The 72,089-nt window shown below is 32.8% G+C and overlaps 1 protein-coding gene and 1 non-coding gene across 3 annotated transcripts; both read left to right on the top strand.

Moving 5' to 3' along the window:
* Window positions 1-50,076: 50,076 nt before the first annotated feature.
* Window positions 50,077-53,507, top strand: LOC105784520 (receptor-like protein kinase FERONIA). 2 transcript variants are annotated; one of them, XM_012610426.2, is made up of 3 exons: window positions 50,077-50,276; window positions 50,374-50,448; window positions 50,526-53,507. In XM_012610426.2, the coding sequence occupies exons 2-3, from the start codon at window positions 50,435-50,437 to the stop codon at window positions 52,945-52,947; spliced, it is 2,436 nt and encodes an 811-aa protein (XP_012465880.1). In that variant the 5' UTR covers window positions 50,077-50,276; window positions 50,374-50,434; the 3' UTR covers window positions 52,948-53,507. The 2 variants fall into 2 exon arrangements, with proteins under 2 accessions (XP_012465880.1, XP_012465879.1); XM_012610425.2 differs by having other exon boundaries at window positions 50,078-50,448.
* A 9,275-nt stretch (window positions 53,508-62,782) lies between these two features.
* LOC128036376 (small nucleolar RNA R71) lies at window positions 62,783-62,889 on the top strand. The gene has a single exon (XR_008193173.1). It is a non-coding gene; the product is annotated as a small nucleolar RNA R71 (small nucleolar RNA).
* Window positions 62,890-72,089: the final 9,200 nt, after the last annotated feature.

Raw genomic sequence — 72,089 nt, 5'->3', positions numbered from 1 at the left:
ATTAAAGTATAAAGTTGAAAAAATGAAATTGTCATCTTTATTTCATCTTCTTCACCGAAACTTCAAGAAAAACAAAAAGGAAAAACTTTCTCAAACTTTCGATTATATATTGGCAAGTACAATTAAGTCATTTTCTTGTAACATTTACGTTTTTGAGATCCTAGGGAGCTTGATTTATCTATCTTGTGTTAAATTTTGATGAAATTGGTGTTAATTTGTTAGATTTTAAATTTAGAAATTAAAAGGACTAGTTTGTAAAGTTTAATTGCTAATTTTTTACATAGGGACTAAAGTGGATAAATTTAGAAATTGATGTTAATTTCTGTAACTAATGATAATAGACGGTTATAGAAGGATGAAATTGATAACAATTTCAAAATCAAAGCTCAAATTTGGAAGTTATAGTAATTTTGATTTTAGGGACTAAATTGAATAAAATGTAAAACTTTAGGGAATATCAAAAGTGAAATTGAAATGTCATATGCATATAGTAGGGTGATATAAGGTATTTGGAATAGATAAATTGAAATGAATTGTCATATAGATCAAGATTTGAATCAATTGGAAGATAATCGAGGAAAAGACAAAATTATGGATTAGTCTTTGGCGTCTTGTTTGATGTTGTTTTTGCCAGGTAAGTTCATATGGAACTTACTATGTTATTTGTGTTATATTTGAATTATATTATAATATCTATTAGTTAAGGTTAATTGTAATTTAATAATGTTGGCATGTAAAGTACTAAATCGTAAAGTATGGAAAATATGGTTATATTAAATAGATGCAATGTATTGAATGGGTGTGAAATTGTTACATGATTGAACGTTGTGTATATAATGATGTTACAAGGTTTAAAATGTTACAGATTACTATGTAAAATTTGAAAAGCATGTATGTGACAAAAGGGTTTGAATTGATACAATAACGGTAACGGTGCTCGTGTGAACTTAGTAAATGATTAGGATACGAATGGCTTGACATTAGGGTCTTAAAAAGGAAAACGGGTGTTTAATCAGGTATTAATACAGTGGCTTGAGATCTAGTATATGTTGCGAATTCTCTGAAGTTAGTGAGAGCAACATCGAATTAAGCTCGCATAAGCAACCTTGGTCTAAAGCTCATGTGAGCAGCCCGAATATGTCAAATTGTGTGAACCAAGTCATAACGGAAGGCTTATGTGAGCCAAATTTTATATGTCAGCTCTTGTGAGCATACAAGTCAATTATCCTATTTCAATTTACTTTAGTTTTTTAGGTGAAAATAGAAGTGAAAATGACATTAAATGGTAAATAAATGATTGAAAAGAATGTTAGTGAATGGAATTATACTTATTTGCAAATTTGAATATGATCGTGGTTGTACATGTTATATGATAGATTTTTATATGTGTATGATTGTATTATAAGTCCATAATTTATAAATGAACTAACATATTGTTGAATTGTTGAATTATGTAAGAAAGTGAAGTATATCAAAGGATGCCATGTTTATTCCAATGTATTTTAGTTACTTGAATTATTCTATTGCTAAAGTAAGTTAAGTATTTCAGTATGAGCTTACTAAGCATTCGATACGCTTACCCATTGTTTTTCGTCCTCCTGTAGATTGTCAATTACGAAAAACGTAGATCGGATCACCTTGAAACACACACTATCCAGTTATTGACTCGGAATCCAGTTATCCTATAGATTGTCAATTGCGAAAGACATGATTGTAAAGAATGAGATAGATTATGTAACACCCCAAATCCAGTCTAGATGTTAAGACCAAGTCAGGAAAGCTACACCAAGTCAACCTAGAAAAGTCCAACTTTTTCTCTTTAAAGTTTAACTGTCCGAAATCATATAAGCAGTTGAATCAACAAATAAATCAAAACTTAAAATCCGAATCCAAGCTAAAACACACTATAGTATAAGTTTAATTTAAACAGTAAAATAAGTAGATAAGGATGACCGAGCTCTTGCCACGCCGAGCTGCCTAAATTGGAGAATTACCCAAAATTCAGACAAACAGACAAAATAGTTGATAAACACAATGTGTAACTTATAGTTTTTATTAAACATAAACTATAGAGCAGATCTTCAGTTTCTCATAGTTCAACAGTTCTCAAAATAAGATACGGAAGCTGAACAGAATATGTCAGTTATAGATACAGGTTACAACAAATATAGATGCAGATTTCCTACTCCCATCTATTACACACCATCTCCGTCCAACCCTACACACCAAAAATGATATTGAGTACCCGTCCATCCCTACCCACCACATAGTGATCGAATGTCACGTTCGAAAATTCGAAGAGTAGCTGCCAAAACACAATGAGATAAGTCGCCAGAATCAGATACATATCCGTGGCTTAGCCACCAGTCTTGGCAAATTATTAAACGTCCACAACTTCCTCCTTATGCAATCTCAACCCCAATTCAGATACAAATTTATACATATAGATATAAGCATATGGCATTACAGATTCAGATTATACTCAGTTAATATACAATTACTCGCTAGTTTAAAAATTGATGAGGTCACACCTCTAACTCGTATCTGTCACCGGATTAAGGTTATGGAGTATTACCGTACAATCAGAAACCTTTAAACATAATAACATCATTCAATAATTTAAACACATCATAAACCATTCATTCACATACATACTATCTCTAAGTTGAGCCATCGAGGCCCTAAGAATAACTTAGAGGCAATTCGGGACCAATTTGAATCAGTTAAGAAAATTTTGGGGAAACATAGAAAATTTTGAAAACAAGGGACACACAGCCATGTGCCTCACACAGCTAAGAGACATGCCCGTGTCTCAGGGCGTGTAAACTTCGAACTAGGGATACACGGCCGTGTCCTAGCAATGTCCTCACTCATGTAACTATCTGAGTAGGGTCACACACGTGTCACATGCCTGTGTGCCAAGCCATGTACTAGGCCGTGTAACTCACAGACTTGGATACAAAAGACCATCAGGTGACACATGGAAGTGTTGTAAGGCCGTGTGCCTCACACGGTCGAGTCACACGGCCATGTTGCAAGGCCGTGTGCCTCGCATGGTCGAGTCACACGCCAGTGTCTCAGTCCGTGTGAGCCTTAATTTACCCATTTCTTGCTCATTAACTTCCTTAATGCATAAGTACCTACACACTTTCAAATACACATATGGGAGGTACAATTCAACTTCAAACATTCTCAAACATTATTATATACCCATTCTCAACTTGTAACCACAACACATTTATCTCTTTAAACATACATCAATTTCATTACAAGCATTAAGGTAACCTATAACATACCATTTCATACTATGAAATTACAAACATATTTAGGTAACAAGTAGGAAATCACAAGTTGATAAAGTGCACAACATAGGAAATCACAAGTTGATCAAGTGCACAACAAGTCAAAACATTTAACTCAAAAACTAGGCATTCGACATAACAATACATAAGGTCCTAGTACATGCCAGATACCAAAATCGAGAAATTAAGTCTACCAAGATTCTCGGGTAGTGTAATTTGTCACACCCCTAACCCATATCCGTCGCCGGAATAGGGTTATAGAGCATTACCGTAATTTACAAATCAAATACAAATGCTTCATACCATGTAACATTCATATTAGAAATCAATCATATTCAATCATATTCAATCATATTGTCCCTTATATGAGCCCTCGAGCCCAAAATACACATTAGAAACAAGTCGGGACTAAACCGGGTACTCAAAGCAATTTTTGCAAAATATCAAAAATTTTCCAAGGTGCAGGGGACACATGCCCGTGTATCCAGTCCGTGTGGCTTCAACGGTCAAGAGACACTCTCATATCTCTGGCCGTGTGGGCATTCAAATTACGGGCACACGGCCGTGTCCCAGCCCATGTCCAAATTAGGGTGCACATAGACTTGGGTCACACAGTCAAGCCACACGCTTGTGTGCTAGACCGTGTGAGCAAACTGACTTGCAATTAATTAGGTGCAGGGGTCACACGGCCAAGCCACAAGCCCGTGTGTTGGGCCGTCTGAAAATTTTTGAGCATTCTGTTTTGCAATTCTAAAGATGCAGCGGACACACGACCAAACTACACACTCATGTGCTAGGCTGTATGTCACACACTATTGAGACACACTCCCGTGTCTCTACCCGTGTGGATGAAAATAAGCCATTTCCAAGGCCATATTTCTCACCCAATTTGTTTTTCACCTACATTAACACTTTAACATATCAATATGCCACAATAGGGCAATCAAAACAAGTCAATATCTTATCTTAAACGTAACATAATAACACATAAACTTACCAAAATGACCAACTTCACATATATGCATATTCTACCAAATAAGCTAACTCAAACCAATTTTCAATCTGCCTATATGAATTCCATCATTAATCCATTTCAAACACACATCAAACATGATAAGGTCATTTATATATATATCATCTACAAGTCATACCACTGGCTAATAACAACCAAACACATACATGCCATCATTGGCCAAATTTAACCTATACATGCCATTATAACCAAAATTCAGTTTGTTACATATACCGAACTGAGCTGATGGATAGTGTGAGGTATCTCCACCAAGCTTCCAACCTAACGAGCTTCTGAATTACTATAAAACAAAGGAAATAAAACAGAGTAAGCTTTTAATGCTTAGTAAGTTTGTATAACGGGAAATTAACTTACTATTCGTTTACATTAATGGTAAGCATACAAGTTACATCCAAAGCAATTTGGCTAATAGCATAAACACAAAACTTCATCAAACATTTTAGTCATTTATTTCACATGAACATCAAGAATCATGTATGAGCTCATCAAATATCATTTCCATGTTCATAACCTTCCACTTCTTGTGTTCATATTTTAATTCCATGTAATTCATGCAAATACGGGTAATGATTCATTTCGAACTTATATTTTCTCATGTCTGAATTTTTCCCGTTGAATCATTTAAAATATCGATAGATACATGGGTAGTACACAATAAGTTTTCAAAACTGAAATTCATCAATACATATTCAAGAATACTCATACGAGAACATAAATGGGATACTCTTTCGATCCATATAATGGGAAACTCATAAGAGCCGTAATCGAAAAGTTCAAGCAAGCCAATATCGGGAAGCTTTCGAGAGCCATTAATCAAGTAACTCATAAAAGCCAATTACTGGGAAGCTCCGAAGAGCAGTATATTGGGACGCTCATAAGAGATGCGATGTGTCCACAACACATGTAGGATCAAAACCAATCGGGATGCTCAGAAGAGCTATTAATGGGAAGCTCACAAGAACCATATAACATGAAGCTCTTGAGAGCCAAATACCGGATAGCTCAAGAGAGTCAATATCAGGATGCTCATGAGAGCTAATAACATGATGCTCTTTCAAGTTGTGGTATGTCCACAACGCATGCAGGACCACAACCTATTCGGGAACCCTGTATCCATCGAATTTTATTTATTCAAACGGGATTTAATATTTGTCAGACATTGTCGGATATGTGGTTGATTTTCATACATGTCAATTACACAACACACATACACAACATTCAATTCTAGTATATAAATATACGATTTAGTTACACGAACTTACCTCGGCAATGTTCGTGTATACAAAATCTACTAATCTGTTACTTTCTCTTTTCTACGATCTAACTCTGTATTTGATCTATCCGGATCTATACGAATAAATTTAAAATCAATTTAATAAAATTCATATTCAATTCAATCCAATTCACATCTTAGGAAAATTTACTATTTTGCCCTTATACTTTTGAGTAACTACAATTTCATCCCTAGGCTGGGAAAATGAAATTCATGCAATTTAATCCTTATTCCAAGCCTAGCCAATTTTAACATATAACATTAGCAGCCCACGTATTTCATAAAATTTAGAATTTTTTAATAAATTTTACATATTTTCAATTTAGTCCCTAAATCATAATTTCATCAAAATTCCCTTTACAAAAGTTGTTTATCTATCAACAACCTTTCATTTTCTACCATAAAACTTCATAATTCATGCATACTCATCCATGGAAAAACCCTAACACTTTGATAACTTTACAAATTATTCGCTGAGATAGTTAGATTAAGTTATTACAATCTCAGAAATATAAAAATGACTAAAAACGGGACAATAATACTCACCTAATTTAGCCAAATAAGCTTGCTAACTTCAAGCTTTCCAAATTAGGGTTTCCATGTCTTTTTTATTTGGGAAAGATGATAAAAAATGATGATATTAGATTTTTATTTCATTTGTCATCTTTTATTTATTTACTTTCCAATTTAGTCCTTTTCTTTAATGAATTTTCCAATGATAACTAATCATAATTATCTACTAACTCCTCTAAATGGTCTATTTGCCATTTAAGGACCTCAAATTTTGAATTCCATAGCTATTTGATCCATTTAGCTACTAGAATTCAACTTTTGCACTTTATGCAATTTGGTCATTTTCATCAAATTAAACATGTAATCGGTAAAATTTTATGAACGAAATTTTTATATGATATTTTTGTCATAATGCAGACCATGCAATATTAAAATAATTTTTATTTTGGAATCAATTTTGTCGTCCTGAAACCACTGTTTCAATTTCACTGAAAACGGGCTGTTACAACTCTCTCCCCTTAAGAGGTTCGGATATTGCTTTCTCATTCTTTCCTTAGACTCCTAAGTAGGTTCTTCTATTTCGTGTCGTTGCCAGAAGACTTTTACTAAAGCTACCTTTTTATTTCTCAATTCTTTCATCTCACGTGCCAGAATTTTAATCAATTCCTCACTGTATGTTATGTCAGGCTGAATGTTGACCTCTATTAGAGATAACATGTGAAGGATCTGACCGGTATGTCGTAACATAAACACATGAAAGACATTGTGAATCTTTACTAGTTTTGCTAGTAAAGCCAATTGGTAACCAACACGTCCAATTCTTTCAGTAATCTCATATGGCCCCATAAATCGTGGACTCAATTTTCCTTTACGACCAAACTGAAGAACTTTCTTCCAAGGCGAAACTTTCAAGAATACCTTGTCCCCAACTTGAAATTCTATTTCTTTTGTTTAAGATCTGCATAGGATTTCTGACGATCAGAAGCTACTTTTTGACTATCTCAAATCACTTTTACTTTTTCTTCGGTTTCACGGATCATATCAACTCCATGTATCTTTTTCTCACTGAGCTCAGTCCAATACAACGGAGTCTAACATTTGTGACCATACAGAGCCTCATACGGTGCCATTATAATACTTGACTAGAAACTGTTATTATATACAAATTCGACTAACGAAGAATATTTCTCCCAGTTGCCTTCAAATTCTAAAATACAACACCGAATCATATCTTCTAGAATTTGTATTACACGTCTAGATTGACCAGTCATCTGAGGATGAAATGCAGTGCTAAAATGTAATTGTATACCCAAAGCCTCTTACAACTTGTTCCAAAATCGGGATGTAAAATGCAGATCTCTATCTAAAATAATGGAGACTGACACTCCATGTAGTCTGACAATTTCTGAAACATATAACTCTGCTAATCTGTCCAGAGAAAAATCTATACGTACCGAAATAAAATGTGCAGACTTCATCAAACAGTCGACGATTACCCAAATGGCATCTTTCTTTTTCGAAGATAAAGGTAAGCCTGATACAAAGTCCATAGTAACTCTTTCCCATTTCCCTTCCAGTATCGTGACTGGCTGTAATAATCCCGAAGGTACCTGATGTTCAGCTTTAACTTGCTGACATATCAAACATCTAGATACAAATTGAAAAATATCACAATTCATTCCCGGCCACCAGTATATTTGTGTCAAATCATTGTACATTTTATTACTCCTTGAATGCACGAACATAGTACCATTATGTGCTTCATGCAAAATTCTCTGTACAAGTTCTAAATTCTTAGGTACACGGACTCTGCCTCGAGATAACAGACAATCATCAGGTCCAATCTAAAATTCTGAATCGGAAGTCAACTCATATTGTACTTATTTAGCCTATAACTCATCATCATTTTTCTGGGCTTCGTAAATCTACTGTAGAAATGTCAGTTTAGCTTTTAACTCAGCTAAAATTGAGCCATCATCTGCCAATGACAATCAAGTATTCATTGCTCACAAAGCAAACAAAGACTTTCTAGTTAGAGCATCTGCAACCACATTTGCTTTTCTAGGATAATAATCGATAACCAGATGATCTTTCAACAATTCAAGCCACTTGCGTTGTCTCAGATTCAAATCTTTTTGCGACATTAGATATTTTAAACTTTTATGATCAGTGAATATATGGCACTTTTCAGTGAACAAGTAGTGCTCGCCAAATTTTTAGTGCAAAAACAATAACTACTAATTCTAAGTCATGTATCGGGTAATTCTTTTCATGTGGTTTTAGTTGTCTAAAAGCATAGACTATTACTTTACCTTCTTGCATTAAGACACAGCCTAAACCATTTAATGAGGCATTACTGTAAACCATAAATTCCTTACTCGATTCAGGCTGAACTAGAACCGGTGCTTCAATCAACAGGGTTTTTAACCGGTCAAAACTTTGCTGACATTTATCAGTCTATTTAAACTTTACATCTTTCTGCAACAATCGTGTCATCGGAGAAGCTATCACCGAAAACCCTTTTACAAATCTCCGATAGCAACCGGCTAGCCCCAAAAAACTTCTAACTTCAGATACATTTTTCAGTGGTTTCTAATTAACAAGACCTGGAATTTTATTCGGATCCACTCTAATGCCTTCAACTGATACTATATGTCCTAGAAAACCAACTTCTTGAAGCCAAAATTCACATTTGCTAAATTTAGCATACAGTTGTTTCTCACATTTGCTAAATTTAGCATACAGTTGTTTCTCACACAGAGTTTGCAGAACAATTCTTAAATGATCAGTATGCTCAGTTTCATCTCGGGAAAATACCAGGATATCATCAATAAATACCACCACAAATCTATCCAGATATAGTTTAAAAATTCTATTCATTAAACCCATAAATATCGCAAGTGCACTAGTAAAGCCAAACGGCATCACAAGGAATTCATGTTGTCAGTACCTAGTTCTAAAGGCTATTTTTGGCACATCTGAGTCTTTCACTCATAATTGATAATAACCAAAACTGAGATCAATCTTTGAAAACATGGTGGTACCTTTCAACTGATCAAACAAGTCATCAATACGAGGCAGTGGATACTTATTCTTAATTGTGACTTTGTTGAGCTACCGGTAATTGATACAAAGTCTGAAAGATCCATCCTTTTTCTTAACAAACAGGACTGGTGCACCCCTAGGTGAGAAACTGGGTTGAGTAAAACCCCTGTCAGTCAGTTCTTCTACCTCATATTTAAAAATTTTATCTACAAGAGGCTTACCAATTCTAACAAGTTCCGTACCATGTGGCATATGAGGAATCGGTTGAGAAATAGGAGGCGGTGGAGGTTGTTGTACAGCTGGATTAATTCTTACATATTCTGTAAACCATTCGTTCATTATTTGGAAGAAGACTTCTTTAGCCTCTCCTACTCAGCCCTCAAATACGGGCCTTTTACTACTTGAGGTTGCTCTTTGAACTGAAGCTTGAGCATTGCTCTCAGCTTTTTCGGATTCAGCTCGATTGGATGACATTACTATATGAAAAACATGATTTAAAATGGTCAGGAGATATCACACTATCACAGGTTATATAATGACATATATAGCTATACTCGTACATGCTACGATAGTTTGAGAATTAACTAAACCGTAACTCTGATACCAGTAAATGTAACACCCCTAACCCATACCCATCACCGGAACAGGATGACGGAGCATTACCGTAATTTACAGATCAAATACAAATGTTTCATACCATTTAACATTCATATCAGAAATCAATCATATTCAAGCCGGGACTAAACCGGGAACTTAGAGAATTTTTCGCAAAATATCAAAAATTTTCCAAGGTGAAAGGGACACATGACTCTGTGTCCAGGCCATGTGTGCATTCAAATTAGGGGCACACAGCCGTGTCCCAACTCGTGTCTAAATTAGGTTGCTACCTGACTTGGGTCCCACGGCCAAGCCACGCGCCCGTGTGCTAGATCGTGTGAGCATACTAACTTGCAACTAATTAGGTCCAGGGGTCACACAGCTAAGCCACATGCCTGTGTGCTAGGCCGTGTGAAAATTTCTGAGCATTCTGTTTTGCAATCTAAAGATGAATAGGACAAACAGTCAAACCACACACCTATGTGCTAGGCCATGTGTCACACACAGTTGAGACACACGCCCATGTCTTTGCTCATGTGGATGAAAATATGTCATTTCCAAGGCCATATTTCTCATCTAATTTGGTTTTCACCTACATTAACACTTTAACATATCAACATGCCACAATAGGGCAATACAAACAAGTCAATATCTTATCTTAAACATAACATAATACCACATATATTCAAGTATCCAAATTTACCAAAATAACCAACTACACATATATGTATATTTTACCAAATAAGCTAACTCAAACCAATTTTCAATATGCTTATAGGAATTCCATCATTCATCCATTTCAAACACACATCAAACATAAGAAGGTTAGTTTTATATATATATCATCTACAAGCGATACCAATGGCTAATAACAACCAAACACATACATGCCATCATTGGCAATATTTAATCTATACATGTCATTATCAACAAAATTTAGTTTGTTACATATATCGAACTGAGTTGATGGATAGTGTGAAGTATCTTCGCCAAGTTTCCAACCCAACGAGCTTCCGAATACTATAAAACAAAGGAAATAAAACATAGTAAGTTTTTAATGCTTAGTAAGTTCGTATAACGGGAAATTAACTAACCATTCATTACATTAAAGGTAAGCATACAAGTTACATCCAAAGCAATTTGGCTAATAGCCTAAACACACAACTTCATCAAACATGTTAGTCATTTATTTCACATGACCATCAAGAATCATGTATGAGCTCATCAAATATCAAATTTCCATGTTCATAACCTTCCACTTCTTGTGTTCATATTTCAATTCCATGTAATTCATGTAAATACGGGTAATGATTCATTTCGAACTTATATTTTCTCATGTCTGAATATTTCCCGTTGAATCATTTAAAATATCTATGGATACACGGGTAGTACACACTATGTTTTCAAAACTAAAATCTGTCAATTTATATTCAGAAATGCATATACGAGCACATAAATGGAAGCTCTTTCGATTCATATAATGGGAAGCTCATAAGAGCCGTAATCGGGGAGTTCAAGCGAGCAAATATTGAGAAGCTATGGAGAGCCATTAATCGGGTAGCTCATAAGAGCCAATTATCAGGAAGCTTCGAAGAGTGATATATTTAGACACTCCTAAGAGTTGCGGTGTGTCTTCAACACATGCAGGATCACAACCAATCGAGATGCTTAAAAGAGCTACTAACGGGAAGCTCGAGAGAGCCAACTATCGGGTAGCTCAAGAGAGCCAATATCAAGATGCTCATGGAGCTAATAACAAGATGCTCTTTCAAGCTGTGGTGTGTCAACAACACATGCAGGACCACAACCAATTCGGGAACCTTCTATCCATTGAATTTTATTTATTCAAACAAGATTTAATATTTGTCAAACATTGTAGGATATGTGGTTGATTTTCATACATATAAATTATACAACAAACATACACAACATTCAATTCCAGCATATAAATATACAATTTAGTTACACGAACTTACCTCGACAATGTTCGTGTATTCAAAATCTACTAATCTGTTATTTTCTCTTTTCTACGATCTAACTCCGTATTTGATCTATCCAGATCTATACGAATAAATTTAAAATCAATTTAATACAATTCATATTCAATTCAATCCAATTCACATCTTAGGAAAAATTACCGTTTTGCCCCTATATTTTTGATTAACTACAATTTCGTCCCTAGGCTGGGAAAATAAAATTCATGCAATTTAATCCTTATTCCAAGCCTAGCCAGTTTTTACATATAACATTAGCAACCCACGTATTTCATAAAATTAAGAATTTTTCCATAAATTTTACATATTTTCAATTTAGTCCCTAAATCATAATTTCATCAAATTTCTCGTTTACAAAAGTTGTTTATCTATCAACAGCCTTTCATTTTCTACCATAAAACTTCATAATTCATGCATACTTCTCAATGGAAAAACCCTAACACTTTGATAACTTTACGATTATTCCCGATATAGATTAAGCTATTATGATATCGAAATATAAAATTACTACAAATGGGACAAGAATACTCTCCTAATTATGCCAAATAAGCTTGCTAAATTCAACCACTCCAAATTAGGGTTTCCATGTCTTTTTAATTGGGAATGATGATATAAAATGATGATATTAGATTTTTATTTCATTTGTCATCTTTTATTTATTTACTTTCCAGTTTAGTCATTTTCTTTAATGAATTTTTCAATGATGACTAATCATACTTATCTACTAACTCCTCTAAATGGTCCATTTCCCATATATGGACCTCACATTTTGAATTCCATAGCTATTTGATCCATTTAGCTACTAGAATTCAACTTTTGCACTTTATGCAATTTGGTCATTTTCATCAAATTAAACATGTAATTAGTAAAATTTTCTTAACGAAATTTTTATTCGATATTTCTGTCATAATGCAGACTATGCAATAATATTAAAATAATTTTCTTTGGACTCAGATTTGTGGTCCCGAAACCACTATTTTGATTTCACTGAAAATGAATTGTTACATGATTCCTAGCATTGACCCGATCTTCATAGCCTTCACAATGTAATCTACAAAATGAACAACTTTATAAGTAAAATTAAATGAGGCTTAGTAAGTTCATTTAGAATTTCATAACCTTTCAAATCAAACATAGATTTAATCAACTTCAAGTGTAGAGATTTCCATTATACGCAGTTTATAATAGTAATTACAACCAACTCAGTAGTTCAATATACTCAGTGAGCATTGCTCGATTGAACTTTCAACAGTATATTCGTAGATTTCTACTCATTTGAGCTTCACTCAGTGTAACAGTAGAATTTGATCAGTTAAACATCAGTTAGTATAACAGTAAGATTTGCTCAGTTGAGCTCCATTCAGTATAATGGTATGATTTGCTCGATTGAGCTTCATTCAATATAACGGTATAATTTGCTTGATTGAGATTCATTCAGTATAATAATAAGATTTGGCTTGATAGAGTGTACTTCTAGTATATGAAACAATGTTAACTAACAACGTATTAACAAGAATGTAAGCATTTAGGAATATAATTAAGCATAAGAGCTTACCAGACTATTTTACAAAAGATTTTAAAGTACAGGGACTACTCCGCGACTTTTCCTTTTCCACGATTATCGGCACGTTCTTGATCTAAAAATAATAATTGTATTCCATTGATTAGAATAATAACATAATTTGATCCATTTCATGCAGTTGAGTCCTTTTTTCATAATTTTGCATATTTACCCCTCAATTTTTCATTTTTATTCAATTTAATCCCTAGGCCCTAATCATGCAAATTATCTATTTTTCCTTAACACCTATGTTAGCCGATTGTTCCATATCTTCATATCAACTCCTATTTGCAATAATTTCACCTCAAGTTCAAGTAATTTATCGTTCAAATCAATTTAGTCCCTAAACATCAAAATCATTAAAAATCACTTTACAAAATAGTCCACCCAAACAAAAAGGTTTCATATTTCTATCATAAACTTCAAAGTATAGCTCAACTCACAAATGTCAACATTTATAACATTTAACAGTTTCACAAATTGATCCCCGGGTTAGCTAGATCAAGCTAATATAAACTCAAAAACATAAAAATTACTAAAAACAGGCTAGAATTCACTTACAAATTGAAGCTTCAAAGCTTGGAAACTAAAACCCTAAAGTTTTCACCTTTGCCCCAAAAAAGATGAGCTAATTCATCTAATTTCATCTTTTAATTTCTAATTTTGTTTTATATAGCTAGGTTTTTTTATAATTATTACAACTTTCATGATTAATTTCTTAATTAACCATGCTTAAGCCTAATTAAACCATTTTACTTAAGCAAATCATCATTCCAATCCACTAACTAAATTCCATGGTGTAATTGTCCATTTACTCCCTTTGATTTAACTACTCAACCTTTGCAGTTTTTACAATTCAGCCATTTTTACTTATTAAACTATCCAAACAATAAAATTTCTCAACCAAAATTTAATTATGACTTTATACACTTCATAAATATACTAATTAAATAATACCTACGTAGTATTTCATCAGAATTATGGTCTCGGAACCACTATTTCCGACACCACTAAAAATTATATAATAATATTTTATACAAAAATAAATTCTCAATTATTTGGTTTTATAGCCCAAATCGAATCATACGGACCCTGTGGTAGGCCTATCTTCGACTGGAACGACGTTTACGGCCTTAACGGAAAAATCTAAAATTTGGCCCACATGCTCATGTGTATTCAAACGGTATGGAGAGCTCACCCGTGTGTTTGACATGGCCTAGCACACGTCCGCGTGACTCTAATTCACAAACAATGAGTTACACGACCTAGACACATGCCCGTGTCCCTAGCCCATGTGACCCTAATTCACAAACAGTGAGTTACACGGCTTGGACACACTCCCATGTCCCTAACCCATGTGGCTCTAATTTACAAATAGTGACTTACATGGCTTAGACACACGCCCATGCCCCTAGCTCGTGTGACCTTAATTCACAAATAGTGAGTTACACGACTTGGACACACAGCTTGACACACGACTGTGTGGCATCGGCAACCATGTTTTTTGACGTTCAAATATCGCAAATATTTGTGTTTTCATTATACACCTTGTACGAGTTTGACGTAGAAGCAACATATATGACCCCGTAACCTAAAAATGATAACTAATTGTCCAATTCAAAAAGATTAACCAAGTCAAAAAGCTAGATTACAATAAAATTGAACTATGTCGGAAACTTTAATGTAAAGGCTCTGAAATGAAGGTTATGCTCTTACCAATGAACGAACAGCGATTAATCAACACGAGAACGTTAGAGGAATGCTCCTCTTGAGATTCTCGCCTAAATAAGCCTAATTAAATAATTAACAGAGAATTTGGTACAACTGACAGTATTATTCAACCACAAAGAGAACAAACAAATTTTAGTAAAAATGAAGTAATCAATAGCAACACTTACAATAATAATCTTGCAATTGAACAACGAAAAACACAAACTTCTCGATTAAACCCATAGCAAGTCCCAAAGACTAGTACGGGGTAAGGAAGAGGATGCTCGGATTGTGTGGGAGCAGGCTAGATCATTAAGGGATGATTTTAGGATTTTTAATCTCACGAATGCAGTTATTATTCCCAAGACCCCTAGGCCCCAAAAGTGGAACACGCCCCCTAGTGCTTTGTCAAGATTAATGTGGATACGACAGTTATTGATAATTCGGTGGGTCTTAGGGTTATTGCTCGAGACTGTGACGGGTTTGTTGTAAGTGGTCTTGAGATGTATAGAGCGACTCAAATAAATGTGGAATGGGTAGAGGTAGTGGCTTTGAAGGAAGGGATTGTGTGGGCACGTAATAACAATATCACGAAGGCAATTTTTGAGACTAGTTGCGTGAGCTTAGGGAATCACTTTAAGAATCACCAGGACTAAATCTTTATTTTTGGCTATTTATTGAAGGAAATCTTCAGTTTGCTGGATGCCTTTATCAATTTTAAGACTGAATAGATCAGTCATATGAGTAATAAAATTACAGATTGCCTTTGTAAGCTTGTGTTAAATAAACGTTGTACCATTTCCTTTAAAATGGAGTATCCTTGCGATATCCATGAGGTTGTAAATGTTGATTCCTATTAATATAAGCTAGTGGCTTTCGAGCCTATTTTTATCAAAAAAATATTCTCAGAGACTAGTATAGTGAAGAAAGGAAAATGAAAAAAAAGAAAAAGAAAAGAAGAATGTAGAAAGAAAGAAAAAGAATCAAAAAAGGAAGAGGAAAGAACTTTAATAATTTAAATAACTAACTTCCCTTGTAAAGCATAAGAAAAATAAATATGCTCCCTTCTCGGTTACGCAGAGAGTCGAACACAGAACTAGAAGTATACAAAAACTTAACCATCGAACCAGCAGACTCATTATTGACACAGAAGTACACATAATTTAACTTAAGTCAAAAGATCAAGGATAGAGGTCAAGTAAACAAAATATAAAAAGTTCCAAAAGTAAGGTTTGAACCCTTGAACTCTACCATACAAGAAAAGCACTTAACCACAGATACAGAGACTTAATAATGATAGGATTCAGCAAACAACACTCAAATTTTTGGGGTGCTACAACTCTCTCCCCTTAAAAGAAATTTTGGCCTCGAAATTTACTTAACTCAGATAGATAAGAGTATTATTGATGAATAAAATTCTCAGGTTCCCAAGTGGCTTCCTCAATGTCATGATTCCGCCACAGAACCTTATCTAAAGAAATGGTTTTTCCCATCAAGACCTTGACATCTCGATCCAGAGTCTGAACAGGCTCCTCATCAAAAGTCAAATCTGATCGTACCTTAATCTCCTTAACAGGAACAATGTGAGACGGATTACACTAATACCATCTCAACATAAAGACGTGGAACACATTATGAATTCGATCTAACTCAGGAGGTAATTCTAGCTGATACGCGACCAATCCGATATGTTTCAAAATACGGTAGGGTCTAATAAATCTCAAGCTCAACTTGCCTTTACGCCGAAGCCGGAGAACCTTTTTTCATGAAAAAAATTCAGAAATACCTGATCACCCACAGAATACTCGATATCATGCCTTTTCAAGTCTACTTAAGATTTCTGTTGATCGGAAGGTACCTTAAGACGATCTCTAATCAATCTAACAGTATTCTCAGTCTTGAAAACTAGCTTGAGACCCAAAATTCAACATTCACCTAGCTTAGTCCAACACAGAAAGGTTCGGCACTTACGGCCATACAAGGCCTCACAAGGTGCCATCTAGACACTAGACTGAAAGTTCTTATTATACGCGAACTCAGCTAGCGGCAGATAGTCCTCTCAACTACCTCAGAAGCCGATTACATAACTTTGCAACATATCTTCCAGAATCTGAATGACTCGCTGTGGATGATATGCACTACTGAAATCCAATTGGGAACCTAATGCCTCATGAAGCTTTTTCAGGAACCTAAGTAAAACACAGGTCTCTATCAGAGATAATCGATAATCGGCATGTCGAGCAGTCTTACAATCTTGGAAACATACAACTTAGCCAACTTCTAAAGCGAATAATATTTTCTAATAGGTAGGAAATAGGCAGAATTACTCAATCGATCCACGATGACCCAAACTGAATCTTTCTCAATGGGTGTCAAAGTTAACCCCCTAACGAAGTCTATCATTACACACTCCCACTTCCAAAGGGGAATCTTAACCGGTTGTAGCAGACTTAAGGGTAATTGATGGTCAGCCTTAACCTTTTAACATGTCAAATAGTGAGAAACAAATATAGTTACTTCCCATTTTAAATCAGGGTATAACTATAAAAAATCCCTATACATTTTATTTCCACCGAGGTGTATAGCATAAAGGCTGCTATGCGCTTCCTGTAGAATCGACTGCCTCAACTCAACATCGTTAGGCACACAAATCCAACTCCTAAAACACTGAACCCCATCACTATTTAATCCAAATTCAGAAGTTCCACTATCCCCAACCTAACGAAAACGGGAAGCTAGAGACTCCTCACTCAACTATTTAGCTCAAATCTGATCAACACAGGTCGGTTTAACCTACAGCTTGGCTAACAGACTACCTTCATGAAACAAACTCAGACGAGCAAACATCGCTCTCAAATCACTCATCGCTCTATAACTAAGAGCATCAACCACAACATTGGCCTTACTGAGATGATACTCTATCATGCATTCATAGTCCTTAAGCAACTCAACCCATCTACGTTGCCTAAGGTTCAACTCCCTCTAAGTTAATAGATACTTGAGGCTCTTACGATCAGTGTATATGAGACACCTCTCACCATACAGATAATGCCTCCAGATTTTCAAAGTGAAGACAACCACAGCTAACTGAAAATCGTGCGTGGAATAGTTACCCTCATATGACTTAAGCTGTTGGGAAGTGTAATCATGCATCAAAACGCAGCCCAAACTGACATGTGAAGCATCGCTATTGACAACAAACTCCCTACCAGATTCAGGTTGCACCAAAACAGGGTCCTACGTCAAAACAAACTTGATCTTATCAAATATCACTTTTTGATCATCAGACCACACAAACAGTGTGTTCTTATGCTACAACTTAGTTAGGGGAGCTACGATAAGTAAGAACCCCTCTACAAACCCTAGGAATTAGCCTGACAATCCAAGGAAACTTCGAATCTTAGACACGTTTTTCGGCTATTTTCACTCGATCACAACTTTAATTTTTATAGAATCAACTCGGATCCCCTCAGTCGACACTACATGACCAAGAAAGGTAACCTCCTATAACCAGAACTCACACCTGTTAAATTTAGCATACAACTGTTTCTCACGGAGTATCTGCATGATGATCTGAAGGTCTCATCGTGCTCGCTCTCAGTCTTAGAATAAATCAAAATATCAGCGTTGAAAACTACGACAAACTAATTTAGATATGGTTGAAATACCTGGTTTATCAGATTCATAAACGCAGTTGGAGGATTAGCCAAAGTGAAAGGCATAACTAGGAACTCATAATGCTGAGTCTTAAAAGAGGCCTTATACACACCAGTCTCTTTAACCTTGGGCTGATGATACCCAGAACAGAGATCAATTCCGGAGAATATCGATGCCCCATGGAACTTGTAACACCCCGACCCGTGTCCGTCGCTAGATTAGAGTTACGAGGCATTACCGATCAAAACCCGATTCAAAATTTTTTTTTAAATTATACTAACTCAACCACGAAATTTCATTCCATATATATATTATCACATAACCAATTAAAATCAAACATGCATCATTAATCAAATTTCATATACTAATCATGTTTCAACAATTCAACCATATCATTATCATTTACCTAATCAAAATTTAATATCATAAATCAAGCATATATCCAAAAATTTATTTCATTTCAATTTACTAACTATACTACATATTACAACATAGGTAATCTACTCTGTTTGGACAGCTCTTATACATCAATTTTGGACAGCATTTATATACCAAATTAGACAGCATTCTCACACCAAAAATTGGACAGCATAAATACAACAATTTGGGCAACATATATACAACAATTTGAGCAGCATTTTTACACCAAAATTGGACAGCATAAATTCAACAATTTGGGCAGCATATATACAACAATTTGAGCAGCATTTTTACACCAAAATTGTACACCAAAATTGGACAGCATATATACAACAAATTGGGCAGCATATATACAAAAAATTGGACAGCATTTAAGCATCAAAATTGGACAACATATATGCAACAAATTAGGCAGCATTTAAGCATCACCTATCCGGTCACTAATAGAACATTCAAATAATTCATACCATTTCCATCTCACAAACTTAAGCTTAACACACTATCTTTTAATCTCATGTCAAAACAATATGTCACTTATAACTAATCAAATGACCATTATAAACCGTACCTAAAAATCCAATATACAAGCAATCATATAAATATAACTTAGCTCATATAAGCTTACCATGATCTGAATCACGACCATCACCACATTAACATCACGTAATCGAGTCATAAAACAAATACATTACACTTATATACATCATAAACCCTACTTCTCAAAATGAACTTATACTATAACCGAATATTCATAACCATTAGCAACATAATTAAGCCATTTTCGCATGGCTATATGTGCACAATTCAAGACCAACCATAACAAGCTAGACTATACATGCCATAAGTCATAAATACAAGTTTTCTTTCAAGTTACCAAAATAGATATCGATAGTGTGATGACGTTCCTTGTCGATCCTGAGCTCGAGCTAGCTTCCAAAATCTATAAAACAAACAGCAACATACACGCAGTAAGCTTTCGCAGCTTAGTAAGTCATAAGCATAATTATATATATATATATTAATAATGGCATAATAACATTTAGCTAGTTAGGCGAATTCACATAAATTGCAAAACAAAGAAATCATTTACTACCAAAATCATGCTTTGATCTCACATGCATATTAAATGGTCGAATATAACTATTATAAATTACATGCATAATGACCTCAATAGGCCGAATCACATACATATGTTCAAGTGTACTACTCCAAAAATGGATATTCACATACCTTATGTCAATTCAAGTAATCAACTTACTTTGTATCCATATAAACATTTACTATCACATACCTGAATCCGTAATTTGGTTTTTTTTCATTCAGTCTTTACCTCACATTTTCCCGTTGAACCGTTTAGAATTAAAAAAGATACGCGGATAATCGGAAAACTCGTACAATGCCAACGTCCCTAACGTGCTCTTACATGTAATCTCATATCGATGCCACTGTCCCAGACAGGGTCTTACACATAAACGTAAGTTGATGCCAACGTCCCAGACTTGGTCTTACATGATAACACATATCGAAAATCCTATGTCATGACATACGTATCCTGTCTATTCCTAGGGTTCGTACGAGAATCTCGGACATTGAATCTCTACCGAATCGAACTTGAAATATAGCTCATTTGCTTAATACACATTCGACCATACACATATATTCATAAAAATTCCATTCATCATGTAACGTTTGTATATTATCAAATTTAACGACATTTATATGCTTATAGACTTACCTTGGACATTGTCAAACGGTTAAATCGGCTACTCGACCACTTTTGTCTTTCCCCGATCCAAATCCAATTTCATTAATTCTTGGTCTAAACATATTCAAATTAAGCTTATTTAAACACCATTCTATTCAATTTAGCCTAAAAACACATAAATAGGTAAATTACAATTTTGCCCCTACATTTCACACTTTTTACAATTTAGTCTAAATTGTACAAAAACACAAAATATTCCAAATTAATTACACTATAGTATGGCCGAATACTCCCTAGTCTTATATAGGTCCTTGCATGTCATTTATTTCACATTTTAGTCCCTTAATTTAATATTTTCTTAATTTAGTCCTTACTACACATTTTTATCAAAAATAACTAATTATAACATGAAAATCTAACAACATATATTTATTCCCATCATCTAACAACAAAAACAACAAGCCTTCAACAATAACAAGACACAAAATCATCATCAAATTCAAAAATTAAACATGGGCTTTGTAGATTTCATAGCAACGATCTCAAAAACATAAAAATTATCAAAAACCGAGCTAGAACTCACCTTTAATCAAGCTTAGAAATGGCCGAACCCTAGCTTTGTTTTCTTTCTTTTTCTTTTGTTCACATTCGGCTAAGGAAAAATAATAACAACCATGGCTTTGTTTTATTTTATTATCATATAATAACATTATTATTAGTTTACTATTTTGACTTTTGTAAAATAATAATTAAAACATATAATGCATGGTTTTTTTTTCTTTTAGCCATCTTGCCGTCCACCATCTTTTAAATGGGCTTATTGCCCTTTAAGGACTTCAAGTTAAAAAGCCATTACCAAATAGGTGATTTACACTTTAACTAACAACTTTTACATTTTATGCAATTTAATACTTTTATCAAATTAAACACACAAATGTACCAAATTAATTTACGAAATTTTCACACGATAAAATTCAAATATCACAGACACAGAAAATAATATTAAAATATATAGTTTTCAAACTCGGATTTGTGGTCCCGAAACCACTATTCCGATTAGGGTCAAAACCGTGTTCTTACAGAACTAATCAAATAGATTATTGATTCTCGAAAGTGGATACCTTTTCTTTACCGCCAACTAATTCAACTAATGCTAATCCACACACATCCTCATCGTGTCATCCTTTTTCTTGACCAAAAAATCAGTGCTTTCTATGGGGACACACTCAGTCGAATGAACCCTCGATCGAGACATTTCTGAAGCTGAGATTTTAATTCTATAAGCTCATTTGGTGCCATACGATAAGGGGCAATAGACACAAGAGCTATACTCGACAAAAGTTTAATGTCAAACTCAACCTTTCTGTTCAGAGGTATTCCTAACAACTCTGAGAAAACATTCAATAAGTCTTTTACAGTTTGAATAACCTTAACTGAAAAATTTACTGAACTAGAGTTAGACACAAAGGCCAAGTATCCTTCACAATCTTTCCGAACTAACTTTTCAGTGTAAGTGCGAAGATTATATTTGAAAGGTAATCTCGACGCTCAGCAACCATAACGATCTCGGTATCCTTATCTGATCTCAGAGTTACCCTCTTAGAGACACAATCTAAACTGACTTGATGTTTCACAAGCCAATCCATTCCCAGATCAGATCAAACTCTACAAAAGGCAACTCCATTAGGTTAGCCAGAAACACAATACCCTTAATTTCTAATGGAACACGTCTATATACTTTATCAACTTGAATTGACTGATCCAAAGGACTAATTGTGGATATATCTCTAGTAGTATACTCAGCAGGTATACCCAGATTCACAGAAATATTGTTAGATACATATGAATGAGTGGAAGCAATATCTATCAGAGTAAAATATGAAACAGAATGAATAAAGAATGTACCCACGATAATGTCGGTGTCGTCGTTGTCCTCATAGTGCCTCACTGCGTACACAAGAGTAGGTTGATATGCCTTAGTTCTCGGAGGCCTATCTAGCCTAATCTATTTTTAGGGCACTAAACAAAACTAGAAAGATGCGAATCCCTCCTAAACTTACTTTGACCTTTCTCCCGATCTCTGCTCCCGCTCTCAATGTGCTTAACTTCCTCAGTAATCTTTGCTTTATCCACCAAGATGAAAAAAACCCGTTCCCTCTGTTAATCTATTAAGACTCTCAGATCATACCTCAATCCTTCCTCAAATCAGACACTCTTATCATAATCACTCGAAACTAGTGCTCAAACATACTTGCTCAATCTTAAAAACTCAGCCTCGTACTCGACCAAAGACCTCTCACCCTGAACTAAGCTCATAAACTGACGTCTATGAGCATCCACATAACTTACCCCCACATACTTACTCTAGAAGGCGTTCTTGAAGAATTCCTAAGTAGGTGCTCTATTCAACAGTCAACCACCACTTCTACGCCTCATCTCGAAATAGAGACACTGCACCCTTTAACTTTTGCACAGGAGTACAGTCAATATCATTCACGATGCACTCGGTGGCCTCTAGCCAGTACTCAGCCACTGTCGAGACGACTCTAATAACACCCTTCAAAACTTTCACACCATTCGACCAGAGTCATTTGGCAACCAACCCACGACTTCCAAATCCAGAATGGGTCATAGCGACCCTCTCTAACGCTCGTAACATAGCTTGAGATAGTGCATCATCCCCAGCTGTTAGAGTCTAAGATTCAGTCTCAGTAGTAGATGTACCAACAGTCTCATTGGTCTCCAGATTTGGCATACTACCCATAGAGGATGACTTTGCTCGAGCTCCTCCTCAGCACTCGTTGCACCCACAAGAACCACGTCTGCGACTACTACGCGACCTCATTCTATCAATTTATCTACAATGTCAGAAGAGCACAGATCAGTTCGAAATTCTTATTAGATATCTTATGGAAATTCATATTAGATGATTCAACTAAGCAAACCAATTCAATTACTATAGTACTTTTACCTAGTTAGTGTAGCTAAAACAGGAATACTTACAGGTTCGACGCCGAAAACTCTGTCTTTATAAAATCAATTTTTAAATTTAATCAAATAAACATTTTTAATCAGACTATACTATTCATAAAAATGGGAGCCCTAAAATCACAGTCTGAGTTTTGTAAACCTGCCTCTGATACCACTAAATTTAATCAGATATAAGCATACGATGTTGCAGATTCAGATTATACTAAGTTAATACAGAATAAAATTACTCTCTAGTTAACAAATTGATGACATATATATAATAACAGTTTATACAGAAATAGATTCACAGTTATTGTGTTTTATATCCCAATCCGGATCATACGAACCCTACGATAGGCCTATGTTCAACTGGAACGACGTTTACAATGTTAACGAAAAAATTTGAAATTCGGTCCACACGCCTATATGTATTCGCACGGCCTGGAGAGCTCACTCGTGTGGTTCACACGGCCTAGCACACGCATGTGTGCCTGGCCTGTGTGACTCTAATTCACAAACAATGTGTTACATAGCTTGGACACACGCCCGTGTGACTTTAATTCACGAACAGTGAGTTACACGGCCTAGGCACACGCTCGTGCCCTTAGCCGTGAGACACTATTTCACAAACAGTGAGTTACACGGCCTAAGCACACGCTCGTGCCCCTAGCCGTGAGACCCTATTTCACAAACAGTGAGTTACACGGCCTGGAAACATGACTGTGTGGCATCAACAACCATGTTTTACAACATTCAAATATTGCAAAATTTTGAGTTTTCTTTACACACCTGATACGGGTTTGATGTAGAAGCAATGGATATGACCCCGTAACCTAAGAACGACAACCAATTGTCCAATTCAGAGAGATTAATCGAGTCAAAAGGCTAGATTACAGTTGAATCGAACAATGTCAAAGGCTTTAACACAAAGGCTCCGAAAAGAAGGTTATGCTCTTACCGACGAAGGAAAAACAATTAATCAACACGGTAATGTTGAAGGAATGCTTCTCTTGAGATTCTCACCTAAATAAGCCTAATTAAACAATTAATAGAGAATTTGGTACAATCGACAGTATTATTCAACCACAAAGAGAATAGACAAATTTTAGCAAAAACAAAGGAATCAACAGCAGCATTTACAGTAATAATCTTGCAATTGAAGAATGAAAAACAAAAACTTCCCGATTAAACCCGTATCAAGCCCTAGAAACGAGTAAAAGGAAAAATTATAGTGAAGAAAGCAAAACAAAAAGAAAAAGAATCGAATAAGTAATAGGAAAAAACTTTAATAATTTAAAATAACTAACTTCCCTTGTAGAGCAAAAGAAAAATAAATACGTTCCCTTCTCGCTTACACAGAGACTCGAACATAGAACCAGAAGGTATACAAAAACTTAACCATCGAACTAGCAAGCTCATTCTTGACATAAAATTTAACTTAAGTCAAAAGATTAAGGATAAAGGTCAAGTAAACAAAATAATAGAAGTTTTGAAAGTAAGGTTTGAACCCCTGACCTCTAACACACAAGCAGAACACTTAACCATAGATACAGATACTTAATAATGACATGATTCAGCAAACAACACTAAAATTTTTGGGGTGTTACAGATTAGGTTGAATTGGTATGTTTGGGTGCTAAATGTGGCATAATGAATTGTTTGGTGTGAATTAGTTTTGAAGCGATGTTTTGGAATGCCATTGGAATGGTTTTGTGCAGGTAAAAATTGTGCAAAATGCCTCAATTGGTTAGGTTGAAAGGTTAACATGAAATAGGTACCAAAAGGTCTAATTTGTGCAAAAAATAAAGTCCACGTCGCAACATCAAGCGATGGTTGTTGCAACAAGTCTTGGATTTTAGGCCATGGCGTGACAAGGAACCCCCATCATCACAACGAGGCAAGTCGATATGTCCCGTCATGACGAAGAAATCCCTCGCGTTCGACATCATTTTGAAAATTTACAAACTAGTCCTTATTCGATTCCGGGTTAATTATAGAGTATGGATAGGCTCAGATAAAACCCGTAATTACTTTGACAACCACTGTAGCATTCCCGTAGTTCGGACTCGACGATTGGGTCAAGCGAGGGGTGTTACAATACAAATTACTACTTATTAATTGATCGATTTTCTTTATCTTAATTACTCAAATAGATTTGAGCCACACTAGTTATTAAGTCGAGATTTTGTTGAATCGAACCGATTTGATTAAATGCAATTAGTATTTATGAAAAAATATTTAATTTCTTTTAAGTTTCGACATATAAATTAAGAATAAATAAATAAAATGATTATTATCTTATACACTGCCGTTGGAGTAAAAAAAACTCCACAAGCAGGTTTGGTTGATGCCATTTATTGTTAGGTTATAATAAAATAATAATTAAATAATTAAAAAAAGGACATTTGGCATCATCTTATACCCGCTTGTGGAGGTTTTTTCCTCTACTAGCAGTGGACAGAATAACTACCCTAAATAAAATTATACATTACAGATTAGATTACCAATGTATTGATCTTATCTTTATATATATAATTTTAATGTCACACATTCAATTTTTGTTAATTATTAAAAAATAATTTTAACATTAATAATTATTTTCATATTTAAAATAAAATCATATTTATATATAAAATTATATTTATTTAATAAAAATTAGATTTATTTTTAAATTTATCCAATTATATTCAATGATTTTATATATTTATAATTTTATTAATTAAATATATATTATTTACTTTGAGTAGGACTATTAAAAGATATAACCAAGTTAATTAATTTCACATTAATATATTTTCTTATTAATTAATATTACTTTTATAATTATCACATAATAATCCTAATAAATTAGTATTCTAATTTCAATTATTAATAAATTATTATTAATTAGTTTTTAAATATTGTATTTTTAATTGTAGTAATTAACATAAAAAATTCTTATTTGGATTATTTTATAATTAAAATATATTAACTTAAGAATTTAAATATTATAATAGAAAATTTTCAAATAATAATAAAAGTTTTTTAACATATTTAAAATACAATATAGACTTACTTTATGTAATTAATGTAAAGTAACACTATTCAAAATAATAACTAATTAACATAATCAATTCTAATATTAATTAAGTGATAAATAAGATGCTTAAATTTATATTTAAGTAATAATTATTTTTACATAAATAAAAATATCAAGCTTTTTCTTATATTTTATGGTTAAAGTTCTATTTAAGTAATAATTCATTTTAAAATTAGCACAATTTTTTAAAATAATAACTGTAATTTAAATTGTAATATTTTTAAATGCACAATTATCACAATTTCTATTTTATTTCAACTCTTTTAACTAATAATTCTAAATTAAATATTATAATTATTTTTAAATATGAATTTAATAATATGATAAAAATAAAGAGTGATCTCGTTAATTGAAATGTTCTTCTAAACTCATGTTTTTATAATAATTATAGATCTTATTAATTTTTAAGACATCATTGTGGGACTTACCACATCAAATTGAATTTAGATAATGTTAATAAATTAAAATTTGAAAATATAAATAAATTAAAATATTTTAAATATAATTAAAATAAACCGAAAATATAGGTTTTCAACATTAAACCCTTTCATCTGTCTTCAAATAAATGAAAATCACAAAAGATAATCAAGTTCATGATGATAGAAAGTTCCAACTAAATTGTGACAAACCAAGAAAATGGCAATACAAAGAATATACATATACATATATACATATATATATATATATATATATATATATATCATTTTGACTTTCAGTCTTCTTCATCAATGACCTTAGTTCCCAATCCTTTCAAACCCTTTGGATGGATCTCTTCAAAAGTTACCAAAGAGTAAAACTCGTTTCTCCACCATTGTCTTTGCCTTTGCTTATACCTCCTAAAATTCAGACCCAAATCACCCCTCATCTAGCCTGTTCGCATTTTTTTAAAGAATGATTGGATTAAAATTCCGAGTTTAAAATTAAAAACTCAGAAATTACTTTTTAATTTTTTAATTAAATTTAAAATATTTTTCAATTTAATTTTACTTTTAATTTATTAATATATTATAAATTTTATTTGATGTGGCAATATAAAATAATATCGCCTACTTGTTTCATGGAATCCTTTATTCATTTGTAAATGTTTTCATTGGCAACTTATGTACGTGGAAACTTTCTGTTGCCCTAATTTATATAGCAATACTTATAAAGAATTTTTTTGTTAGAGTTTTATATAGCATTTAATTAACAGTTGCACTGTAATCTCTTCAATCCGGCCTAGACGTTGGGTTCGAAATTGGGAGATTTTATTAACCACTGAAATGGCCCAGTAAACTATCGAAGTTTTATTAAATAATCATTTTAAAACATTTGTTTATCTTAAAAAAACTTAGCTTATTTTCAAAAAATTCATGAGTTTAACCAAAAATTGATTAAGATTAACATTTTCCTTATAATGGTGACTATTTTGAAAACTTAATTAATTTTTCCATTTAATTAGTATTCAAAATTTATTTATAACCTAGCAGCGAAAAAGTGATATCTATTCATATTTTTTTAATAAACACCAAATTTCATGCATAATTAATTAATATCCATATTTCAATATCCTATATTCAAATTGAATGTCATGCATGCAATATAAACCTAAAACCTAAGCCTCATACCACAGTTCGAAAATAAAACAATACAATCTCTGAATAACAAAAAATATCAAATAATAAATCTAAAATACTTTATTAAAAATATATCCAAGCCCTGACCCTCTGGATATCGTGTCCGTGTCCTAACCTGGTGGGTTATTTGTAGAGATGAAAATAAGAAAGGAGTGAACTATGAAGCTTAGTGTGAGTTCCATCACAAGAAAATCAGTGCAAAATAATAAACCAAACATACATAATAACAATGTTTAGTACAATAACATTCGTACAGTATAACATAAGTTAATAATTCATTCGTGCATGCTTATGAGTGTCAATGCAATGCAATTTTAGTTTAATAGAAAAGATCTTAACCCGCCGCTACACTCCATAGTAAGAGTTCCTCAGAAATCTTTTAACCTGGACACTTCAGTTTGTGGATAAACCACCAATGTTTGTAGATAAACAACAGTAGGTTGTGAATGCACAACATATTTGCAGATAAAAGTTGCCAGTAAATTCGTGGATAAACCACCAGTGTTGCAGATGATTAAACTATCAATACTTCCTCCTTTCAATCATCCCACCTCGTGCAATGCAGTATAACATGCTAGTAACAATACAATATAGAAACAATAGACATGCTTAACATGTATTCAGTTCATCAATAACAGTAGACATGTTTAACATGTATTCGGTTTAACAGTAACAATAGGCATGCAATCAGTAATACAGAGGTAAGAATAACAGTGTCAATTCATCAGAGAGACACTGACAATAGACATGTAATATTCACATATCATAATTATTCAATAGTAGTTCAATAATCAAATCACATATTCTAGCATGTTCAAAATATTAGGGCCTCAATTGAGTGAATAAAATTTCTAAAAAATAGTTTAAGGGTCAAAAGGGGACTAAACTGAACAATTCACAAATTCTAGGCAAAACCATAAAACAAGGGACAAGTTGTATGGGATGCTATAGGCCATGTGGAGGGTTTACATGGTTGTGTAACAAACTGTAGTTGTGTGGCAAATTGCAAAATTAAGCTACAAGAGGTACACGGTCGTGTGGAAGGTTTTTGGTCATGTGAGATCCGAACTAGCCTAGGGTTTGCAGGGCACATGGCTATGTGGGGGACATGTGGTCCTAATCCTAGACACAGTTTGCCCCAATTCAATTGTAAAAACACACACAATCAAATATGATCCTATACACCTAAAATAGGTCCTTCAAATGACATTTATACAAGAGTTAACGCTTTATTTCAAGATTTATCAAGATCATCGAAAGTTACAACTAGAACCGTAAAAGATTGATTAGATTGAATGAATGATTAGTTTCGTATAGAAGTATTACGAAAATTCGAGATCTAATTTTTGAAATAAGATGTATTTAATATTTCTTGGCAAAGATCGAGATTTTATTGACGATAACTCTAAAATCGATGGAAAAAATGATTGAATGGAGAATGTTTTAATTCGGGAAAGCAAGATACTCAGCAACAAAAAAATATAAAATTTGATGTAAAAGAGAGGAAAGAAAAAAAAAGGGAGAAGAAATAGGAAGGAAAAGGCAAGATCATAAAGGGATTTGAAAAGAGGCAAAATTCAAATCTTATTAGGAAAAGATTGATAAGTAGTCTAGGATTTGAAACCCTGGGGCGGCAAGGGTAAATTTTCCAAAATTTTGAGTCGAAAAAAAAATTTGGGGATGGAGTAGCTCAAACTTGTGTAAATAAATGAGGAGACTAGCGTTTAATCATTAGGCCTAAACCTATTTCTTGTTAAGTTTTATCTTTGATAGTATTTATTTTGACGTGGTTTTTATCCAAAGTTGCTAAAAATAAAATAAAAAGAAAATGGGAGGAGTGTAGCTTGAACCTAAGATCTTAGGTTCAGCTACTTAACCACCAAGCCTATTCAACTTTTTAATTGATTATTTCAATTTACCTTCTAAATTTTGGGGTGTGACATGCACTGTAGACTTTTTTATGGCCGAATTAATCGTTCAAATCCAAAGGCTTACCCAAAATTTGGAATTGTTTAGAGAAAAATATTAGGTTTGAAAAATGAGTTCGAGTAAAAAAAAATAAATCCATTTAAAATATAAATTAGGCTCGAACTTAAACATTCAAGGTCCATGTCTGGCCCATTTTTAAATTTGTAATGTTTTATATTATGTTTTTTTTATATTATACAATTTATAATACATAAATTTTAAATCTATAATGGTATATAATACTACTATAAAAAATATTAAAAACATTATATATAAAATTTTAATAAATAAAGAATAAATTTATTAAATTAAAAATAATATAAATATCTACTAACCAGATGGGTAAGAAACTTCAGTGTATAACTGTATGTATTCAAAGAGCCTCCTAATGTTGTCAAGGCGTTGCCGAGGAAGGATAGCCAGAATTGCGTTCAACTCTCCTGGTGGTACTGGTCTAGTTGATACTTAGGCTCTTTGAGCCTTTATTTTTACCCAAAAAAAAATATAAATATTTATTTTAAAATTTTTAAAAAATAATATGAACAAATTTATAATAAGTTTAGATTAACTATTTATAAATATGAACGGACTTGAGAAATATTTTAATTCCATACTTCAGACCAAATCAAACTTGAACTAACATAAAACCTATTAATATCATGTTTATATTTAACTTAACTCATGAACACCTTTAAATTACAAACTCATTTATTAAATAACTTTTATTAAAAAAAGTATCTTGAATTTATTTGTGTTAACGAGAAAGTTGGTTGATGATGTTTTTTAAAACCCATTCAATAAATATTAACTCTGCAGAATTAACATGCTCCATTGGAAAATATTATTCTAAACTATAGCTCTTTTGTTGCAGAAACGCCTATCATGTGATGAAATTGAGTCACTTTTGGGTGTGTTTCATATTTATATTTTTGGTTTTCAGTTTCAATATTCGTCCAAGAACGTTTGTTTGCGCAGAAAACTTATATTCCTGGTTCATCATTCTAACTTTTAAGATGTATTTATTTTGGTCACCCAAAATAAACTTTTTTGCAAATTCATCACTTAATTTGGCATTTTTATTTTAATCACTCAAGCATTAAATATATAATAGTGATTAATTGTACACGTCATATCATGTTTACACTTTCATCTTGATCACCCAACTTTCAAGTTGGTTTCATTTTGGATCCAAAATATCTTTTTTAAGTATTGATTGGAATAAAAAAATTAAGGATTAAAGTGAGAAGGCATTAGAAATTAAAATAACACATTAAAAATTTGTCATATTGTACTTTTATCCCATTTCGAAAGTTCTAATATTTTTCAATATTAAAATTTTAAATTTCAAGACATTAAAATCAATTAAATAGTTCGTTAAAAATTATCTATTGATAATGTCAATCGATTTCTTACTATAATATTAAAATTAATTAATTTAATCTACTTCTAAATTTTAAAATTTTATTTTATGTTTCAGATTATTTTTAATGAAATGAACTCAATTAACACATATTTAATAATTTTCTACAAAACTTAAATTTCTTTTGATTATATGATCTCGGATCTTCCATGCTAAGCTAAAAGCGAAGAAAAATATCCTTCCAATTAATTAAATTAATTCCTTGTTCTTTGTTTGGGTAAAGAAATAATAGAAAAAATTTCTAGGTTTTGTTTGGCATGAAAGATAAAATTAATTAATTAAATTAATTGCAAGAACTTTCTTTGCTTTTAGCTTAGTATGGAATATTCAAGATCACATACTCAAAGGAAATTTCGGTTTCATAAACAATTATTAACATAAGTTATTTGAGTTGATTTTAATCTGGAAAGATAAAATTAAATTTTATATTTTATAAGGGATTAAATTAATTTCCACATTATAACAACAAATCGGTTGACACTATTAACGGATAATTTTTTTCAATAATTTATTTAATTGATTTTAATGTTTTGAAATTTAAAATTTAAATAGTAAAAAAACAAAATTTAGAAGTTTTGGCAATGAGATAAACAAGTACAATTTGATATTTTTTAATGCATTATTTTAGTTTTATCATTTTTCACTTTCATCCTTAAATTTCTTTACCCTGTGATAAGTGCTAAAAGTAACATGTTTTAATCCCATTCTTAATGCGTTTTTGGGTTATTATTCGATGATAATGGTGAATTTTATACTCGTAGTCCTTTAAATTCATGTTTTTATACGTAGGAGAGCATTTGGGAGCAAAATGAGCGAAAATCGGTAAATCGGAGTGAGTTACAGGAGCCACATGGGCTGACCCTTTCCACACAGCCATATGGTAGGTCGTATCATTTACACATGATTACACACCAAACTTTGCAAAAACATGATTTTTAAGTTTTTCGTGTATTTAAGAAAATAAGAAGATAGAAGGGAACCGTAATGGAATATTTAAGAAAAAAACTCAAAAAACACCATTGAAGCCGAATTTGAAGCAAATTTTCGTCAAGATTAAAGACTCCCAATTGATTTCTGGGGAGATTATAATGAGTTTCCTTATTTCTTTCGAATATACTATCTTTCGGATGTTTTTATTTGCAAGCATGAACTAATTTTCTAAATACCTGGAGAGATGAATCCCGTGATGAATTCTGTCTTTTGATTTTTATTTTACGCAATAAAGACTTGGATCTTGTTCTCAATTATGTGTGCTTAATTCATGGTTTGATATTTCTAGATTATTGATCCCTGTTTGATGTGTTTAAATCAGAGGAGAAATAGACCGTATTTAAGAGTAAATCTAGCGTAATTGAGTGGAGTTGCATGCAATCTTAGGAATAGGACGACATAAATCTATCGGATTAGAGTCAAATCTAATAGGGGAATCCATAGGTCAAGTTAATGTGATATTAGGGGTTTTAATTAGAAAGAAATTTCAATTAATGAACCTATAGTCAGTTGCTCTTACTCTCAAAACAGATATTAGCATAATTCAGGGATTTTTACTGATTAAGATGCTAAGTTAAAAAATTGCGTAATTTAGATTGACAGTGACAAATGAAGTCTAAGTGAATTCTTTCCTGAGTATTGTTTTGTTTCTTGGTTGTGTTAATAAATTATTTTCCTAATTTGTTATTCGTCTTGTTCGTAGCTAATTAATTTAGTTAATTTTAGTTTTAATCAATCACTCGAATTTATCGGTTAAATAATAGAAAGACGATAATTACTAGTATTTTTAGTCTTTGTGGGAACGATATCTTTACTCACGGTAACTATACTATTAATTGATAGGTTCAGTTGCCTTAGTCAAAATTTTTGTTGGTTTCGTGGACATCAAGTTATTAATTCCTTGTTTTTTGTTTGGGTAAAGAAATAATGGAAAAAATTTGTAGGTTTTGTTTGGCATGGAAGATAAAATTAATTAATTAAATTAAGTACAAGAACTTTTCTTTACTTTTAGCTTAGTATGGAAAATTTAAAATCATATAATCAAAAGAAATTTAGGTTTCATAAATAATTATTAACATAAGTCATTTGAGTTGATTTTAATCTAAAAACATAATATAGAATTTTAAATTATATAAAGGGATTAAATTAATTAATTTAATGATTACAATGGAATTTACGGAGCACGATGGGAACGATGAAGGTGAACCAGCGAATCGCTCAATAAAGAAAGCTCGAATACGAGATGTCGAGGAAAATCAGGTTGTCGTTATGGAAGCAACAAAAGTCACTGGGAAAACCCTTTCTTGGAAAGACCGATTGATTGGCATAGGACTCTAGCCGAATGTGAAAATAGCAAAACGTGGGAGGATCAGAAGAAAATGAAGACTTTGAGTTATCAGAGGACGATGTGGAGCACTCAACAATTAATGGCATCCCCTCGATTAAATTTTCTAATCGAATCAACCAAATTCGCATTAAACACATGGAATACACAGTAGTAATCAAATTGTTAGGGAGAAATATAGGATATACTGCATTGCAAAACAAGTTCACTTCGCTCTGGAAACCCTCTCAACCATTCCGACTAATGGACGTGGAGAATGGTTACTTTCTGGAAAAATTCAAAAATTCAGCATCCAAACATTAAATTATATATTATCATCAATTTTGCAAACATAAAACTAAATTTTATAAAAAAACAAAAGTAATTGAATTAATCCAAATAGTGACAGTAAAAAATAATACAAAATCAGTGCATGATTTAAACTGAACTTGAACCCAACCATTGAAAAAAATTTAACCAAACCATTCCATTAGATATTTGACCTAATGTAGACTATTGTAATTGTACGGAAGAAAAAAATTTCTTTCAATCGCACATCTCGCTATGCATATGGACGAATTGTATATAATTAATAAAATTAAAAATCAAATTGAGAGAATAGAATCTTGAGCCATCATTCTAATTCAAAGCAAAAAATTAAACATAGCCACAGTCAAATACCGAGTACCAAATAGATTTATACAGAATCCACCTTAACATCCAAAAACCATTTAATTAAAATATGAAACCCTAAAACTAACAAAGAATTATCAAAATCCAAAGAATTTTACATGAATCTAAAAAATTCTAACATAAATAAATTCAAATACCAAATCATAACATAAAACCTAAAAACAATTCATTCTAAGAAATGAGGAAACTTAATCAATTCCCAATAATTCAACATGACGAGGCTCGGATGCCACTTGTTGGAACCGAAAAACTCTGATTTAAACTTAAAACTGTAAACTCAGATCTGTCATGTCAGATCATCAAGAACAAAATTAGATGCGTAAGCATACCCGAATGTTGGAGGTTGCCTAGAAGGTTTTGATCTTCCAAGAAAATAAATTTTCTCTTTGTATATCTCTCTGACGGGGATGAAAAAAATACGAGATAACCCTATTTCTTGGGGACAACTACCTCTTTAAATAACTAATTATTAAATCAAATTTTGGGTATTTATAATTTGGCCTCTCATCAAATTATAAATACAACTTATGGTATGTACATATTATTTCCATGACACTTTAATACATATGACACTTATAACATAATTGGTCACTTAATTTTGTATCACACTTTATAATAACCTTATACATTATACAAACGTGCCAATAATTGAGGATTTTAATCCAACAAAATGATGATGGTGAGATAAGTGGAAACACAAAAATATATAGACTGTTTCATGCTCTTTTAATTCAAATTCATGCGCTTTAGTAGTAATTTTGTTGATAAACATAATATAATTATAAAATAATTAAATTGCACTCAAATTATTAACATATTGAATTTTAATTAATTTTATAATAAATTTTCATGAATTTTGATTTATTTTAGACAGATTTGCACAATGGGTGAAAATTGGCTCGACAGACACTCTAGAAGCACAAAACAGTGAAGCGATTTTTGAAGCATCGAGGCAAATTAATTTTTCAACCTAAGACGGTCCAAATTATGAATAATTAATTTTAATTTTATTAATTATATTATGAAAGGAGGGCCCAGTTGTGCTAATACGAGAGACTGATCCAACCGAGCAATTGAGTTACCCAAAATCGTCCAATATGTTGACCCAGTTAGCTCAAAATAGCTGATTTATTGACTTGAAAATCAGCCCTTGAATTCTCCTTGAAATTTCATTCAAACCCCTCCACTTTCTCTGCTTTTAAAGATTCACCCTAAGCTAAATTTAGCAAGTTTGAAACATTCAAACTTGCGTGTGGCCAGCCAAGGGGGGAATATGGCTGCTGATTTTTTGCTATTTTTAGCAGTCAATCCTACCTATAAATTCCCCCTTCACCTATTTATTTCATCAGACCTTTCATTCCACACATCTCTCTCCCTTTCACTCACTTTCTCTCTTCCAAACCTCTCTTTTTTCCCATGTTTCCCTTCCATTTCCTTTGATGATTTCTCACTTGGAAAAGAGCCCTTCAACCACCTTGGGTAGCAGCATTCAAGTGCTTGTAGAATCCTCGGTTCAATGTAAGCGAGCAAAGAAGGAGGAGCGAGCAAACTAGTCGAGCTTCGAGAAACACGGATTTGATTCTAGCTTCCTATCATTTAACTTTTCTTGTTGTTGTTATGAACATGTCTATGAATATTTGTTATGTTGTTATTCTAAATTTAATTAACATGGCTTAAATTTAATTTGTGTTAGGTTGATTGCATTTCGTCTACTTAAGTTATTAAAATCATGGTTGTGTTGTTATAGGTCTTGGTAAATTCTTTGATTAAGTAAAATCATGACTATGTTATACTTGCATTACAATTGTAAGGTAACTAATTAATTAATTATTAATCGTATTGAAATTGTAATTAATTGACACAATACTTAATCAATGTATGTTTAATCTTCTAAGGTAGTTGAGGGTTAAATCAACAACGATATTAAACAATACATTGGCTTTCTACAACTTGCAAGATTATTGTGATTAAACTGTTTCAATGTAGGTATATATTATTACTTTACTTAATCTTTTACTTGCTTATTAAAATTGATTAATTGTTTGAATTGGAATAGTAATATGTTCAAGAGATTAGTTAATTTTATAAGTCTATCTATGTTATAGTTAACAAATTACCAATTTGTCATGAATTTATTCGTAACAACATTAACATTGTTTTAGTAATTTTAACTTAAGAAATGTAATCAATCTAGCACAATTAGGTCATATTGATTAAAACTTATCTTTTGAAATTGTGCATTGGAATTTTTTACTTTTTATTTTTATTACTTTTTATTTTTATTACTTAGTTAATTTTTAGTTTTACATCACTTCTTCAAGACAAACGATTTTCCTTCACCAAAGAGTTTTTAACTGCATTTTATAAATATTTTCTTACATAGTCCTTGTGGGTACTATAACACCCTAAACCTGGCCTAAATGTCCAGACCAAGTTCAGAAGTTTACATCAAGGACAATAAAGACACCATATTTATAACGCAATCAAAATGAATCATTCATCACGTAATATCCACACAACAATTAACTAAGCATGAATCTCTAGGTCATTATAGCAATATCAATCATAACAAATTAAATCCCGAAAAGGATGCTATGGGAAATATCGAGGAACGCTCTATTCAGCCAAGCTTGCAAACTTTGCAAGAAATTGTGAACTTTCCAACAACAGGCATCCTTGGCACTGCTAAACACTCAGTAGTTCTCTTTAAAAAGAATACTCAATCTACAACTGAAAGGTTTGTACAGAAGAACAGTGTAACACCCCAAATTTTTAGCCTAGAAGAATTAGGTTTTGAACAAGGGAACAATTAAAAACTGCACATAAATATTTAGTTGTGCAAGAAAGTGACATAAATGAATGTATGCTTCAGTGGTTAAGTGATTTAGGAGTGTTTGGAAGTGTTTGAGAAGTCAAGGGTTCAAGTCTTGGCTTCTACAGAATTTTTGGTTTTGCTCTTAATTGAATCTAGACAGTGGCGTTTAGGCCTTATAAATATTAGTGTCTATTTTATGACACAAAAAGAGCTTATGGTCTAGTGGCAAGGTGGCGTGTTGTGTAATTGTGGGGTTTGATGTTCAAGTCTTGGGTTGTGCAATAGAGTATTTATTTTGTTGCTTAAGTCGTGTATGTGGCAGAGTTGGAGTGAAATACTGCCGAGGGAAGTTTGAACTGGTTATAGAGGGAGTTGAAGAGAAATCGGTGGAGTGATAAGGGGAGAGATTTGTGGAGAAAATCGAGGAGTTGTTGAAACTAAGAACTATCTCATTTCATTGTGTGGGGTTTAGCCGATTGTACTCCTCCGTTCGACCACTTCCTACGCTAATCTTCTTTTCGCCGCTGTTGCTATTCAAGTGCTGCAAGTATTGCAAATTATCGGTAAGTTGCGATGCGCCTCACTTTTAATTTTAATCGAATCCTTTCCAATCTTTATCTTTAAGCCAACTACCCCTCCTGGCCACTATTATGGCCTAGTTTAGTCTTTGAAAGTCATTATTGTGGTGCAGATTATCGTTGCAGCGTGTGATCACTTTTGGGTTAGCGGTTTGGAATAGTAGGGTTGCCCTCATACAAACAAGGTAAAGATAGTGATTTTTGGGTTGTGTCTTGTAAAAGAGGGTGGCTCACCTTAACGGTTAAAGGACTGATGTTGGATTATGTTGAATCCAGGTTGGGTACGTGGAGGTTGCACTCTTATCGTAATCAGGTGTGTAATCACACTCTCTTTCAACTGCAAATCGGTAAAAGCTGAAAAGTTGGAAAAGACGGCGCTGAGACCGTAAGGGCGTGCGAACGCTCGAGTGGTAAACCGAGGCCACGAAACCCTATGTGGGACTGTTAAAAATTATTTTTATGGAAATATTTCTCTTTTTAAAGATATTTTATTAGGAGATTTAATTTGCTTAAGATTAAGATTAAGCTTATGTTTTGTTTTCATTAAAATTAGATATTATTGGTTTTTTTCTTATATTATCTCTAGAAAATTTAAGTGGACTAAAACTTCCCCTCTATGCATAGATAGAATTTCGGCAATGGGAGGGGAGAGACAATTTTATCATGGCTTTGAGAATCAGATTGGATTGATGAGTTGAACCAAAAATAAATTGATATAAATTCAAAAGATAATGTTAGGTTAATTGACCCATAAATTGTATAGACCGATTGAATTAAACTTAAAAGAATGATTAATCCAATTTATTTTATTTTTAATTTTTAATTTTAATTAATTTTAATTGAATCGACAGTTCGATCATCAATCAATTTTGAAAACCTTAATTTTTATACACATTACTTTATTTTTTCCCTTAGTCTTTCAATAATTTTTTTGTTTCTCCTTTATTATGAGATGTTAATTTCATATTTCTAGCTAAAGGGTAAATCAAAACCTGTTCATGGGATTGTGAGATTTAAATCATCTAATTCAAGAGATAGATCATCTCTTAAGTGTTATTCTTAGTGTCCTTCTAAGTAGGAGTCGTAGTCGGATATTGAGAATAATACACCATTAATCAAAATAAATTAATCCATAATTATTGATTTATTTAAATAACATGAACAAGTTAACATAGTATAAGTGTAGGAGTGATTAGGCTTTGTTACGAGGGTGAACAATCTAATTTAAACAACTACGCAATTGAATCTATTAATTAATTCTCAATAGTAAAACTTTTAACGATTAAATCCTAGAAGTATCTTTTAGGATTGTTTAATAGACAAAATTGATAGTTAAGTTATTCTCCCAATTAACTTGTAACTATAGAAAAATTGATGGTTTGAAGCTATTCCTTGACTGTTTTAATCATGATTGATTTTGATTGTGAAGCTGACATTTCACCTTATTTATTTACTTAAATTTAATTTGGAATATCATTTTTTATATTCTTCATTTTTCCATTGTTTTATTATTTTTGCAACAATTAATTTCCCTTTTTATTTTTCATGCTACTTTGCAAAAGTTCTGGGATGACTCTGTTAGTACAAATTTTCGGTGAGCAAAATTTCGAACAAACGAATAAAACTCGAACATAAAATGAAAAAATAGGACAAGGCTCCAAGGCGTGTACCAAACCACTATTTTTAAGGTTATATTCTCCCCCACCAATATTCAGTGTGCAAAAGAGTTTCAAGCAAATTAGCTTCGAGGATACAATGAAGCTGATGACTATTTGCGTTTTGCACTGACGAGAATAGTCCACTAAGCACTGAGCAATGTATAACAAGAAACTCAATTTCTACAAAGAATTTCTGCACTAGCTTTTTATAGAACAATCTATTAATATTAGAAAATGAGGAAGGATAGAAAGAATTTTTAGTTGTTGGTGTGATTTCGAAATGAAATCTCATTCCTATTTATATGAATTTTCATGTCTCTATATAGAGACATATTTCAATAGGTGTCTTTTCTGAATAAAAATGTCTTTAAAAAGACACATAATTGTTCATTTAATATTATAAATATTCAAATAATATTGTTCGAATAGTTATAATTTTTCAAAAGTCAAGTGATATGACTCTTGACCAATAATCAAAAGACTTAACTTTTGATTAATTACACCATTTCATTTATAGTTATTGGAACACTATAAATATTTGAAATTGTTTCAACAATCTCTCCCAATTTTCAAAATATTTTAGATTTTGATATTCTTGGAAACCAATTTGCATAAATGAAGGTGTCTTATGATTGAACATTCACTTAGTGAAAACATGTTAAAGTTAATCGAAATTGCATGGTCTAAGCTTTGAACCAACTATTCCATTTGATTAATTGAACACATCACACACAATGATTTCAACGTCGGTTAATGCATAGTATCTAAGGATACTATTATAACCATGTGTCTGTGTCCTCTTTTCATGAGTGCTGTCAGAGCCAAACCCTTGAGCTCTTAGAAGCGGCCACACTTCCACTCAAATAGGTAGATCCCATAAAGAGTATTCTCATAAATATAACAATCTAACATATTTATGTTATGGGTCCATTAGAAGTACATTACTCATCATTCCCTTATCATTACGGGTACCTAGCACTTTAATCTTAGGATGAATTTATTTATAGTGCTAACAGTCACATACTAATGACATACTTTGTCTCATAGAAGTTAGGGCTTGATGTTATACCAAGCGTTCAATCGAGTTTCAATCATGGGTGACTCTAATTAATGGGCTTGAGTCTCATCCCTTTTGAGGTCTTGTTGACTACATCTCTGGCAAGACTTTTTGTCAAAGGATCTGCCAAATTTTCACTTGACCTCACATAATTAATAGTGATCACTCCATCAGAGATTAATTGTTGGACATAGTTATGTCTTAATCCAATATGTCTAGACTTTCCATTATATAATTGGCTATATGCCTTTGCTAAAGTAGCCTCACAATCACAACTGATAAAAATAGGTGAAATTGGTTTAGGCCATAGAGATACATCATAAAGAAAATTTCTTAACCATTTTGTTTCTTTAAATACAGTGGCTGCTGCAATAAATTTTGCTGCCATGGTGGAATCAGTAATACATGTTTGTTTCTTGGAACCCCAAGAAATGACTAATCCACCAAGAATGAAGATCCATCCACTAGTACATGCATGATATTCCAAACTTGTAATCCAACTAGCATCCGAATACCCTTCTAAAATTGAAGGATATCCATTATAACACAATCCATAGTTAATAATTTTCTTTAAGTACCTAAGTACTCTATTCAAAGCTTGGCAATGCAAACTACTTGGATTACTTATGTACCTACTTAATTTCCCAACAGCATATGCAATATCTAGTCTTGTACAAGTCATTATGTACATAAGACAACCAATTAGACTTTGCATATTTCAATTGATCAATTTTCCTACCAATATTAGATACTAATTTTATTTAAGGATCCATGGGTGTAGATGCTGGTATACAATTGAAAAGATCAAAATTTTTAAACATTTTTTCAATGTAATGTGATTGTGATAAAGCTATAGTGCTTTCATCTTGGGTTATTTTAATCCCAACAATAACATCTGCTGCACATATATCCTTCATAGCAAATTTGTTTGACAAGAATTTCTTTGTGTTTTCTATTAGTTCCAAATCCGTGAAAAATATGAGCATGTCATCTATATATAAGCAAATTATGACACCTTTTCCATTTTCAGATTTTATATATACGTACTTATCGGATTCATTTATTTTATAGCCATTAGCTAGAACAACATTGTTAAACTTTTGGCGCCATTGCTTTGGTTTTTGTTTAAGTCCATATAAAGATTTAACAAGCTTACATACCTTATGCTCTTGTCCTGGAACAACAAATCCTTCTAGTTGTTCCATGTACACTTCCTCTCCCAATTTATCATTCAAAAATGTAGTTTTAACATCTATTTGGCGAACAACCAAATTATACATTGAGGTAAGTGATATTAAGAGTCTAATTGTAACAATTCTTGCTACTAGAGCATAGGTATCAAAGTTACCTTGTTTTTGTGTAAAACCTTTGGCTACCAACCTTGGTTTAAATTTATTAATGATTCCATCGACCTTAATTTTCTTTTTGAAAATCCATTTACAACCTATTGGTTTGGAACCCAATGGAAGATCAACTAAGATCCAAGTTTGATTTCTCATTATTCAATTCATCTCATCATTTATTTCTTCTTTCCAAAAAGAAAAGTATTGAGATTTCATTACCTCTTCAAATATAATAGGATAAGACTCTGTATGATATCTTATTCTATATACTTTCACCTTTTCCTTCTACAAAGAACATAATGAAATTTGGTCTAAAATCTTTGACCTTTTTAATCCTTTTACTTCTTAATTCCTAACAAAATTTATCATTATTATCAACTTGTTCCAATGGAATCTCATTTTTCATTTGAAAAATTAATCAATTGTTGTGGCTGTAACACCCCAACCCTAACCTAGATGTTATGGCCAAATTCGGAGATGTCACCGACAATCATTTGAAAACCTGGAGTTCATTTTTTTTTGAAAAGTCATTGTTAGCCTTTGATATGTAAAAATTTGGTTTATTAGAAAACATATATTACTTAACTTATTTAATGAAAATGTTGTTAGTTTACACTTTCCAAAATATATAAGTTTGTAGTGGAATTCTTTAGAATGTAAAATTGTGGGAAAACACAATTTGTTGTTTGAAAATATGACATTTTGCAGGTAAAACGTATGTTGTTGATGAAAATTTTTAAACAATTTCTAGTGAAAGAAGAAAACAAAACCCAAAACCAAATAGTCCCAAAACATCCAAACAGTCCAAAAATAACAAAACACCATAATGTCAAAATAAGTAGAAGGGTTAACTAATTAAGTTTTAACTGAGCTCAATCGCATCGACTCACCCTAAGTCTGAGGGTTACTTGAAAGTGACAGACAAACATAAAGTGAGTTTTTGAAACTCAGTGTGCAACATATCAATCAGAAATATATATACAAATATCAGAAACAGAGCTTATCAGAACACAACAGATGCATATATATAATCCTACCCCCATCCGCTACACACCATCTCTGACCATCCCAACACTTATATTCATAAAGCTTAGTAAGTTTACAAGTAAATAAATAACAACATTTATCATAAACAATTATATTCATAAATTTTCGTTAAGCATTAAGATCTTTACTTTCTTATTTACTTACTCCCTTACTCGTTTACTTACTTGCTTGCTTAACTTACTCCTTCGTTGCTGAAATTTCCTTTCTCAACTGATAACTGAGATACTCTTAATCTTATTAACTCACTTGAACTTGTCTATTAGGCTTTTACCTGAACTTTCATGTAACATCATCTATTTACTAGCCCGTTGAATCACTTGGAATACTAAGGATACCCAGGTCTCTTATCTGAATATAACATGCCAAAGCTATGTCCCAGACATAGTCTTACATGAGATGTTTCTTGTACTGCCAATGCCATATCCCAGATATGGTCTTACATGAGAGTTTTCATATAGGTACCCATGCCATGTCCCAGACATGGTCTTACGGGGGACCTCTCATCTCGGTGCCAACGCCATGTCCCAGACATGGTCTTACATGGGACCTCTCATCTCGGTGCCAACGCCATGTCCCAAACATGGTCTCACATGGGACCACTCATAATCTCAACGATTCCAATGCCATGTCCCAGACATGGTCTTACATGGGATCTCATCCTCTTAATGTCATGACATTTGTATCCAATACATTCCTCATGTTTCAATGAGGCCTTTTAACACTGATTCTCTATCATCTCATACTTGAGTTAACATTAGATATTTTCATGAAATAAATACATAATTGCTCAAAAATAACAGCATTAATAAAAATTATCAAAATATTGCATTTATTTACCGTAAACTTACCTCAGTACAAAAATGAGATCAAATCTAACACTTTAGTCCTCAATCTTTTTCTTTCCTCGGTCTAACTCTGAATTTTGTTCTTCTTAATCTATAATAGAAAACTTAGCCTATTTAATACTCACATTCATCAAAACAGTCCTGAACTCGAACTTTGACAAAATTACATTTTTGCCCCTAAACTTTTGCATATTTACACTTTTTTCCAAAGCTCGAAAATTAAACTTCATCCCTTATTCTTATGTTTTATGACATGCTGAACATATTTCCCTTCTATGGCAACATCAAATTCCCACTCTAACACTTACTTATGAACATTAGGTATTTTTACCGATTATATCGTTTTACTTGTTTTCACTTAAAATCACTTAGAAAAAGTTGTTTAACATTATTTCAAGCTTCATATTCTACCATAAAACATCAAAATAAACACATTTCACCTATGGTTGTTTCTCCAAATATGAACCCTAGGTTGAATTATTGTTAGAACAAGATAAATCAAGTTACCGGGACCCCAAAAACGTAAAGAATGTTAAAAACGGGGCTAGAACAGACTTACAATCGAGCTTGGAAGCTTGAAAAGCCCTAGCCATGGTTTCCTCTTGTGAAACTCGGCCATGGGGTTGAAGATGGACAAAAATTGGCTTTTAAATTTTGTTTTTAATTCATTTTAATAACTAAATGACCAACATGCCCTTAAGGAAAAACTTTGGAAACATGCCTAACCATATCCATTTTTGTCTACAAAATTAACCAATAGTCTAATTACCATATAAGGACCTCCAATTTAAAATTTCATAACAATTGGACACCTCTAACATGTAGAACTCAACTTTTGCACTTTTTACAATTTAGTCCTTTTGACTAAATTGAGTGCCCAAACGTCGAAATTTTCGAACGAAATTTTTACGAAATCATTTTATGAAACCGTAGACCATAAAATTATAATAAAATAAAATTTTTTCTCCATCAGATTTGTGGTCCCGAAACCATTGCTCCGACTAGACCCAAAATCAAGATGTTACTGTAGTACTAACAGATATCATATAAGTTTATGATGTACATGTTTATAATGAGATATACAGAACAAATATAATACTTTTCAGATTATACACAACTTATAACAGATTTTACCTATCTTATATAAATTAAAACATACGTATTTATATCAATTTTTTCGCTAACATATAGTCAAAACTCATGTTTTATAGCTCAATTAATAACATATCAACCCTACGGAAGACCTATGATTGATCCAAATGATGTTTACGGCCTTAAGGAAAGATTTAGAATTTTGGGCCCATACGCCCGTATGGCCCACACGCTCTAAATAGCCCAGACCGTGTGTCTCACACGATCCAGCACACGGTCTATCACATGGTTTCATTGTTCGCTGTTTTTCGAGTTTCTCATTACACACTTGGTTTATTTATGATGCGAAATCACTCACAAGGATTCCAGAACTTAAACACGTCAAATAAACATCCATTAAGACGATTTACCAAACTTTATTTGTAAAAATTCAACAATGTTTGCGCTCATAGTCTAGCAAAATTATGACCTCAAATTCCCAATTGACGACTTACCTTAAAAAAAATAGCAACTCAACAGTAGTCTAGCTCGAAAAATGTGTGCACAACTCAGATTCTCCACCTAAGAAACCAACACCATTACAATGATACCCAAAATAAACCCAAAATCGAAATCTTCCCGTAAGAACTACCAACATGAATAACAAATTTAACAATTCAGAACCCGTATACTTACCACCGAATCCTTTAAACACAACACTAAAAGAATATTCACAAGACGAAACAAAGGCACCAAGAAGCTAATTGGTTGCAAAAGAAAGTCACAAAGCAAAGAGAAAGAAAAGAAGAAAAGAATGGAAAGAAGGAAAGAATTTAAAAAAAGTGAGAAAGGAATGTAAAAGGGGACGACACAAGTCCAAATTTAGGGAAATATTCAAGGTAATTTAAAAGAAAAAATCTGACAACCAAAAATAACCTTCCACTAACTTAATTGGCCACAAAATCCCTCAATAATCAGTACACTAAAACCACCCAACAATCAACATTCAATTTCCAATCAAATTCCACTACTAGTGAAACATAAGCAGAAGATTGCAAAAATATTGCTCTCTTGCTCACACGGGAGTTCAAACACCGGACCCCGAACCCACATCTAAGCAGTTAACCATTAAAGTGAATCAAATTATTTGATAAAATATAACAAATCAAATATTCATATTTTGGGGCGTTATAGTGGCTATAATTGTCTTGAAATAGGATTAAATCTATTTTCATAAAAAATGACATCTCTTTATTCAATAACAGTGTTAATTGAAATTGAATCATTTGGTTCAATTACCATGAACCTATATGCCTTACTATTATGTGCATATCCTATAAGCATGCATTCAATTCCTCTTTCACCTAACTTTTTACGTTTAGGTGTTGGAACTTTGACAATAGCTCTACAACCCCAAACCTTAAAAAAATTAAGGTTTGGTTTCCTTTTCTTCCATTGTTCATAGAGGGTTATTTTAGTTTCCTTATTAGGAACTCTATTCAATATAGGACAAGCCGTTAGAATAGCTTCTCCCAAAAAACCTTGTCCAATACCTGAATATGACAATATTGAAATTACCATTTAAGTCAAGACTCTATTTTTTCTTTTAACTACACCGTTTTGGTGTGATGTGTAAGGGGCTAAAACTTGATGGACAATCCCAATAGATTCAAAATAACTTGGACTATAGTATTCTCCTCCTCTATCTGATCTTAAGCACTTGATAAATGATTCATACTAAAGTTCAACATCAGATTTATAAAGTTTAAATTTACCAAGCGCTTCATCATTTGAATGGAATAAATATACATAGCAATATCAAGAACAATCATCAATAAATGTAACAAAATATTTATTTCCACCTAATGTAGGAGTATTATGCATGTCACATAAATCACTATGTATCAAATCAAGCAACTTTGTTTACCTTTTAACCTTATGGAAAATGTTTATTGTAATTTTAGTCAACATACATGTATTGTATTTTCAATATTATTATTAAAATAGGAATTAAATCTAACTTATGCATGTCATTCAATTTTTATAATTCAAATGACCAAATCTATAATGCCATAAACAAGAAGATTCAACCATATAAGCGAAATAATATTTTATTCTTATTAATAATATTAGGTTTGAACATGCTCTCAAACATATACCATTTCCCTACAAAAATTCCTTCTTTAGACAGAATAAACTTATCTGCCTCAAAAATAAGTTTGAAACTAAACTTATTCAATAAACTTCCAGATACTAAATTCTTCCTAACTTCTGGTATATAATATACATTATTCAAGGTTAACACATTTCCAGAAGTGAGTTATAGTTCAACAGATCCTTTGCCTTTGATTGTTGCGGTGGAAGAATTTCCCATATAAAAGTCATTATCATTTTCACATTGTGTGAACTTTGTAAACATACTTTTGTCTTTGCACACATGTTTGGTTGCTCCAATATCAATCCACCATGCATTATCATCTCGTGTCATATTAATTCCAGATATTATTACAATGAACTTTCTCTTGGATGCTCAATCCACCATACATTATCACCTTTTGTTTCTTTTTGAACTTAGGTGCTCTATTAGTCTGTTTGAACTTTCTTTTGGATGGTTTAGTAGTCTGTACTTCATTCATAACATGAACCTTTGCATTTTCAAAATTTAAGTTCTAGTATTGCTTTTGATATTCTTCTTCAATACGAAGATGATTTGCTAAAGCCTTTTCAAGATGGAGGAAGTTTGTCTATAATGGATGATACAATAATCATTTCATTCATTTTCATATCATATTGCTTAAACTGATTGAACATTTTTTCAATATCACAAAATTGTTTCTAATAAAACGACCATAAACCATTTGATAAGTATTGAAATGACTTACAAGAAATTTCTTACTTGTAGCATCTTTGGTCATGTATCTTTTTTCCAATTTGTCCCATAATTTCTTAGTGGTGGCCTCATTCTAGTAGGTGTCAAACAAACCATCAGATAAACCATTTGATATGTGGCCTATGCACATGTAATCAGCATTGTCCCATTTTTTCCTTTATCGGGTTGCAACAACAGATTCGTTTTCATTCTCTTCCCGTCTTGGAGTATCCAAAACATAGACAACCTTCAAGTTGATAATAAAAAGTGCATTTTTTGTCATTGTCGGAAATTGACACCGTCAAACCAATCAAGTTTGATAAAGTTGGAAGCCAACTCCTTTAGTGTTCCACTTTCATGTGTTGTAGTAGTCATCATGAAGTACAACCTTAAAATTGATAGTACAAATCTCCAGTGAGGAAAATCTCGAACACATGAACGAAACTCGAATATAAAATGAAGAAATAGCACAAGGCTCCAAGGCACTATCTTTACTCATTTTCTAATATAATTAGATTGTTGGAACACTATAAATATTTGAAAATGTTACAATAGACTCTACCCACGACAACTCTAATCATCGAATATATCAAATCTAATTTATCTAGCCTTTATAGGATTTGGATGGGTGTTTATTTTCGGTGCGATACGTTTAGCTTTCTTTTTGTCTCATGCTACAGTATCACTACAATATCTAATCTCACCGTCACTACTATTTTTACATTAACTGCAGGTAAACATACCGCCCATCCAAAGGAGTCCTTAAACATTAGTGGAGGAAAACAACTTGTTTACAATGAATATATACTAAGAAATTTTTTTTCAATGAACAAATTAATTGCTTTCTTCCTTTCATTTTAAAACATATAAACATGTATTTTTTTAAATAGGCATTAATGGCTTGTGAAACATCAATTAGTATCAACTTCAATCCTCTTAAATTGTGTTCAAGTCTTTAAGAAAGAATCGAATATACTGTAATTTTCTAAGGGTAGACTATTTTAAAAATTGGATCTCTTTATTTAAGAAAATCCATCACACCAAAAGTCTTTAAAAGAGTCCTTGATTAATATTCAATAAGTTCTGAACCAATTAATTGCTTCTTAAAATCCTTATGAGTTATAAAAGAATAAATCCAAATTTTTAATAAAAATATGACAACAATAATGACAAATTGCACTAAAAAGAATTATGGGCTAGTTTAGTATTGTTTCTAAAAGTTCTTATAAAAGCTGTTGTGAAAAACATTTTTGGAAAGTTTTGTTAAAATTGAAGTGTTTAATATTATTGTCAAAAAGTACTGTAAAAATAATGTTTAAATTCATTAATATTATGATATATTACAATGAAAATAAAAATAAATTATTATAACTCATTCATTAATATTATGATATATTAAATACAAATTTTAAATATTTTCAAGCATTTGATATTAGTTATTTGTAAAATTTAATTTGAATATATAAATTATATTTTAAATATTAAAATAGAAGTATTACAATTTTAAATAGATAATTTATATATTTGAAATAAATTTCAATAGAATTTATTTTATATCTAATATAAATATTACATAAAATACATTAAATTATAAATAAAGCTTAAAAGTATAGTTTGTTTCTAAAATCAATTTTTCCAAACCCAAAAGTTAAAAAATGATTTAGTTTTATCACAAAAGTGGTTTCGATCTTAAAAGTTTCTTTAAAAATAATACTAAACAAAGTCTTAACCTTATTGGTTGTTCTAGTCATTTTAATTGAAATTTAGGATACCATTAGTCAATCATTCAACTAACACCTATTACTATTTATATATCAAGAGACATATCATTTTGTATTAATTATAATGTTTTGTATAAAATTAGTTAAAACTTAATTTTCATGTAAAATTTCAAGCAAGTGGAGTCAAACAATAAGACGGAGCCGAAGAGAGAACCTTTATCTTATTTATACATGTGGTCTTATATTAATTTTATTGGCAACATCGAGTTCTGTTTTAATTAGATGTATTCAATAATTTTTGATGTATGTCGGGCACTAGCGTTTGCAATACATTTCAAGGGAGGATAACCAACTGTTGACCATATAACTAAAATGGTCTTGAACAAGAAAGAGGGGCTGCAGGTGCTCGATGATTCTTCTAAGGAGATGCTAGTAATCTTATAAAACAAGTGGTGTTTTTGCTTAGTTTAATATAATGTAATTCTAACTGTAATTGCAGATGTGATCAGTAATCCCTCTACCTATCAAAATTTGCTGGATTAAACTGAATCAGATAAAGGATGATTACCAACAGGTATCTATGCATAATTCTGCAGAATTAGCATGTTCCATTGGAAAATATTGTTCTAAACTATGGCTCTTTTGTTGCAGCAAAGCCTACCATATTATGAGGTTGAGTCAATTTTGGGCATATTTCAGTTTGATATTTCTGGGTTTCCACATTCGTCGAAGAACGTTTGTGTCTGCAGAAAGCTTAGCTTATCTTCGAACAGAAAGCATATTTCTCGACTGTGGTTCTTCAGCAAAGCAAAGCCTATCTTTGGGAAGGAACTGGTCATCTGACATCGGCTCACAGTTCATTGCTTCTAATTCAGATAGCGACTCCATTATCACCACTGCCTCTAAAGGAATGACAGTCCCTTACATCACTGCAAGGCTTTTCTATACCAAATTTTCTTACACCTTTAATGTCACCCCAGGCCCAAAGTTCATTCGCCTCCACTTCTATTCAGATTCTTATCAGGGTCTCAACGCTTCTCAATCTTTTCTCACTATCACAGCCGGTCGCTACACACTCTTGAGAAACTTCAGTTGCTACCTTACTGCCAAATACTTGAAAACCGATCACTTTTTCAAGGAATTCATCGTTTATGTTGAAAATCATACACTGGAGTTGATATTCAGCCCAACTTCAAATCCTCCTAATGCTTATGGCTTCGTAAACGGAATCGAAGTTGTTTCGATGCCGCTTCAGCTTTACATTCGTGGCGATGACGTGTCCCTTCCTTTCGTTGGCTTCCATAATAACATGCTTGCAATTGACAACAAGTTTGCCCTGGAAATGGTTTACAGAGCAAACGTAGGAGGCCAAACCATTTCTCCGGATCAAGATACGGGGATGTTCCGAACTTGGAACGATGATGCCAGTTACATATTCGGAGCTGCTTTCGGCCAGCTTGATTATGATACCACTGTTTCAATTCAATATCCCAAGACGGTTCCGGCTTATACAGCACCCGAAGATGTATATCGAACTGCCCGATCAATGGGTCAGTACAACGAGATCAACATGAACTACAACTTGAGCTGGTTCTTTCCGGTTGATACTGGTTTTTTGTATCTAGTAAGGCTCCATTTCTGTGAGATTGTGCCCGATATGACCTTGGGGAACCAGAGGGTGTTTTTCATATTCATCAATAATCAAACAGCTGAAACACAGGCGGATGTGATTGTATGGAGTAAAGGGCATGGTGTTGCTGTCTATCGAGACTACATCGTGATGGTTCCGTCGCAAGCTGCCCGAAAGCAGGACTTATGGCTCGAGCTACACCCCAACATCCAAGTAAAGCCAGAGTACTATGATGCGATCTTAAATGGATTGGAGATATTCAAGATCAGCAACTATGATGGCAACCTTGCTGGATTTAACCCTCCCTTAGATGAGTCTAATATCCAACAGGCTTCTTCTCCTGCACTATCAAAAAAGTCCAAGAAAGGATTGCAAAATCGGATTAAGTACTCAATTAGCGGGGGTTTACTATTTATTTTATGTCTCTTTGTTTTAATATTTATCAAAACAAGGAGAAAATGGAAGATGAAGAACACCAAGGATTCGTCCCCCTGCAATAATTTTCATGCTGATGATATTACAAAGGCAACTAACAACTTCGATGAATCACTGGTTATTTACAACTTGGACATGGGAAAGGTTTACAAAGGTGAAATAAATGGTACTGAAGTAGCTATCCTTCGAGGGATTAAAGAAATATCAGAACAAGATTTCAAAGAAGGGATAAAAATGCTCTCTCAAACTCACCATCACAACATCGTCTCTCTTTTAGGTTACTGTCAAGAGGACTCTGAGAAGATCCTGGTGTATGAATACATGGATAATGGTACCCTTTCTGATCATCTTCATGATCATTCGAAGCATCTGTCATGGAACCAGAGGCTTGAAATTTGTGTTGGAGCTGCAAGAGGCTTGCACTACCTGCACACCGGCAAAAATCGACCCATCGTACATGGTGATATCAGTACTTCCAGTATCTTGTTGGATGAAAACTGGACAGCCAAGATCTTGAGCTTTGGGTTTACCATGGGATCGCACAACAGTGATGGCTACAGTATCCACATTGGTTCTCAAACTGATGTGTATTCATTTGGGTTGGTTCTGTTGGAAGTATTCTCCGGAAGGGCGCCGCCGCTGAATCTGAAAACGGAGAACGACGAGAACAGCGGCAGCAATGGCGACGATGATCACAAAAGTCTTATTCCACCCGCATCAGATTGCCTTGAGAAGGGAGATGTTGATCAACTCCTGGATCAGAGTTTGAAAGGGAAGATCTCATTGGTATCTGTTGGGAACTTTGTGAAGATCACGAAACAATGCTTGGCAAAGAAAGAGGTGAAGCGGCCATCCATGAGTGAGGTACTTTACAGCTTAGAGCTACTGCAAATGAGCCAGGATAATGAGTCGAACGAGTCATCGCCCAAGGGGTTATACCCGGAAAGCTGCTCAGATTTGATGATAGGTGTGGAGTTCTCTGATATGTTGATGTCTAGTGGACGATGAAAACTAAGTCCTTAATCAACAGAACAGTATCAACAAAATAGAATGCGATGCAGGGGAATTGGAATCTGTGCAGATTGTTAGGAGGAATGTGAGATACAGATTAGATAGCATCAAATACTTAGATATGTTTCAGGGGATTTTCAGCTCTTGGGGCATTGGACTCCCTAAACATGTGGTATTATTCTTGGGTCGAAATGGAATTTTGGCTAAATCCAGTGGTATCATGCCTTCACTCTAGTGATCTATATAATCTAGGTTAAAGGTTCAAATCCTATCAATAATGCCACGCATAATCCATCGTCTATCAAGTGTTCAAACTTTCCACAAAGTCAGAAGGTGAAGTCTCAGGTCATAATGCCAACTAGTTAAAGAAGTCCATTAATGATCCCAAAATGTTAAATTCCCTTCATGTAAATACAAAATAAGATATCTAGAGCTTGAAATAAATGTATAGTTGTATATAACATTTTCTTGTGGTACATATTGTAAACTTTTTCTTCAAGTACATATTGTGATTATTGTAAATTATGTATAAAGAAAAGATGGATGGGTTGAAAGCAGGATATAGTATGTATTATTGACATTCATCCTAATATTAGCTAACAATATTATATGCCATTAATATTGCGATGGTATCTTTTTTCATGAATATTATTTTATTATTGATGAAAATTCAAATAATAAATGGTGAATTCATATATAATTTGGTGGCGGAATTATTGACCGCACTTTAACGTGCTAACGTTTAAGGTTTAAAATCGTGCAAAAAAAGAAAAAAAAGTTAAGTACGATTTCTACGAGCGAACATATTAGGTAGTAATATAGAAGTGTTATAACAGATCATCGGTAAGTATTTTGATGATCGTACTCAAGAGATTGGTATTTAGAGAAAACTGTTATTAAATCAATCACTTAAAATAATTACTAATCTACTAGTGTCACGAATTAGTAGTGTAAACTCCAATTTAAACAACCATTATAAAGTTAATTAAATTAATTAAGATGAAATCTAAACCTAGGTTAATTTATTCGGATTTTCTTATTCCTAGTTTTGACTACGTGAGCTAATTAGCCTAGAATCAATTGTGTTGCCTAATTATTAACTAAGTCAATAATTACTCTTAATTAAGTATTTACCATCCTTAGAGGTCTTACTAGGGTCATTAATCCTTGTATCTTCACTAAGGATTACCACCTAAGCTACTCTTTAGGTCTCACCTAGGCATACGGATACCCTTCAAGTCTCACCGCTTGACACAAGTTTTACTCAACAGGATACCCTCCTGGTCTCACTGACCGCTGCTGATGGTCACTAAACTAACAATAAATACGACTAAGGCAAGCACACCTATCAAACAATAATATAGTTGCGGTGAGTAGGGAATATCGTATCCACGAGGACTAAAAGTACTAGTAATTACCGTTTTTCTATTATTTAGCTAACAAATTGGAGTGATTGTTTTTAATCTAAAATTACTAAACTAATTTAACTAAGAATGCAACAGAGAATAAATAGGAAAATAACCGAAGATACCAATGAGAGAGACAATACCCAGGAAAGAATCTACCTAGACTTCACTTATTATTATGAATCTGAATTAAATGATTTATTCACTTGTGCCTTGATCTGTAGAAATCCCTAAATTATGTTAATATCTCTTTCAAGAGTAAGAACAACTGACTCTAGGTTGATTAATTGAAATCTCTTTCTAATTAAAACCCCTATTGTCTCATTAACTCAATCAATGGATTCCCCTATTAGATTTGACTCTAATCCGGTAGATTTATGTTGTCTTATTTCTAGAATTGCATGCAACACTCAATTATACTAGATCTACTCTTAAACATGGACTTTTGCTCCACTAAAATAAGCACATTAAACATGAATTAATATCCTTAGATTATTAAAACATGGAAAATAAGCATACATAATTGAGAACAAGAATCAAGTATTTATCATGTAAATCATAAATAAAATAATAAGATTCATCATACGTTTCATCTTCCCTAGGTATCTAGAGAATTTAGTTCATAATCCTAAATAGAAACATCTTAAAGCTAAGATAACAACAAGACTTAAAGAAACCAAAATAAGCTTCTAAAAAAATAAATGGAGATCTTTAATCTTGAAGGAGATCTGCTTCCGAGATGATTTCGATGGCATTCTTCGAGTCTTTTCTTCTATCTTCTCTATGTGCCCCTTTAGATATTCGTTTAGTTGATATTTATAGACTTTAGAATGCTTAGAAAGCCTAAAAATTTGGATTTTCCGTGTGTTTGGGAAACGAGGTGCGATATCGACACGGGCTGGCACATGGGCATGTGCCCAGCTCGTGTGGCTCACACGGGCATGTGGCCAGCCCGTGTGGAAGTGCCCAGGCCGTGTGGATCTTGGAAACGCTCTAGTCGTCTGATTTTTGCTCGTTTTTCGTTCTTTTCGCTCCCAAATGCTCTCTTAAGTATAGAAACATGAATTTAAGGGATTAGGAGCATCAAATTCACTAGTTTACATCATTAATCATCCAAAAATGCATTAAGAATGAGATTAAATATGTTACTTTTATAGCTTATCAAATATCCCCACACTTAAGCGTTTGTTTGTCCTCAAGCAAAATCCTTAACTTACAATTAAAATTAATCTTTCTCAATTCATATTCTCATCAATGATGTTTTGTCATAATTCACAAAAAATCATACATTGATAATTCAACTAAAAGAGCAGTAAAGATTCAAACAATCCAAATTAAATATTTTTAAAGCATCAAAACATAGATATTTCCCCTTATCTAAGTCATTACCTTGAATTCAAAATCGACTAGAATCGACATCCTCACAAAAGATCCACTCAAATCACTCAAAGTGTTTAAGGTTCAAGAATAAGCACTCAATAGTCAAACATGAAAAGTTATTACCAAAGGCTTGCATGAAAATCAAATCTCCACCACTATAAAATGAGATGATACACAAATCAAAAGGTCTTTAAAATGTTGTAATGGGGCTTAGGTTAAGGGTGTGGAGAAAGGCTAAAAAAGTTGGTTAAAATCGAGATAGAATTAATAAATTACCAAACTAAAAAAATAACAAATGTTGAATTAAAACACAATTACATCAATCGAAAATTGTTCAAGAACAACACGAGCTTCTTTCCAAAATATGAATTTAACTGTTCAAGCTCAATCATAGAACTAAAATATAATCAATATTTTTTTCTTTGATATTTTCTGCATTTTCTTACGATAAATTAAACAAAAGGCTTAATTAGGCAATTAACCAAATCAAATCTCGATAAAAAGGGAGTCAATAAAATGGGAAAGAATTCTCAACGAGAAAAACATGAGTTATGGGTTAACATTAATGGGTAAATCAAGAAACGGTGTGTTAGGCTCAATGGGGTTCACTAAGGGTTAATTATGTACATAGGCTTTTTATGGAATAAGTGGGTTAAAATCTAAGTGCCTTTATCATCTCAGTATATCAAATCAAAGGTGTAGTTTCAACATGTATAATCGACGCAAGTTCTAGAATAACAAGTCAAATTGACACACTCATAACCAATAATAAAATGAGCAAGAAAAATGTATGCTCTAAAGGCTCAAAATCTCACACAAAAAATTATAGTTTTTGATGTCAAACTTATAAATTTAAAACTTCAAGATAATACCTCAATTCAGAGAAACAACCTAATATTTTTAATTTTAAAATAAACTTATCATGCTTGAATCTCTCATGTCTTAAAGTTTAAAACAACCAATGCATAAATATCTATGAATTTAATCCAAAACATATTAATAAAAATCACAAATCGATAAAAATTTATTCTAATAGAAGTATGAGAAAATTACTTAAACACAAGACATAATTCAGGATTTTCTAATAATTATATAAATAACCTCCCCACACTTAAGATGTACATCGTCCTCAATGTACAAACATATATAATCATAATATAAACAGAATATCATAAAAGAGGGAGAAAACTGAAACTGCCCTGAATATTGGATCAAATTCCCATAATAGTGAAAAGCGGAATTGTAGTCAAATCTAAATGTAACACATGATTCCGAGCAAACGAATAAGAAAATAAACACAAATAATAGAGAAGATTAAGGGGTTATAACTCGATTAGAAACAACCTTAAAAATATTTTTCAAAAGATAATAATTAAAATAAGTTTGAGAAAAAAATAAAGCAACTAAAACAAAATTAAAAAAGATAAATAAAATAAAATAAAATAAAAATAAAACGAAAATAATAATAATAATAATAAACTCAATGATACCGATAAATTTAAAGGTAATTATAATAATAGTAAAAAAATACTAAAAATAATAGAAATAGCAAAAAAAGTAAAATAAATTTAAAAATAAATAATATAACAAATAAAAAAAATGGGTAGCTTGGTTGGGGAAGAAGAAAAAGACAAATTGAGAAAGGAATTCTAAGGTTTGGGCCCCATGGTCGTGTGGAGTATGTTCAGCCCATGTGCAATTGAAAATTAACCCAGTTTTCACACGGCCATGGACACGCCCGTGTGTCCAGTTCTTGTGGTATACACGACCATGTGTGTTTTCCTTCGATTCTCCTACGCTCATGTGAGATCCCACAGGCCCGTGTGGCTTGGCCGTGTTTTCTACCCGTGCAACTCTCTGACTTTGAAAAAAAAAAAGCTCCATGTTTCACACGGTCGTGTAACCGTCAAATTTTTGAAAATTTAAGTCCCAGTATCCATGCGGCCAAGGACACGCCCGTGTGTGTAGGCCATGTGGGTCACACGACCATGTCGGCAGGCCCTGTAACTCACTGTTGAACCCCTTATAGTGTACACGGCCTGAGACACGCCCTTGTGTCGAGGCCGTGTGGGTCAAAAACACTTTATTATTATTTATTATTATTTTTTTTTAATTTTGAAAATTAATTAGTTTTAAAAATAACATAAAATAAAATTAAAAGAATTAGACGTGTTAACACTCAGGTTACCTCTCGAGAAGCGCTTATTTAAAGTCTAAGCTCAACTTACCTCGCATTCGCAAGGTCACGGTGGTTCACGGAGTCGAAATTCCACTTTCTCGTTATCTATTCTATTACCAACATAAGGTTTAAGTCGAGTACTATTTACCTTAAATTTTCCAAATCCAGAATGAGTTACCTCGACTGTACCATATGGGAAGACATTCAGTATCGTAAAAGGATTTGATCCGTTTGCATCAAGCTCCAAAGTGACAATTCGAGGATCCATTCTATCAAGTAGTACCTTGTCCCCAACCTTAAATTATTTCGTTCCATCCACAGGCTTATCATGGCGTCTCCTTAACTCTTCATCGTGCTTTTTCGGTTTCTCCTTAACATGTGTTCGTCATTCATCTAGTTCATTGATTTACAACATTCGTTCATCATGAGTCGTTCTGTTTTTGTCGCATGGATTGGAATGTGGCTCCGTCACGTTTTTCTAAAGGGTTTCCTGCAAAGAAGTTTGAGCCACATGGTTACTCATATTAACAAAACTTATAAAATCGTCTTGATCATTAGATGTCTTAACAAAATCACGAGCTTGGAGAGTAATCGTTTCGTCACCTACACGATGTAACACCCCATAATTATTTTTTTTGTTCTTACGAAGGTGTGACACAACTATGTATCTACTTTAGTGGTTAAGTGTTCTGGGTGTGTGAGAGGTCTCAAGTTCAAGCCAGAACTTGGGCAAATTTTGGTATTTTTATGAATAAGCCCTATCTTTGGTCAGTAGGCTTTTAAGTAAAAGTTGGCAAATAATTAACAGAATGGGCCTACTAGTCTGGTGGATAAGTAAAGTGTTGGTGTGAAGGAGTTATTGTGTTCAATTCTCTATGATGGTGTGAATACAATATTTTTGCTCCAATTTCGGCTAAGAGTTGTGTTAGGGCAAAATTCTGAGTAGTTGTGTTTTAGTGGGTTAATAGGGAGTGATTTTAGGAGATAATGGGGGAGAGGTTTCAGAAAATAATCTGATTATCTTTTTGTTGCAGAAAAAAGTAGAGTTTCAGTTTTCTCTCCAATTACCCAAACTTTTTCTGACGTTTTCTTCTTTTTTTCCCTCATTTGCCAATTCTTTCCCCTAGTTGCTGCCGAAATTTCCGTTATTTTTTCCCCTTCCATTTCTTTCTTTATTTTTCAATTGATTTGGTTGTTCATCATTGGTTGCATGTGTTCGGTAAGTAACGGTTTTGTCTATTGTTAATCATTCTTGGTTAATCTCTAAAAGGGGGATTCCTTCTTGGTGTTTAGGAGTTAATCAAGGGGTTGGTAGTTTTGAATCGATGCTATGATTGTGCAAAGTCATGGTTACTCAAGCGGGGTAAGGGTTTTGCTAGGTTTTTTGTCGAGTTCCTCCAAAATTGGTTGGTTAAAAAATGAATTAAGTGATTAATCTGGAGATTTGTTGGTCGATTTTTAGGTTCTGGAGGCTTAGGAGTGGTTGCGCATCAGAAACGATACCAGGTGTGTACCCGAAACACAGAAAATGGGGTTTGAAAAAAGGACAAAATTTCTTACTGTTCAGAAATAAGAGAAATAAGAGAAAATGATATGAAAATTTGTAGAGAAATGAAATAAGGGTATTATAAACTTGGAAATCAACATCCTGCACTAAAATAGTTTTGGACAGCAGCAGTAGTCTAATTTTTAAAAATCATAAAAAATAGTGGAAATTGATTTAGAGGTTGAATAAAATATGAAATTAAATTTTATTGAGTCTAGTTTTTCATGGAAGAAATAGTGTAAGCAATGAAATTGTAAGTTATGAGATATAATGAATTTTGTGAGACAAGGTCAAAATGGGTTCTGGTTCCCCTGTTCTAAATTTGGAAAAACCATCGAAAATTGTAAAAAATATTTAGGGGCTTAAATTTATATTTTTATATCCTTAACGAGTCTATTGTCAAAAGAAATAAACAAAAACATCATCCGAATTCCGTACTAAGAGATAAATAATTTTTAGTAAGGAAGGTTGAAGATGTCAAACAACATAATTGGGATAGGTTTGAAGATTTTACTGTACCTATTTGATAAACTATAAAATCTGAAAATTTTATGGTAAAAAGGTATTTGAGTCTAGTTTTGAAAAAATCAAGCGGATCTTAATTTGGAATTCTGTAGCTTAAGATATAAATAATTTAGGGACAATGACTCAAGTAGACAGCTTTGAATGAATATATAAGTAAATAGTGAAAACATATATGAATATTTAGCTAGCATGGGTTACATTAAAAATGGATCACACGGCCAAGGACAAGTTGGGCCGAGTGGGCTATACGGGCACACACAATCGTGTGGGCCCATTTTTATCGAAATGTCTCTAAAGTTGCACGGGTCACCCAAGTCAACTATGAACCTACTGTAAGGTCAGTAAGAGCTACTTAAACCCCTAAATGTGTGAAATTGACTAAATGATATCTATACTGAGCATGTTAATATCTGAACCGAATATATGTATTGAAATTGCATAATAGCATCTCTTCCATTGTATGTTGCATTGCATTGGGTTGGGGGTTGTTATTTGGAGGAAGTGTACTGAAAGGCTTTAATTCTAATTTACTGGCTGCTCAGTTGCAAACTACTGTTTTGTGCCGCATTTGGTACTACTTGGAGTGTAGGGATGGGTGGGTTGATTATATCCCCACATGGAGTGTAGGGTTGGACAAAGATGGTCTGTAGAGGCTGGATGGGTAGGATTTTGCTACTGCATAACTATTACTGCTACTGATACTGTGATGGGCTAAAGCCCTACTGCATTTTTGACACTGTATTGAGATAGGCTAAGGCCCAAACTGTCACTGATACTGAAAAGGGCTTAGGCCCAAGACTGTTCAACTGTGCACTGTAAATATTGATTACTTGTTTGTTTATGCAGGGTTACACATTGAGTTTACGTAAACTCACCCTTTTTGTTTAATGTGCACAGGTAATCCCCAAACTTAGACAGATCGGTGCGACGGAGGACTCAGCGGTGACCACAGAAATTTTTGGACTTCATGGTTTTCAATTTACATTTTATGATTTAATTATTATTGATTATTTGGGTTGTAATTTAAGGACCCTCTGGGACTTTGGTTTTAAATTTTGGGTCTTTATTTGTTTATTTTACTTTATGGATTTATACCTACTGGTCGTAGGAAATTCGGTTTTCAAAAAGTTAAAGTAGTTTCTAAATGCATGATCACTTAGACTATTTTATTAAAACTTCCGCAACGAAGGATGTTTCAAAACAAATGTTTTAAATGAATAAAGACGACTTCCTAAGTTCTAACAAAATGTTACTAAAGATAATAATATGGAATGTTTTCCACGTAACAACGAGGTTTCAAAAACACTATTGTGTGACATTGCCAGATACGGCCATAACGTCTAGGCTGGGTTTGGGGTGTTACACACGAAGTACTAACTCACCTGTACCAACATCAATAATTGTTCTAGCAGTTGCTAAAAGGGGTCTTCCTAAAATTAAAGGTTTTTCATTACCCTCATCCATGTCTAAAACAACAAAATCAACTGGGAATATGAATTTATCAATTTTTACTAGAATATCTTCAATAATACACCTAGGAAATCTAATGGTTCTATATACTAATTAAATACTCATCCTAGTTTGTTTGGGTTTCCTAAGACCTAATTGTTTAAGCATTTTATAGGGCATGACTTTAATACTCGCCCCTAAATCAGCCAAAGCATTATTAATATTTAAACTACCAATTAAACAAGGAATAGTAAAACTCCTTGGATCTTTCAATTTGTTAGGTAGTTTATTTTGCAAAATGTCTGAGCATACTGCATTTAGCTTCACATGCAACAAGTCATCTAACTTCCGTTTGTTTGCCAAAAGCTCATTTAAAAATTTAACGGAATCGGGCATCTGCGAAAGAGCTTCAATAAATGGTAAGTTAATATGTATTTTTTTCAAAAGTTTAAGAAATTTACCAAATTGTTCATTCGTGTGGTCTTTCTTCGTCGCGTTAGGATATGACACTCGAGGTTTATATTCCTTACCGACTAGTTTTTGTTCATTTTGGCTTACCTCGACCTTACCGTTACTTACCATAATTTCTTGCATCAGTTCTAGTTCAGATTCAACTAACCCTTCTTCATCTCAAACAGTAATTGCATGAAGTTGCTCCCTTGGGTTAGTTTCAATATTGCTAGGCAAGCTACCTTGTGGTAGTTCTGAAATCATTTTAGCAAGTTGACTGATCTGATTCTCGAGTCCTTGATTTGACGCTTTTGGAAATGGGTTTCTGACAACAAAATAAACTTCGTCAACATCTCATCGAGATTCAACTTTTTCTCTTGCTGGTAAGGTCATTGTTGGAAACTTGGAGGGGGTTATGGTCTTTGGTGTCCTTGAACACCCCAAGAAAAATTGGGATGGTTCCTCCAATCTTCATTATAGGTATTACTGTAAGGATTATTTTGAGGCCTAGAATTATTACCTATATAATTTATTTGTTCGTTCTCTGTGCTAGGTCCATAGGGTAGATATTCTGGATTGTTCATTACTCCTCCATTCGTATCACACTGCATCACCGGATGTACCTGCGTAGAAACACACAGCATGAATTTTCTTATTTAAAAGTCTACCTAATTTGATAACATGGTGACTGCATCTAAGTTGAAAACACTGACTGCTTTCATCAACTTCGTCCTCATGACTTGCCATTGATAATTATTCAGTATCATCTCCTCTATAAACTCATAAGCCGCTTCAGGTGTTTTATTATTAAGAGTACCACCAGCTGTTGCATTGATTAACTATCTAGTTGAGGGATTCAAACTGTTGTGGAAGGTTTGAACCTCTAGCCATAAAGGTAACCCGTGGTGAGGGCACCTTCTCAATATGTCCTTATACCTCTGCCATGCATCATATAAGGTTTCTAAGTTGATTTGAACGAAGGAAGAGATATCATTCCTCAACTTGGTCATTTTTACCGGTGGAAAGTACTTTAGTAGGAATTTCTCGGTCAGTTGGTCCCAAGTAGTGATAGAACCTTGTGGTAAAGAATTCAACCACTGTTTAACTTTATTCCTCAACAAGAAGGGAAACAACTGTAGGCGAATGGCATCGTCAGAAATGCCATTTATCTTGAAAGTATCACAGACTTCCAGAAAGTTAGCCAAATGAGTATTTGGATCTTCGTCTTGCAAACCATCAAATTGAACAAACTGCTGAATCATTTGAATGGTGTTCGGCTTCAATTCGAAGTTATTCACAACAATGGTGGGTCTCACAATACTCGATTTAGCCCCAGTTAGAGTGGGCTTGGCATAATCGTACATAGTACGAGGGGTAGGATCTGGATTTGCAGGATTCGCAACAACCACAGTAGGTAGCTGATTATTCTGATTATCACCCATCTCCTCCGTAATAGTAATAACATCCTCTTGCTTGTCTACTATATTATGTTGACTCTACCTTGCTTCTCTACGATTTCTGTGAGCTATACTTTCAATTTCATTGTCAAACAATAATGGTCCTGACGGTTTTCTTCTAGTCATAAACTGAAGGAACCTGCCAGAAGCAAATAAAAGAAAAATTAGAAAACAAAAATTAACCTAAAAAAAGAAAAATAAAATGCAATAGAAAGAACTGGCTAAACTAATAAAAATCTACTGTTCCTAATATTTTAGTCCTTGGCAACGACGCCAAAAAGTTCATGATCACTAAACTAACTATAAATACGACTAAGGCAAACATACCTATCAAACAATAGTATAGTTAAGGTGAGTAAGGAATATCGTATCCACGAGGATTAAAAGTACTAGTAATTACCATTTTTCTATTATTTAGCCGACAAACTGGAGTGATTGTTTTTAATATAAAATTACTAAACTAATTTAACTAAGAATGCAACAAAGAACAAAATAGGAAAATAACCGAAGATACCAATGAGAGAGACAATACCCAGGAAAGAATCCACCTAGACTTCACTTATTATTATGGATTTGAATTAAAAGATTTATTCACTTCTGCCTTGATCTATAGAAATACCTAAATTATGTTAAAATCTCTTTCGAGAGTAAGAACAACTGACTTTAGGTTGATTAATTGAAATCTTTTTATAATTAAAACCCCTATTGTGTCATTAACTTGATCTATAGGTTCCCTTATTAGATTTGACTCTAATCTGGTAGATTTATGTCGTCCTATTTCTAGGATTGTATGTAATTCCACTCAATTATGCTAGATCTACTTTGAAACGACTTTTGCTCAACTAAAATAAGCACAATAAACATGAATTAATATCATTAGATTATTAAAACATGAAATAAGCATACATAATTGAGAACAAGAATCAAGTATTTATCATGTAAATTAGAAATCAAATAATAAGATTCATCATAGGTTTCATCTACCCTAGGTATCTAGGGAATTTAGTTCATAATCCTAAATAGAAACATCTCAAAGTTAATATAACAATAAGACATAAAGAAACCCAAATAAGCTTCTAAAGAAATGAAATGAAGATCTTCAATCTTGAAGGAGATCCGCTTCTGAGATGATTTCGATTACGTTCTTCGAGTCTTTTCTTCAATCTTCTCTGTGTGCCCCATTAGATATTCTTTTAGTTAATATTTATAGACTTTAGAGTGTTTAGAAAGCCTAAAAATTGGGTTTTTCCACTTGTTTGGGAAACGAGGTGCAATATCGACACAGGCTGGCACATGGGCGTGTGGCCAGCCCGTGTGGCTCACAGGGGCATGTGGCCATCTCGTGTGGCTCACATGGGTGTGTGGCCAGCTCGTGTGGAAGTGCCCAGACCATGTGAATCTTGGAAATAACTCTATTCGTCTGATTATTGCTCGTTTTTCGTTCCTTTCACTAAATGCTCCCTTAAGTATAGAAACATGAATTTAAGGGATTAGGAGCATCAAATTCACTAATTTACATCATTAATCATCCAAAATAAATTAAGAATGAGATTAAATTTGTTACTTTTATAGCTTATCAATTGCCAAATATGCAAACATTTGGACTAGAAATAATACAACAAAAAGATATATAATAAAGCAGTAGTGTTTGTAACTATACAGATTAAATTGTAATATAGTATTGTACAACGGGGTACAAGAAGTACACCGAGGATCGTACACAAGGGAGGATGGATTAAACTCAATATTATCTTCTACAGTAAGAGCTCTAAATAGTAATAACTAAAAATTATATTATAAAAAATAACATTAAAATTTATGGTCATAAAATAAACTAATTTGATTGAAAAGAAATTAAAAATTAACAAAATCTCGAATAACAGGCAGAAGATTAACTCGCTTCAGTTGTTGTAATTAATTTTAAAACTCGGGTTTTAGTGAATTACTCAATAATTAACCAATTATTACCTTTCAACCTCTAACTAATTAATTATTCGGTAAAAACTCACTTATCTTTCGACCTTGCAATTTAAAACTAAGATAAATTATGAGGTGCTCGATAGACTTGCCCTTTTGACCTATTTACCTAGATTACTTCCTAGGGTCGTCAATCCTACGGTTTAAGCATGCACAATTTAAGACAACTAATTCTGAGATAAACCATTTTTTTCCATTAGTTACTCCCACATCTACTCATTAATCTTCCTAAAGGAATTAGCCACTCATTAATCTAAATGTCATTTTCCCTAAAAATAATTTAATCATGCAAAACACACAAATTAAATGAAAACGAGAGGAAGATAGAAATTGATCTATTCAATAAATTGGATGTGCTCAATTTAGTAAATTCCTTTAACAACTAGCGAGATATCGATGTTGACAAGTGAGAAGTGAAAGAAGAATGCTGAAATAGTTAATAATGAAGACTTGGACTCAAATCAAATCCAAGTTAAAAGTAAGAAATAAAGTTGTTTAGAAAATACAATAAAGCTTAACTAAAACTAAATCTACTAACTAAAACCCTAAGAATGACCTTCTAAGTTGCCTCACACAGCTTAACCTAAACTTTGCTATTTATAGGCAAATTTAGTTATAACTCTTAAAAAGATTTATATTTCGAGCCTCTAAACTTGATTAAATGCATATACTTAAGTAGATATATTTGCATTTTTAGGTTATTATTATAACATTGCTAATAAAGCTTGGATTTTGCCTTAATTGTAATTCTATGTTACTTTTCCTATTGGAAAGAAGAGAATTGATTGTTTTATGCAGCAGGTGTAGGAAGGATGAAAAAAAGGAGAAAAAAGAGGAAGAAAATGAATGAAGTGAAATATTACCATGGCAAAATGTTGGATGGATTGCCAACATGAATGCCATGGAAATTCCAGGATAATGCTGGCGCAACACTCAGTCCATGTCACTCTCAGCGAGCTGTAATTGTACAAAAAAAAACCACCTAAAAAAATGAAGCAAAAGATGTGTGCTGAGAGAGAGGGACCTACCCTATAAAAGAGGAAAGAGAAAGAGAAGAAAAAATAGGATTTTGAGGGGAGGAATTGAAAAGGATTTAGGGAGTAGTTTTCTCTCTAGAAAATGTGGTGAAAAGTTCTAAAGAAAAGGGAAGCAGGTAGCAGCTTAAGAAGAGAGCAGAGACGCAACGGAAGGGACAACAAATCAACCCTAGGTCTTGCATGATTTAGCAGCATCGAAGTGGATGCTGAAGTGGCGAAAGCTTCCTGTAGTTCTACCTTTATTTTTTAATTAATTTCTTTGATTTATAAACTATTGATGATGATGTTGAATGTTATTCTAATTTTGGATTTTAAGTCCCAACTGATGAGCTAATCTCATTTGGGTTGGAATTACGTGGTGAATCTTTATTATCTGTAATGCACATGGTTTTATTTTGAGTGGATTTACTATTTCATTCAATTTCTAATTATCTTAAATGCATGCTTGGAAACTCTAGACATAGATGATTGTATGGTATATTCTTAAACTTTACTTACTTCTAAAAAGGTTAAATAAGTTGGGTTGTAATCAATTGATATAGGCGAGTACTCGACAAAATATACGTAGCACTCTAGACATAAGAGTTGCGATTTGTGCAGGGAAAGGAAGAACAATTTGGATATCATTATTGAGACTTGTAGGCATACAAAGACTCAAAATGATAGTTCGAAAGAAGTAGACTGCAATAGTTATTCTCTAAGCAGTAATTTGGTCAAGGTTTTGCCATGACATTATTTTGTTATAAAGATAAAACTTGAGCAATTCCAGCCTTCCCATTCAACAATATCAATCCTCTTAACTTTGTCTCATAGAATTGCCACAATATTTTATTCATTATTTGATTTTTATATTTCATAAATTAGTATTTCAAATCAAATCATTATTTTGTTTACTTTGCCATAAGCTTAATTGGTATAGTTTATAGTAATAACTCATCCATATTTACCCATTCCGATCCCTATAGAGACGATCTCACTTATCACTTTATTACTTCATTCGACGTGTATACTTGCACATTCACATTACATATTCACAGTGACAAGTTTTTCGCGCCATTGCTAGGGATAGGTAACATTAGTGAAATTTGGTTTGATATTATCTATTTAATTTTGTTAGTTTTAGCTTATGTAGTTATTATTATTATTTTTGTTTTTCAGGTTTGTTGTTAGATCATGAGTAGAGGTAATTCTGCAATTGAAGAATATTCTTTTGATCCAGAAATTGAGAGAACTCTAAGAAGGAGAAAAAAATTATGAAAAATGGATAGAATTGGAAATGATCCCAACAGAGAAGAGCTATTACATCCAAATGATAGGGACATTGATATTACTTGTGTGATAGATGATAGAGACAGACCCATTAAGGAACATGTAGTGCCTATTTTGGATGATCTGAATCTAGGAATTTTTAGGCCACATATTCAAGTTCAACATTTCGAGTTAAAGCTTGTGTTGTTTAAAATGCTACAAAGTTTTGGACAATTTAGTGGATTACCTACTGAAGATCCACGATTGCACTTACAACTCTTTTTGGAAATCTACGATTCATTCATGCAGCAAGGTGTTCCTGAAGATGCCCTAAAACTCAAGTTATTTCCTTATTAATTGTGAGATCGTGCCAGAGCATGGTTAAATACATTACCATCAGGAACGGTGGCATCTTGAAATGAACCATGTCAAAGGTTTCTGCTAAGATATAATCCTCCAAACATGAATGCCAAGTTGAGGAATAATATTACATCTTTTCGGCAATCTGAGGATGAGACATTATATGAAGCATGGGAGAGATTCAAGGAGCTAGAAAAGGTTTCCAAAAGTGGACCCAAATGGAAATATTTCACAATAGATTGATTGCACATATAAGAATGGTAGTGGAGGCATCTGCTAATGGGCTTTGCTAGATAAATCCTACAATGAGGCATATGAAATTCTAGAGAGGATAGCGAACAATGATTATCAATATCCAACTACAAGAGTGGGTACTGAAAGAAGAGTTGTTGGAGCTACAGAACTTGATGCGATCACATCATTTACAGCTCAGGTGTCATCCATAACTAATATGATTAAAACATTGAAGAGACCAACTGCAGTGTAGGAAATGAAAGCAGTCGAGCAAACATGTGTCTGTTGTGAGAAAGATAATGTTTTTGATGAATATCCATCGAACCCAACATTAGTATATTACATGGAAATTTCAATTGGAACAACAACTCCTATTCCAACACCTACAACCTAGGATGGAAACAACATCCAAATTTCAGTTGGGGTAATCAAGGATTGAGAAATTCTAGTAAGGTTGTTCGAAAGAATGCCATCAGTGCACTACTCAATAATAATCGACCTATGCCACTAAAAAATGTTCAACAAAGTTTAGCATTATCATCTTCATCTATGGAAGCTCTATTGAAGAAATACATGGCCAAGAACGATGCTGTAATTCAGAGTCTAGCTGCAGCTTTAAGAGCTTTAGAAAATCAAGTGGGGAAAATTGCTAATGCATTAAACTCACGACAGCAAGGAGCATTACCAAGTGATACTGAGAATTCAAGATCACAAGTGACATAATGTTGCCTACATAAGAGTACGGGGGCCTAGTAAGTAAAGCTAGACAAGGAGGGTCTAAATTACCATAGAGTCACCACTAAACAATTAGGGCTAGGTTGGTTAGCCACCAAACGTCTAAAAGTCTAAAATTAATACTACATAAAAATCCTAAAAGTCTAGATTCAATCTCATCACCAAATTTTGGGTTCGGAAGTATGGTTACGTGTGGGAAAGGTTATAACACCCCTACAACGCCTATCAGGGGATAGTCCTAAGGGATTTTAGGAGCTAGGTTTTTTTAATTAAGCATACTAATGTCTTAATCTAGACTAAACTCTTACGGAAATCTTAAATAAAAACTCTAAAGTAAATGCCTCCGATTTACTTGTAACTCGATTAAGATGTGTTCACCAAACTTACCTAATTTTAAACTTCAACTGGAGATTTCTACTTTTAACGGGAACCCGAAAGGATACCTAAATACTTCTAGTAAAATACCTTCAATTCTTAAAATTATATCTATTTTAGAATTCTTAAAAACCTAGAAATTACCAATGAATTAAGAGAAATATTAAAATCCATCTACAACTTATTTGATCTTTTATTATTATTATTTAAAAGATTTAATTAATAACGTTGAACCTATCAAGATCTTACGAAAGTATCCTCTGTCGGATTTATGATTTATCTTTCTTAAAAATTCTTTATCTAAGGTTTAAATTGTGAAAATCCTAAAATAATATATCTTAAAAAACATTTGTTAGATTTCTTAAAAATTTCTAAAATAAAATACTAAGAAAGACCTACTCATGATTTACAATTCACCTACCAAAATCTTTAGTTTTAATCTTGAACAAAGTCCTAAAGAATATTTACATATTAATTTAAGATTCTAAAGAGGAATCTTATACAATATTTAAAATTAGTTTAAAACCCTAAAAAATATCCTACATATTATTTATAATTTTCTAGGATAAATGGTAGATAAGATCTTAATGGCTAACCTAAATTCAAATGTAAAACCTTATGGTTTCATTAAAATCTAACACCTACTTAACTAACTTCATGTCAACATTTATAGGATGAAAAATGACCTAAAGTTCCCTATTTTAAAATGAATAGTAATAAAATAGGAAAATTAATTAAATTGGCTAAAGTTAATGAAAAGTTAAAACTCTTTCAAAAGGACAATAATAAAAAGAAAACTTAAATAAATGAAATAAATAAGACCTTGACATGATGATGATAATAATAACAATAATACACCTTATTTGTAATACATTAAAATAATCAAAGTAACATAAACAAATAATATTAAAATGTATGTAAGGGAATGTAAAAAAACATAAATATAAATAGACATGAAAATAACTAAACACAATAATAATAAATAAAAATTATACAAGTGTGAATAAATATAAAACATTAAAATAAAGTGTATAATTGACATTAAATATATAAGGTATAAATGCAAATGAAATAGAAGATATAAGTGTAAATAATTTATTAAAGATGGAAAAAAAATGACATGGCTTGATTTTGAGACTAAAAGATAAAACATGTGGAAGATAGATGACTAATGTAGCAATTAATTTGCTTTTAATTTTGAAATTTTGGATTAAATCGATGGTTTGAATAAACAAAAGGGTTACAGCTGTAAATAAGCCAGAGAATGGGCGGTGTTGCCAAAACCAGTGTATTTTTTGTAAATTTAAAAAGTAATGGGGTTAGAATAAATTATCTATTTCGGCACCTATAAATAGGAGAAATCTATTCATTGTTTCATTTTAACCTAATTTTTTATTCAAAAAAAAAAAACTCTTCCTCCTTCCATGTTGGCCATGGCTCCATCACCAGAGAGTCCAATGACTCTCTGACTTCTAGTGGTGGAGCCACAGCATATAGTGGCCGGAAATATACTTTTTTTTGAAAAATCAAAGTTTTCTTTTAAAAAAATCACTACCTTTTTTTCAAACCAAACTTTTATTTCGAAATTGTTGAAAATATCAAAATGTTGTTTTAAAATTTTAAACTTTTCCTTTAAAATTACTAAAAAAAAATTTATTTTTAAAAATCTAAACTTTCTATTTCTTTTAATAACAGATTTTGCAATTACCAAATCGAAACAGATCAAAACATGTTACTTTAGACAAAACTAGAAAAGTAGATACCAAACCATCAAAACATGAAGAGTGAGACAAGACAAAATTCAAACCTCACAACCAAATCTTTGAAATGGGAATGTAGAATAAATGTAAATAGACCTCACACCTATGCTTTCATATACAATGATAAATAAATGAACCTCCATTCCTGAGCCTCTAAATGCAATGAAAAGTAAATGGTCTGCCACCCCTGGGCCTCTAAATGCAATGAAAGGTAAATGAACCTCCACACCTGGGCCTCTAAATGCAATGAAAAGTAAATGGACCTCCACACCTAGGCCTCTAAATGCAATAAATGCTTTCCTCTTTTCCTTTCTTGAATTTTTCATAAAAGGCCATCATTTTGAGTATCATGTTTTTAGGTTGAAAAAGATCAAATCCTTATCCACACATAACAAATCATGAAAATCAAATTCCATTGGATATCATCTTAAAAAATTTCAAAATGATTTTGTGACCCGTAAATTAAATTCTCAAATGATAATTCACTTAACAAACTTGGTACTGCGGATTTCATAAATCTATCATTGAAACATAAATTTCTTGCATCGAAAGTCAACTTGTTAATTCTCATGAAGTCGAATTTCCTTTTCCTGACTTTGGACTAATCCGACTGTGAACCCTGTACCATGCTCTTTTGCAAAATTACATCTTAAAGTAGATATTCTTCAATATAGTTCCTTTCTCTTGCTCTCTCTCTAAGTTTTCTTCTTTTTTGGTTTCTTTTTCAGTTTTGTTTTTTTTTTCTTGATTTAAGCAAAATATTCTTTCTATAGACTTTTATATTCTCCAAGTAGATTAATTCCCTAATTTAAACCGGCCATGAGCAATCAGAGATGGACTTGTTCCAAGGTTATAGTGTCAGCTCCCTAATTTAAATTGATCCTTTGGTACGAGCCCTGAAGTCATCTATTTAAGCCTATTTTAGCTAAAGCGTCAATTTCTTCTGAAAGTCTTCATTATCCTTTAGGGCATGTCATATCTTTCTTTTTAGAAATCTCTCTAGACTGCTCATTATCGAGTT

This window comes from Gossypium raimondii, chromosome 13 (assembly GCF_025698545.1).
Source record: "Gossypium raimondii isolate GPD5lz chromosome 13, ASM2569854v1, whole genome shotgun sequence".
Classification (NCBI taxonomy): Eukaryota; Viridiplantae; Streptophyta; class Magnoliopsida; order Malvales; family Malvaceae; genus Gossypium; species Gossypium raimondii.
This window is presented reverse-complemented; position numbering and strand designations above follow the sequence as displayed.